This window comes from Hibiscus syriacus, unplaced genomic scaffold, assembly GCF_006381635.1.
Source record: "Hibiscus syriacus cultivar Baekdansim isolate YM2019G1 unplaced genomic scaffold, ASM638163v2 tig00110503_pilon, whole genome shotgun sequence".
NCBI lineage: Eukaryota > Viridiplantae > Streptophyta > Magnoliopsida > Malvales > Malvaceae > Hibiscus > Hibiscus syriacus.
The window spans coordinates 6,467,006-6,539,094 of record NW_024062764.1 but is presented as its reverse complement, the minus strand read 5'-3'; the positions used below and the strand labels follow the sequence as shown (position 1 = coordinate 6,539,094).

Here is a 72,089-nt window from a genome sequence, read left to right as displayed (position 1 = left end):
GAAGCTATTTGCAATTACCACATAGGAAGCTCCATACATTTCTCTGAGAACTATAAGACACTGGAGCGCAAGATTCAAGACCTGATGGATTCAGGGGTATGGATAATCGAAGAAAGGGGCATTGCATCTACCATTTGCATTGAGAGCATTGTCTTGTTTGAACACGCTTTTGATCTTTCATGTTTGCTTAATATTTTAAACGACTGAATTTATGCTACCTTCTAAGGTGGAATAATTGAACAAATTTTAATCTTTAATTCTTCTAATATTAAATGAATTGAGAATTCTTTTAATTCTTCAAGAATTATAGATTCTTGACATATGGCAAGATTAGACCTTTCTTATCCTCTCTCAAACCCCAAAATAAAATACCTTGATTCTTTACCCAAAATAACTCATGGTCATTACCAAAAGATCATATTTTGACATTACCACCCTTTGAAACTTTTGAACCTTTCTTTAAGTCAATAAAGTCACACCATTTTATTTTTAGACTCAAAATTGACTTTTTATACCAGTAAAACCAAAGGCATTGAGTTGTTCATTTGGGCATGAGTATTCTTCTAAGACACAACTTGGGGAATCTCGCAGGGAGCCTGAACATTGAGACATGTTGGGAGCAAGAAGCAGAAAGAAGAATTCATTCAAAATAATTCTATCATGCAATAATTACATTGTTTTCATATGAATAAAATTAATCATGAAAATCTATCCCCCTGGGGATACCTCTTCTGTGAAGACTTCCATGTATGAGATGGTGAACGACTTTGTTTAATTTATCCATATATATATATATCCCTTGTTGTCCCTTTTTGAGCCTATAGTATTTTTTTCTCTGATTCAACCCTAACCAAGGATCACCCTCCACATTGGGGGGCAAGGTGGAGGAAATCTACTTGCACAAGTGAAGACATAAAATTAGAGTAGATACCGAAAGGTGAACTAAACGCCAAGTGCAAAGATCAAATCAAAGCAGAAAGAAAAAAAAAGAACAAAAATCAAAAAGAAAAGAAGCAAAAAGAAAATAAACAAAGAAAAAGGAACAAGAAACACACGTAAAGATTCCCTCAAGTCAAATTGCGCATCAAGCTTCAAACTATGAGATTGATCAAGCACAATTATTCCAGAATCACTTCACTCGAAGATCATAGAGCATCAAGAGAGAGAGACATACAAACAGATTCAAATTGAGCAAGACAGGATTGAAGGCATCAGAATGAATTGATCCTTTGTTTAATACCCTGAAACACTTATTTGGGCCTATTTATCCTTTTCTTTCATAACCATGAACCATGGCCTACATTACGTGCCTTAAAAAGTCCCTTCTAATCATACATGGATTTCTAAACAGAGGAAACTATCTTCAGATTTCATCTCGCACATCAAGATTAATCTTTATTTACAAAAGGTTTTCTAAAATCTTTAATGCATGATAGAGAAAAATAACAAAGGGGGGTTCAAGACGTAAATTTCGAATGACGTTTTGAAATCAAAGGAGGATTCGAGTTGAAAACCTGAAAAGGTGGCTCAAATATAAAAATGGTGTAGCTGAGGCGATCGCACAAATTCCTTGATAAGACATTGCACAATCCGAGTGTGACCATGAGAGTTGGGAGCCGGAGAACACTTCCAGTGGAGAAGCATACAAACTACCCTGTCAAATCAGTGAACATCAAATAAATAATAAGGCCAAACCATTAACCAAACATAATAAGCTGAGACTTTTTTATCCTTTCCTTACTTAACCATTTCCCAAAGATAGCTTTGATCTTGACACTTGTCAAATAGTTTTAATTTATTGAAGGATTAACAGTGTAATTAATTCTTTGATGTCCAATGAACTTTAGTTTCATGATTCGTCTCAATTATGAAACCGAGAAAGGAGCACTATTTTCAAAAAATTTTGATCAAACATTTTTCAAAACTCTTCTAATTGATATTTTCAGATCTCAAAAATAAAAGAAGAAAAAAACACTTTTCAAACAAGACATTCTCTCTAGAGTAGATCTTGGTATTTGACATGTGACTCTCAGACATAAAGCTTATGCTTAGAATCAGTGCTAAAGCAATAGATGAGGAACTATGAGGGCATTTTTGAATCATCAAATGTTGGGGCATCTATTGAGAATCAACATCGAATATCAGGCCATCTTTGGGAATTCAATATCCTTGTACGAATTATCAGATCTTCTGAAGGTCTTTCCTCCACATGCGGGAACAAGCAGACAAAGCACAAGACTCCGCCCAGGAGATTAAACAAGAGTTAATTCATATTGCATGCATCTTAGACATATTTAAGAGCATCACATTCATCATTTTTGCATACATAATATTTTGCAGCTTTTAGAGTCAATTTCGACTTCACAATGAAGGATATTGGACTCAACAAACAACTTTTCAGTTTCAATCAGAGTTAATTTCAACTTCACAGCGAAGGATATTGGACTCGAAGCGACACAATTTACTCGAGATTGGATTTCAACTTCACAACGAAGGATATCCAACTCAAAGCCAAACAAGATTGGATTTCAACTTCATGACGAAGGATATCCAATTCAAGGCTCAACTTCGCAACGAAGAGGCCATCCACGATTTCAACTTCATGACGAATGATATCGTGCTCACAAGCAGTATTGGATTTCAACTTCACAACGAAGGATATCCAATTCAAAGCTCAACTTCATAGAGAAGGGGTTTCCCAGTTTCATTCAGAGCCAATTTCAACTTCACGGCGAAGGATATCTAATTCAAGGCTCAACTTCACGACGAAGGGGCCATCCACGATTTTAACTTCACGACGAAGAATATCGTGTCCATCAGCAACATCCTTAGATTGGATTTCAACTTCACGACGAAGGATATCCAATTCGAGGCTCAACTTCACGACGAAGGGACCATCCACGATTTCAACTTCACGACGAATGATATCGTGTCCATCATCAACATCCTTAGATTGGATTTCAACTTCACGACGAAGGATATCTAATTTGAGGCTCAACTTCATGACGACGAGGCCATCCACGATTTCAACTTCACGATGAAGGATATCCAATTAGAGGCTCAACTTCACGACGAATGGGTCATCCACGATTTCAACTTCACGACGAAGGATATCCAATTAGAGGCTCAACTTCACGACGAATGGGCCATCCACAATTTCAACTTCACGACGAATGATATCGTGCTTACAAGCAACAATGCAACCCTTGGATTTTAACTTCACGACGAATGATATCCAATTCAAAGCTCAACTTCACAACGAATGAGCCATCCATGATTTCAACTTCACGACGAAGGATATCGTGCCCACAAGTAGCAATACAACTCGAGATTGGATTTCAACTTCACGACGAAGGATATCCAACCCGACCTGATCTCCCCATCACGTAGGAGCCATGTCAACTCCAGATAACCAGTCATCCTCATCACGTAGAACCGTGTTATCACCCTTAGATGGCATGTTGTCCTCATCGCGTATGAATCGTGTCATCACCCGGCTTGATTTCCTCATCACGTAGGAGTCGTGTCAACCCCAGATAACCAGCCGTCCACATCACGTAGAAACCGTGTTATCACCCTTAGATGGACCGTCGTCCTTATCGCGTATGAACCATGTCATCACCCGACCTGATTTCCTCATCACGTAGGAGCCATGTCAACCCTTAGATGACCAGAACTCTTCATCACGTATAAGCAGTGTCGTCCTCAAAATCAAACACTATCAAGTTTCTAAAACCAAAAAGAAGAACCGGACAAAAATTGGTTATCTTTTTCGTCTTTTCTCTATTCTTGTTAACATAAGAATGTGCAAAGAGGGGTAGTTGTAAACACCAATTTTTGTCCATGCACCAATTCCAGTAACGCTGCCCATGCCCCGCCCATACCTGTCAGCCACCAACAAGAAACACCATGCTGGGCACCACCAATTACTGCCACCACCCATACTTGTCGGCCACCAACCTCTCCACCCATACTACTCCACCATGTTGTGCCAGGAGCCCATGTTGTGCCCATGAGTTGCTCGATTATCGTTTCGTTTTTTTCCTCTGTAATGGGTATATAACCCAACTGAAATCCATGTAAATGGGGGAGAAAATATAGCAATAAAATACAGAAAAGTTTCTTTCAACAATGGAAACACATTTTAGCAATCAAAAACATAATCGAATCCAAAGGTATTTCAGTTTTTTTAGTTTATTTGTTCAATTCTTGAATGCAACTAATAATAAGAATTTTAGTTTATAATTTTGTTCTTAGCTTATGAAAATTCCATGGGTTCTAAAAAAATAGAATTTGAAGAGCAACAGGGACATCTCACCTCACTGTCGATTGGGTTCGTCGAAGTAGCAAAGTCGTCTGGGAGGTGATAGGTTAGTTGGGGTCGCCAGACCACCGCGTATGGTGGTCGTTTCGCGGTTTGGTCCTCGTATGTGAAGAGATATCGTGAGTTGTGGTTAGAGGTTTGTTTTTGTGGTGTTCCCCTCGTTTGGTAAGCCACCAGCCGAAGTAAAAAGGCCGCCCATATAGGGTGGCCGAGGAGACGTGGGTTCCAATTTATTAGAACCAGCTGCTGCGTCGCGAGGTGAAGAAAAAGAAGGCTAGGGATTCAAAATTAAAAACTCGGGCAAAATTGAAAATCATGGGAAAGAGAATTGATTTTATGTTAATTTTAGGTTAATCTCACATAGGGTCCTTTACTTTCTTTCCATATTTTATATTGGTCTCTTAAAGTATTGGTCTATTCATGTTTAAGTCACTCCATTATCGCGTGTTTTTAAAAATCAGTTACCAAACTTGTGCGGTTAATTGCGTTGAGGCCCTCCCAATTCTGTCATGTTTTTACACATTGGTCACCAAATCCTTGTGTCTAATCACGTTCAGGTCCCTCTAATATTACCTTATTTTTACATTCTAGTCACAGAACCTCTACGTTTTTATTTTATTTTATTTTAGGCGCTTTATTTTCGTTATTTTGAATTCGATCAACAATATGTTATATTTTGTAATGATTTATGTCTGTAACTTTCATTTCCTTTATTTTAGTCATTATTAGTTTTTGATTTAGCCTCGATTATTTTAATTTTGCATTTGGATCCTTGTTTATTTTTTATTTAGTTATTATTTTATGTTTTCTTGCATTTTAGTCAATATAATTAGATTTTATTATAAATTTGGGCAACTTTATTTATTTTAAATTGTTTGTTGAGGCTCTGATTTGTTTATATTTTTTTATTATGTCCTTCTAGTTTTTGTTAATACTATTTTAATTCTTTAAATTTTTGTTTGTGCTATTTTGGTACTTTAAATTTATGTTTTTTGCTATTTAATCCCTTAAGTTTATGTTTTTCTCTTGCAGCTCATTCCTAGGATTAATTTGATCCATGAATTTTAATTCTTTCCAATTTAATCTTTTTTTTTATTTTGAATTTTCTTTCATTCCTTTTATTTTTACTTTTTAATATTAACTCTTTGTCTTTGTTTGTTTTATTTTTTAACTTTATTTATGATTTATAGGATAATTTTAATTGATCGAAAAGTAAATAATTATGATCGAATTTTTAAATTTTAATTTTAATTTTAATTCGTAATTAAGACAACTGATAAATTAAATGGTACTGAACGGACAGTTCAAGAGTACTAATCCTTCCTTGACTGTAACCGACTCCCGAATCCGACATATTTCTGGTAAAATACAGATTAAGTAAAATGGTATCCGATCAATCTAAATATTTTTTAAATGATCGATAATAACTCTAATATTTTATTTAAGTCGAAGTTAAATTTCGAGTCCACCCGAAATACAGTTGCGACATAATCCAACAATATCAATGCCGATCCCCAAACTCACTCAATCCTCACTCGCTCTCTCCTCAAATTGCAAAGATTCGTAGAAGCCGAGCATTTCATCAGTATCCAGACTTCAAAATCTAACCAATTTCCCCAGATATCGATTTCGGGATTCTTAAATTCAAGGGTTCGGTATCATCCAGAACAACCCAGAAAAGGGTCTTTTTCTGTTGAAGGATTGGTTAGCGGATTCTGGTACTTTGCCTTCTTCTTTTACGTTTTGTTCGTTGATTCATAGTTTTGTATCTCAAGGGAATATGGATAGCAATTGAGGTGTTGGAGTTGATGACGGGTGATAGTGTTAGATACCCTTTTGATAATTTTGTTTTTAGTTCTGTCATTGCTAGTTTTTGTAAGACTGGGAGACTTGATGTTGCGCTTGAATTTTTCAAAAATTGTGTGAATTTAGGAGCTTTAAGGACTAATGTTGTTACTTATACGTCTCTGTTAAACGCTTTCAATCGGTTGGGTAGATTTGATGAGGCTTGTGATTTGGTTTCTAGTATTGAAAAACAAGGGCTGGCTTTGGATGTTCTTTATAGCTGTTGGATTTTAGGGTACTTTGGAAATGGGTGTTTAGTGGAGGCTTTGAAGAAGCATAGACAGATGGTGGACAGAGGAATTAATCCGGATATCGTATGTTACACTATTCTTTTCGATGGATTCTCGAGGAAAGGCAGCATGGACAAGGCTGTTGCGTTTCTGAAGATGTTGAAAGATGGGGTGCTGCCCAATGTGATTACGTGTACGGTAATCATGTTAGGATTTTGTAAAGAAGGGAAATTGGAGAAGGCATCTACATTGTTCAAGGAAGCTCAAGATATGGGGATTGAAGTGGATGAGTATATGTACGCAACACTGATTGATGGAGCTTGTTGGAAAGGAGATTTTGACTGTGTCTTCCATCTGTAGGGTGAAATGGAGAAGAAGGCCGAGTGTTATTACTTATAACATAGTCATTAACGGTTTGTGTAAGGTTAGGAGGACATCTGAAGCTGATAACGTATTCAAGGAGGCAGGTGGTGATATTATAGCGTACAGTACTCTATTGCATGGTTACACTGACGAAGGGAATGTGGAAGGGATTTTTAAGACGAAAGGAAAATTGGATGAATCAGGGCTCCGTATGGACGTCGTTGCATGTAACATTCTTATCAAAGCACTGTTTATGGTTGGTGCATATGAAGATGCCCGTGCACTCTACCAAGCAATGCCGGAAATGGATTTGAATGCAGATCCAATTACTTATTGCACAATGATTGATGGCTATTGTAAAGCGGGTAGAATAGAGGAGGCACTTGAGGTATTTGATGAGTTTAGGATGTCTTTAGTTTCTTCTGTTGCATGCTATAATTGCATGATTAGTGGGCTATGCAAAGAGGGAATGGTTGATATGGCGGTTGAGGTGATTATTGAACTTTGTGACAAAGGTTTGGTTTTGGACATGGGTATCTCTATGATGTTGATCCGGGCAGCTTTTGCTCAAACAGGTGCAGTGGGGGTTATGAATATTGTTTACAAACTCGAGAATTTTAGGTCAGACGCTCACAATAGTTTATGTGGTGATGCTATACTTTTCTTGTGCAAAAGAGGTTTTGTTGAAGCTGCAAGTGAATTGTACTCTGTGATAAGGTGGAAGGGTTTAATATTGATGAAAAGTTCCTATAATCTCTGACTGAAAAAGCTTATTTACGGTGGGAAAATGTCTCTAGTTGGGCCTTTTCTTAATTTCTTCCTAAAAGAGTATGGCCTTGTTGAGCCTATTGTTTGCAAGATTTTGGCACAATACCTGTGTCTTAAGAATATCAACACTGCACTACGGTTCCTCAAGAAAATGAAAGAGCTGGTATCAACAGTCATTTTACCTCCCTCGGTTTTGAAAAGCCTTGTGAAAGAGGGTAGGTTATTGGATGCATATAAACTTGTCTTAGAAACCAGTGAAAGTTTCCTTGCTATGGATGTGGTTGGTTACTCTATCCTGGTTCATGCCCTTTGCAAGTAAGGAGACCCTAATCAAGCCTTAGATATGTGTCGAAACGGTCTTTTACCCGAGCGGGGGGAAAGTTGTCCTGCCTCGAAAATGATCTTTGGATCGATCGGTTTGAACTAAAACGAGGTTCGGGAAATCGCCACCAATCTTTGATTAGGGTGTAATTGAACACCCAAAAATAAATTTGTCATTTTAATAAAATATTAATTTTGATTAAAAAGACAAATTTGAGGTCTACGTTACCAAAATTTGAGTTCGGGAGTCGGTTACGTGTGAGGAAGGATTAGCACCCCCACAACGTCCTAAATCAGTATCTAGTTGATTAATTAATTGTCTTTGCAATAAAATGTACAAGCTCGAGTTTGATTTAATTTAAGATCCCTTAAAATAGCATTTTTCAAAATTTTAGATGAAAGATAATAATATTTAATCATTTCTTATCGAGAAGAACCGATCTATCATACATTGAAGCAATCGATTCTTACTCTAATTGAAATAAAAAAATATTAAAATTTCATTCTAAATTTCAAAATAATAGCACCCAAAATAATTTTAAGAGTGAACACAATAATATTTAATTATTGTTTCTGATCGAACATTATTATTTTGAAAACCCTTTGAAAGCACATGCAAAAGTCAAACAAATTAAAAACCTATCAAACAATTGATTAATTATTTATTTTACCAATATTTAATGAGAATAAGGATATTCAATTAATTAAATATCTCGAGACGATACCATAGATTCGATCTAACTGTCTTTTCTCGATGAATTTAATTAGAAGAATATGATCTTTTCTTCAATCCCCGAATTTTTAAAAAATGAATTCGATTTAATTGGTGTTACTTGACGGGATATACTTTCATTTTAAAATTATCGAAAGTAACTTTCTTATACGTTAAGACAGTCACTTTATGACAATATTAAAATGCTCGAATATTCCTCTTAATCAATTTATTTTGTGGGATAACACATATATCAGAACATTTAATATTTCCATATATAATAATATTATATATATAATATCAAAGTCACTTTAGCACACATAATTAGTATATTACACGTGATACAATATATAAAAATCCACCATTTATACAACAAGCATTTATATATAACCATATATTAACTTAATGAGCATAAACAATATTTCTTACATAAAATAACCTATTCTCCCTAAAAACATGTGAATATCCACTAGCTCTAAAACGTGGGTTGTCTAAGCTTTTGGCAATTTAGTGGATGATTTATAAACTATGTTTAGTGAGTTTAATAAAGAAAAGATTCATTTATGATATATTAATTAACAAACATAGATATACTATTAATATTATTTATTTAAAGTTTATTTTATTTTAAACACTAGTATATATTATTATACATATGTGACTAAAATAAAAAGTAATAGATAAGTATTAGATTTAAAATATTTAAACATAAAATATAATAATAAAAATAAAATAAAGTTGCAATTAAATAATAACCAAAATAATAATAGGATTAAATTAAAAATATATAAATTATTGGTCAATATTCGAAATATTATAATATATATATATTAAAAGTGTAAATAATCCTAAAATATTATTTAAATATATGTAAATATACGGGTAGTAACTAAAATAAAAATAAATAAAATGTGAAGACAAAATTAAAAGATATAGAAACCTGATTTCAGTGACTATAATAGAAGATTACATAATATAAGGACCATGGACGTGATTTATCAATCTTGAAATTGCACACACACTCCCTCCCCAAAACAATGTAGTTTTGATAAGTGTATAAATACCCCAAATTTGGCTCAAAATGGCCAATTCTTATCATTTTCTCAATTTTGCTTCTCTCTCTAAGGAGAGAGAATCTCTCACTTTTCTCTAAATTCCCTCACCGGAAGGAGCTCCGATCATAGGCCGATCACTATTCACTATCGTCGATTACTATTTATTGTCGCCGATTACTATTCTGGTTACTATTCACGGCTGGAAAAAATCAAAATAGCTCAAATCGTAGATCGAAACACCCTAAACCCGAAACCACCCTCCTTTTTTTCCTAAAAAACTTCAAAACTGTAACACCCCAACCCGTACCCGACCCGGATACGAGTCCGACGTGTCACATTGACTTTTCAAACCTTGACTCTTAAGAAAAATCCCGGAAAATTTAAAACTTTATTTAAAACAAAATACAGACTTTATCAGAGTGCTCGTACTTAATGACTTATTACATGCCAACACTTTATACATAACCAAATACATACTTTGTCAAATACTTCTGATCTGATCCTTTAGTAGTGATACTGTCTTTGCCACTTCTATTCTTTCACTTCTCGTTTCTTGGTACCTACGTGTAAATCACTTACACGCTAAGTCATAGACTTAGTGAAGCATATAAAACATATAATATAACCATATATCATTTCATATAAATAAAAGACATACATATGCAAACACTATCAATAATCCTTTTCCACTTAACATATACTCATCATGTAACACATATATCACTATACTCAGAAACACACATAACATCATATAATTCATGTATGTGCATTCATATCATTGAATCATGACATATCAATATGCATGAATCTATTGTATGATAACAATATACAATCAGGTCATGCACACATGCAACTTACCTTCTTGTATCACTTTCACTTTCATTTGTCTTTCAATTTCATTGCCCATGTATATTATTGAGAATAAAGGTATGTGAGTACATTGAGGTTGTGCACTAATGCTGTCACCACAGCTCGTATAAATTCCCTCATGGGGCACCGAACATTCGTTCAGTATTCGTCCCGAAGGACCTGTCCAGAGGTTACAAAGAACCCCGGTAACTATCCAGAGGTCATAAAGATCCTCGGCAACTATCCATATGTTCCTTTCAACATAGGTAAACCCTCGACTCTTGGCATGCCAACTATACCTATAGCTCTCGTATCATATACTATGGGCATTTATTTATACATTTCGTATCACTTGTTCTTTCTCTTCTGTCACATACCACATGTATGTGTAACCATATATCTCATATCATATCACATGTATTATATATACATGTATTCACGTAAATCATTTCCTGTAATTCATATCACATATATCACATGTACATATAAGCTTATAGCTTCTTTCACATATACATGTAGTCACATAGCTTTCTTTCATGTAACCATGCATGTCATGTCAAATAACATATATCATATGTTGCATTTTCACTTAAGCATATAAATCATATAACATAGCATCCATCTATTTCTATGTATTAATGCATACGTGGTAATCACATAACAATTTAGAAGTTACTTCTTACCATAGTAACTCCATCACTGGCTCATCGCAAGCCAATGTTAATTCAATAAAATAAGTACAAAATAAATTGCACTCACCTTAGCTTTGCTTTGATTCGATTCTAATTCCTCAATTATCCCGAAACGGATCACGTTCTATCTCTACATAACAATACACAGATTCATATCAATATTCCAATTGATATATTCTAAACTGTCACTTCTTAGGCTAAGAGAAAAGCCAATTTCCTCTTTCAATGAAGGTATGCATCGATGCACTACTTGTGCATCGGTGCATAAAATGCATTCGATGTTTCCTTATTAATGAGATGCATCGATGCACTCCTTATGCATCGATGCATTGATTGCATTCGATGTTATTATTTTAAAAGGATGCATCGATGCATTAGCTATGCATCGATGCATCAAAGGCATTCGATGTTCTTCTTTTAAAGGAATGCATCGATGCACTTATGAATGTGCATCGATGCACCTTGTCCAGAAATTGTATTTCAAGCCCGAAATTCATCAATTCTTCATTCAATTCTTCTATTTTAATCCCCTATCATGTCTTTAAACTCAACTATCATTATTGAAACCAACTTATGTCCATATAAATCATATTTATCTTCCATATTTCATCAAGATTCTTAAAATTAAGAATCTTACTAAACTTTCAAATTTGTTATAAATATTTTCTAACTTCATAAATCTCTTATTCTTATTGATGACAAGTCAAATTCCATCTTAAAAATCTCTTATTAACTCTTTTCCAGAATTTCCTTTAAAAACTCATTTTCTTTAATCTTTCATAACTTCTTTATCTTTCAATATTAAGATAACTTAAGCTTTCCTTAAGCTTAGTTATTATCTAATGATCAAAACCCAACCATAAATTTAGCAAATAACCAACTAACAAAAAAACTCACATTTGCAAGCTTGGCTCTTCACGTTTGAGAGAAGATGAAGATGAAGAAGATAAGTCTAAAACTTATCTCTTCAATCATACATCTCATGTATTATAATACCCATTTATTAATATTTAATATTATCTTTGTTCAATGACCATTTTGCCCTTCATCTACTTTAATAATTACTAACAACTTTTAGGAATTATTTCCAAATAAATCATTGAATTATTCCATTCTTCTACTTAATTCATCAAATTCTTAAACTTTACAATTTAATCACTAACCCCTAGTTTGGGATGTTACAAAAACGGCCTAGATCTAAGATTTTACCTTCGGTAAAACAACTTTTCCGACGACGTTTGGGCTTTGAAGAAGGTAAGATTTCCTCTCCTTTCTTCTCCTTTCGGTTTGTTTACTACTTCTTGGTGTTGCTTGCTATCTTCCCGTTCTTGCCGTTATTCTTGCCGTTGTGTTTTTTTGCAGGGAAATTAAGGCTTTTTATAGCCCTCAAAATAGTGTTCGTTCGGTGAGTCACAAGATCTACGATGGTGACTCACCATATTGATGATGAAGTGTGCGGCTATCCTCACTTCTTCTGGATCCTTCTGTTGGAGGCGGCGGCATCATGGCAGCATCGGAGTGAACCATTTGGATCCAGCCAGATCCAATGGTTGTAGATACTGGCGGCTGAGATGAGATGTGAATACCCTAATCGGGTTTGGGTCATCTGGGCTTGAACCGTGTCTGGGCCTGAACTGGGTTGATTTTGTAAAATGGGCCTTCGAGTTGTATTATTTGTAATAATATATAATAATAATAATAATAATAATAATAATAATAATCATCATCATCATCATCATTGTAATATAATAATAATAATATATAGTCTCGGACGAAAATGATTGTCGACAACTGCCCCTCTTTACTAAGTTTTATGTTAACAAGAATAGAGCAAAGACAAAAAGACAAGAAATTTTCGTCATGCTGACAAGTTTTTATACGAAAATTAAAGTAAAAACATCCTACCAAGAGGTTTTACAGATGACCCGGAGGTTTTATAAATCAACCGGAGGATTTAATTTTCTAGAACATTAAATGAGAAACTTTGAAAATCGTTTTCTCATTTTCATGCGAAAACATCCTACCCTGAGGTTTTATAGATGACCCGGAGGATTTACAAATCACCTGGAGGATTTAATTTACTTGAACATTAAATGAGAAACTTTAATAATCACTTTCTCATTTTCATGTGAAAATATCATACCCTGAGGTTTTACAGATGACCCGAAGGTTTTATAAATCACCCGGAGGATTTATAGATAACCCGGAGGTTTTACAAATCACCCGGAGGATTTAATTTTCTACAACATTAAATGAGAAACTTTGGTAATCGCTTTCTTATTTTTATGTGAAAACATCTTACCCTGAGGTTTTACAGATGACCCGGAGGTTTTATAAATCACCCGGAGAATTTATAGATGACTCGGAGGTTTTATAAATCACCTGGAGGCTTTAATTTTCTAGAACATTAAATGAGGAACTTTGGTAATCGCTTTCTCATTTTCATGTGAAAACATCTGACCCTGAGGTTTTACATATGACTCGGAGGTTTTACAAATGTGTGGGAAATAATTTACTGAGTAAGAAACTTCTTACTTTTCAATAATTTCATTTTTAGCAAAGATTAAATGAGAAACTTTGAAAATCATTTTCTCATTTTCAAAACAACTTGTTGCCCCAATAATACTTCTGTGAATTGCATCCATCTATTATTCAGATGCTTGCCTTTCCTAACATGATTCCTTCATTTGGTTTGAATTCTACCTTATACTTGTAAAGTATTTTGTCCCTGTATAAAAATGTATTTATGCAAATGCAATCAAATGTAATGCATGATCTTTTATGCAAATAATGTTCTTATGAATGCAAAATGTCGATTCAATCTTCATTTGACTTCAAAGTGGCTAACTCGATCTTCCTTCACTTAGTCATTCATTTCCAGTGTTTTACTTCAAATATCAGTGTAGCAACTTATGCTATCAAGCTTGCATTTGTGAAGAACCATCTGATCCAATTGCATCTTTGTGTCTTCTTTGCTTCATTAAATTCTCAAAAGAAATGTTTCATTTTTTGAACTCTTGTTGCAATCTGAATTATGACCTTGTTACCCCATTTTGTTTTACATAACACCGGCTTTCTTCACCTAGACTTGTGTAGAAATCCAATAAAGTTTTCATCTTTGAAAGGAGAATGTATCATCTTTGAAGAATGCATCTTGATAAAGATTAATTATGATAACAACTTCTATTCTAATTTGACTCTTGAAATGCATCACAAGAAACTTTATCCTAATTTCTTTCATGTTTCCACATCTAATTGTATCTCGAACAAGGCTATTTGTACCATATCATGTTGAGACATTTAAGCAACAACCCATCGTTCAATCTTAGTTGTTTCCACTAATTTCTTGAAAATTTCAATGCCCTTTTTCTGTGGAAAGTATTCTTCATAATTTCTCATTTTTACCCCTTGGAGTTGTAGCAGACAACCTTCATCTTGGGTCAACAAATGGGAATACCATATGATTGTAACATTGGTTTAGCACCATAGTTACTGGTTCGTAGAACATTTGACAACACATTCCTTCTTTCATGTGGCTTCTGCCCAAATTTCTCAACCAGAGAAATTTTTGCATGGTGTTCAGAGCATTTGCATGATGTCATAAGGACACTTAAGAACAAAGCTCGTTGGGAATACAAGTGGGATGCCTTAACTTGCCAGCATCAATGTAGGTGAAATTACCAGTATAATGCAACCGTATGATGAACAAAATGATCATACATGATCATCTTCATTGTCACTATTTCACCATTTTTCATTCTTCATATCTTTCTATCTCATTGGAAATATTTGTTCAAATCAATGACCTTCTTGAAAGATGACACGGGCCTTCACCATGCCCCAACATTTGCTGATATGAACATTCAAAATAGGTCAACATTCCTATTTCTGATTGAAATGGGCTTTCAGCATGCCTCAACATTTGCTTCTTGTTGATATGAGCTTTCAAAATGCCCCACATGGATCATTTCTGTCTAAAATGGGCCTTCAAAATGTCCCAAGATTCTATTTCTGGTTGAAATGGACTTTCAAAATATCCCAACCTTTTCATGCTGGTGTGAGCCTTCAAGATGCCCCACATGGATTACTTCTGTCTTTTTCATGTTGATGTGAGCCTTTAAGATACCCCACATAGATAATATGGACCTTCAAAAATGCATTCAACCTTCAAGTCAAAAGGTTCACTCTCAATGTCCACTGAATTTGAATCTCATGATTCCCACGATGTACAACTTTGATAATGTCTCATTTATGAATCATTGTGGCTCTATTTGTGCTCAAATTTGTTAATCTTGAATGCTCTCATTCTGGTGTTACTAAACAACAACGTTGTCAAGTAACTTGAGGGATTATTTTTATATTGTCACAAACATAAGAAGTGATCAATATTTTTGACAGAAATGTCTGAGATATGTGCCTCTTCTGAATAAGGTGGTCGTATTCTGCTTGACTGGTTGCATTCTTGCCTTTTTGCTATGCATTGGGATATGTGACATTTTTTTGAATGAGACAATCATCCTCTTCTTATCAAGTTGCTGATAATGTCACAAGAGAGTGTTACAAGTTCTCTCCTCAATCCCTCCTAATCTTCCGAACCACTTGTTTCAAGAATGTGAAGTGATTCATTATTTTGACATCGCTCATTCTTTTTCTCCAATAGAGGCATAACAGGCATCAATTTGCTTCAATGACCTTCCTCATTTGAGACTGTCCTATTTGAAAATATTTTTTCTCCTTTCTTATCAAAAAATAAAAGAATTTTGTAAAGTATTGCCCCTTACAAGTTTACAATTGAATCAAATCAAAAGCATGAATTTAATGAATATCAAATAAATCAACTACTCTTTTAAATCATTCAACAATCATAGTCATATGGCAAGTGGTTGATTTAAGGTGTAGGTTGATTTTGGCAAAGTAAGGTCTCTCAGGTTGGTCCAACATATATGTCTCTTTGAACGTCCACTAACTTGAAGAAATAGGTGTTATGCACATCTCATAGAGATACTTCTTGATTTCAGACTCTCATAAACGTCTTTAGGATGTGGGGTGCTTCATCAAGAGCTTAAGATCGTCTCTTATGTCACTGTTGCATCATTCAATACTCGAGCTGCCTTTTCAGGTTTTCAACTTGAATTTTCCTTTGGCTTCAAGACGTTATTCAAAATTTACATCTTGAATCTCCCTTTTATCATTTTTCATATCATACATTAAAGATTTTTTAAAAAATATTTTTTGCAAATAAAAAATCAATCCTGAGAGGCGGAATGAAATCTGAATATAGTCTCTTTCACATAAAAATCCATGTATGATTAGAATGGACTTTTCATGTACGTAACGTAGGTCAGGACTCATGGTTACGAAAGAAATGGATAAAAGGCCCAAACGAGTGTTTAACGGTAATTAAACCAATGATCAATTCATTCTGATGCCTTCAATCTTTCCTTGCTTGACTTGGATCATTTCTTTTTCTGGGTCCCTCATATCTCCAATATTTCTTACGCTTCTTGTTGAAAATGAATCTGTGAACCGATTGCACTTGATCAACCTTGTATCTTGAAGCTCAATGAGTCACCCATCTTGATTCAATTTCTTTTTTCTTCTTCTTTTTCATCTTTTTTTCTTTTTTCTTTCTTTTCTTTTTTCTTTTTCTTTGATGGATGAGTATAAGACTTCAATTTCTTTGAGTATCTCATTTTCCTCTTTCATTTCAGAAATTTTTTCTTAACTGGATTTGATCTTCAAGAACTTTGTATTTAACATACCTTGTAGTTCAAAACTCTCTTTACTTCATAGAGATTTGCCTTCGTAATAAAACTAGATTGATGATATTTATTCCTGTGAGCATATATCCTTCACCTTGCCCCCCAGTATGGAGGGTGATCCTTGGTTAGGGTTGAATCAGAAGAAAAATCATTCAGGCTCAAATGGGGATAACAAAGGATATAATTTCTTCTTTTGTGAAGGGATAAATGAAAGAAGGTCGTTCAACATTTCATACACAAAAATCTTTGTAAAAAGAGATATCCCAGGGGGATGAATATTCAAGATTAACTTTTATTTACATGAAAACAATATAATTAATGCATGATATATTTATCTAAATTAATCTCTCTACTTCTTCTTCTTCTTGTTTCGAAAATGCCTCAATTACTTCGAGATTCTCTTTGACAATTTGATTCATGATGCTTCATCTCGTTTCTTCTTGCAGGAAGGTTAACAGATAAATGAAGTTTTTGTACTTTTGAGTTTTTTTACCAGTATGGCGGTTTTGTATTTGGAAGAACAAAGGTGTGACTTTTGAAGCCATGTATATAGTAGAAGGTAGTATCAATCAACTTTACCAGAGAAGGTAAACATATGAATTTGGTGTCTCAAAAATAGGTAGAGACATTAATTCAAAGTCTCAGATAAATATAATGTCAGGATTTGGTTTTGGTAAGGACCAAGAATAAATCAGGTAATTGTATGGAATATGCGAGGTCTAATTTTAGCACTTGCCAAAGATCTATAATTCTTGAAAAATTAAAAGAATATTTAATTTATTTGATACTAAAAAAATTTCAAGATTAAAATTTGATTCTTTGCTCATAACCTTAAAAGTAACACAAATTTATTTATTACAAAAAATCGGAGAAAGAAAAAAAACATGTTCAAACAAGATACTATAAAATAAAGCTCCATGACTGATAAAATGATCTATTCTTTGATCAGGATGCCCCATTACTCATCTAATGTGATGATAATTGAATTAATCATGCTTTGATGCCCTACTTGAGTTTGTCATCCATTGTTCCACTAATTTTCGTGTCAATGCCCCATTATCAACAAGCATCTCTATCTCCTTTAACAGTGACATACAATTCCCTGTAGAATGTCCAAGTACCCCTAAGTGAAAATCACAGACACTATCTTGATCATAGCTATGAGAAGAAGGGTTTGGTGACACTTTCATTGGCCTTGTTGTGATGTATTGATTTTCAATCAAATGAGGGTACAAATCTGATATAGAAATTTGGAACACCTCGAAAGTATTTCTTGATCGTGGGATTTTCTTTGGTCGGTCTGAACCACTAATTTCTCCTTTTCTTTTGTGGTTGCGAGGGTTCTGGATGTAACATTCATTCACATCATCAGCTTTCGTTTTTTGATCATGTGGGCTTTTGGATGTGACTTTAAAGTTTTCTTATCTGATTGCATTTTCAATCGATTCTCCACTTGTCACAAGACACTTAAATCCATCATTTGAACTTGCCAGCATTAACTCATAGAAAGGATTTGGAAGAGAATCATGAAACATATATGATATCTCTTCTTCTATCATGGGAGGTTGAACTTGTGCTGCCACTTCTCTCCATCTTAAGGAATATTCTTTAAATCTTTCATTGGCTTTCATCCTTATTTCTTGAAGATTCTTACGTTTGGAAGCTAAACTTTTAACATATCGATATTTCCCCAAGAATACATCAGCCAAATCAACCCATCTCTTGATTTGTTCTCGGTTTAAATGAGTGTACCATACTACTGCTTGCCCAACGAGACTATCATGGAAGGAGTTAATTAACAAAACATCAAAATTTAGATACTCTTTCATTTTTCTAGAAAACATTCTCAAGTGGATTATGGGACAACTGGTGCCATCATATTTCTCAAAATCAGACATCCTGAATTTATGGGGGATAAGCAAATCTGGAACCAAGCTGAGTTCTCTTGCTTCTAGTTCTTTGTGGGAGACATTAAAACCTTTCATATTTATTATTGCTTCCTCAACCTGCTTGAATCCCTCCTCATGTTGTACATGTTAATGAGTTTATTCTTTAGGTTCGAGTGGGATACCCCAGGGTATGTTATCATCCTTGACGTATTGACCCGATAACACTGTTGCTCTTTAATTGTCATCTCTTCTTCATCAGCAGTCTTAGTTTCCATTACTTGGACCATATGATTCGATCCATCTCGTAGAGATCCCAATGTTTCGTTATTCGTCTCTTGATGTAACCTGTCAAACAGTTCTTGCAACTGATCTTATGATCCCTCATGAGATTGCTCCAAGATGATACCGTAATATGAATGAAAGATCTTGGTTTTACTGTTACAAAACCTTTCATAAATTATTTTCATATTTTCATAACTAGTGCATGTAAAATGCTTAAATAAACAAATGTAATGCAAATGTATGTATACAAAAGGTTTTATTTCAGAGTGATCATTTTAAAACAAATTTCATTTGAACACAAAGGTTTTGATACATCAAACAACTTTACACATAAGGAATAGCTTTAACTTCTAACTTCTCTATCTCTCTCAAAAGCCAAGTTAGCTTCCATTCACATTCGGGTGTTGAGTTATCCATCTACCCCAATTCTCTTGTAAAGCCAGCTAGATCGATCAACTTATGAGCCAAATGGCTTGCTTGGATCATAGCTTCTTTCATTTTTCCTCGTAAGAAAATCTTCGTTGTTATGAAATCTTTGGGCAATATTTTCAAAATTATCTACCATCCTTATCAATTTATTGTTCCTGGCTCTAGTGGCTTCTAGCTCAGCAACAATCTCACGCTTGTGGCACTTATATAAAGCTTCCATGTTGGCTATGGATAAATTAAACATCTGATTTTTGGCCTGACATCTTCCCAAATCATTAACAGTTGTATCATGCCTTTTTTCTGCAATATGCAAATCATAAGAGAACTTCCTGGCTCGTCCTTCATGCACCTTGCAATTCTTTTTCTAGTGTTCAACATCTTTCTTCAGTTTAATGACTCCTATTGTCCACTCTTCTGGGGTATTTCCTATACCAGTATTTTTAAAGGTTATATTGATCCTTTGAAAACCATCACGCATGGCTTTCATTTCAATGTTCAATTTATCATTTTCATTCCTCAAATGAAGAACTTGAATTTCAGCCTTTAGCAAATCTTCTTCCTCCTGGATGCCCCCACTGATATCCTTACCTTTGAACACTTTTGGTATCAACCTGATAGGAAAATCAGTGACCAAACTAGGTTGATTCTTTACCTCGAACTCTAGAATTCCATAATCCAAAAGATTTTGAACTCAATGCTCGAAAGTGATGCAATTCTCAATGGAATGTCCTTGAGCTCCGGCATGATATTCACAATGAACATTGATGTCATACCAATTTGGATAAGGAGGTTGCCATAGTTTCACATAATGCGGAGCCACTTCTCGCACTTCTAGTAGCTTTTCATACAACTCCTTATATGATATAGGGATATCATCAAAATGAGGATTACCTTTTTTCTTGGATTTATCTTGAGTTTCTGGTGTTGGGAAAAGACTCTTAAATATCGAAGAATTCTGATTGTATGACTTCTTTTCATCTCTGTGAACTTCTACAGTTGTCACCATTTCCTTGGTATCTCTAGACAATTTGTTGATACGAATGATGATTGTGTGTGATATCTCAAATTGGTTAGGATCAGAAGTCCCTTGTATATATGAGATTACAGGATTAGGTTCATTAAGCTCTCTCTCTTTTTGTGAAGGAGTCTCTTTTCCTTTGGTCAAAACTGATATTCTATCCATCATCTTGGATATTTGATCTATTATCTCTCGTATCTCCTTTTGCTCCTCAATAGACATACGATCTTTGGGCATATAGCTTTTTTATATCCTTGGAGCTTCATCAGGATGCCATTACTTGGCTGCGTTATAGTCTACTTGATCATGAAACCTTTTGTCCATAATGAAAACATTTTATTTTGATGACCACTCACAAATCCACACCTTTGAATCATGTCATGATCATGCAATGTAAACAAAAGAAATTAATATAAACAAATTAGAGCAAACAAAATGTATCTTACATAATATATAAAGATAAGAAAAATAAAATGGTTAGTATTAATTAGTTGAAGGAAAAGATCCTATTTATCATGGTATCTATATATACATCCTAACATCATGCTTTCTAGTTCCATGCTTTATTTGGAAAAATAAACCTAACCGCATGATCTCTAGTTCGCATGCATTTATTAGGAAAATAAAATAATAATACTAAATTAAAAGACTCAATAAGCTTTTCCTTGTGTACTAACCTTACAAGACTCATTTGGGTTGGGCTCTGACTAGATTCGAGTTCTAGGTTTATTATATATTGGGTTTGGTTCTAAATTAAGGGGTCCTCGAATTGTCCTTTGTCGGTGCCCCCTTGGGCTATCGAACCCTCAATCCTGGCCTATCACAGGCTTTCGGATCGAGTTCAATTTGAGGGGACACACTTCCTTATGTCATTGCGGAGGTGAAAACCTCACAAGGATCATAAGGCGTGAGCCCAATGAGTGTTTCACTATCCCGCACGGAGGTGAAAACCACATGAGGGAGTAGTTACTTACTCCTACTTAAATAGGACGGAGCGGGGTTTTAGCTAATGTTATATAAATACAGTTATGCAATGTGTGAGGAAAAGAAAAAACAAAACAAACAACACTGAACAGAAAACTCAAGACATGAACAATTATTTAATCTGAAAACATTAGCAAACAGATCAGTACAACTATTTAGTGGTTAAGCAAATTAAGAGTCAAAATGCAAACAAAACTTATTTAAAACCAAAGAAAGGATCAAAAACCAAATTAAAATGAATTTATAATTTTATTTGCAAAGTCAATTTATTAATCAACTAATGGCCTGCCTCTCTAAAAAAAGTCCCCAGCGGAGTCGCAAAGCTGTCAAAACGGTCTTTTACCCGAGTGGGGAAAAGGTTGTCCTGCCTCAAAAATGATCTTTGGATCGATCGGTTTGAACTAAAACGAGGTTCGGAGAGTCATCACCAATCTTTGATTAGGGTGTGATTGGACACCCAAAAATAAATTTTTCATTTTAATAAAATATTAATTTCAATTAAAAAGACAGACTTGGGGTATGCGTTACCAAAATTTGAGTTCGGGAGTCGGTTACGTGTGAGGAATGATTAGCACCCCCACAACGCCCTAAATCGGTACCTAGTCGATTAATTAATTGTCTTTGTAATAAAATGTACAAGCTCGAGTCTGATTTAATTTAAGATCCCCTAAAATAACATTTTTTGAAATTTTGGATGAAAGATAATAATATTTAATCATTTCTTATCGAGAAGAACCGATCTATCATACATTGAAGCAATCGATTCTTACTCTAATTGAAATAAAAAAAATATTAAAATTTCATTCTAAATTTCAAAATAATAGCACCCAAAATAATTTTAAGAGTGAACACAATAATATTTAATTATTGTTTCTGATCGAACATTATTATTTTGAAAACCCTTTGAAAACACATGCAAAAGTCAAACAAATTAAAAACCTATCAAACAATTGATTAATTATTTATTTTACCAATATTTAATGAGAATAAGGATATCAATTAATTAAATATCTCGAGACGAGACCATAGATTCGATCTAACTATATTTTCTCGATGAATTTAATTAGAAGAATACGATATTTTCTTCAATCCCCAAATTTTTAAAAAATGGATTCGATTTAATTGGTGTTACTTGACGGGATATATTTTCATTTTAAAATTATCGAAAGTAACTTTCTTATACGTTAAGACAATCATTTTATGACAATATTAAAATGCTCGAATATTACTCTTAATCAATTTATTTTGTGTGATAACACATATATCAAAACATTTACTATTTCCATAAATAATAATATTATATATATAATATCAAAGTCACTTTAGCACACATAATTAGTATATTAAACATGATACAAGACATTAAAAGCCACCATTTATACAACAAGCATTTATATATAACTATATATTAACTTAATGAGCATAAACAATATTTCTTACATAAAATAACATATTCTCCCTAAAAACATGTGAACCTCCACTAGCTCCAAAATGTGGGTTACCTAAGATTTTGGCAATTTAGTGGATGATTTATAAACTATGTTTAGTGGGTTTAATAAAGAAAATATTCCTTTTATGTTATATTAATTAACAAACATAGATATACTATTAATATTATTTACTTAAAGTTTATTTTATTTTAAACATTAGTATATATTATTATACATATGTGACTAAAATAAAAAGTAATATATAAGTATTAGATTTAAATTATTTAAACATAAAAGGTAATAATAAAAATAAAATAAAGTTGCAATTAAATAATAACCAAAATAATAATATAGGATTAAATTAAAAATATATAAATTATTGGTCAATATTCAAAATATTATAATATATATATATATTAAAAGTGTAAATAATCCTAAAATATTATTTAAATATATGTAAATATACGGGTAGTGACTAAAATAAAATAAATAAAATGTGAAGACAAAATTAAAAGATATAGAAACTTGATTTCGGTGACTATAATAGAAGACTACATAATATAGGGACCATGGACGTGATTTATCAATCTTGAAATTGCACATACACTCCCTCCTCAAAACGATGTAGTTTTGATAAGTGTATAAATACCCCAAATTTGGCTCAAAATGGCCAATTCTTCTCATTTTCTCAATTTTGCTTCTCTCTAAATTCCCTCACCGGAGGGAGCTCCGGTCACCGGCCGACCACCGATCGGTCACTATTCACTGTCGCCGGTTACTATTTCAGTTACTATTTTGGTTACTATACACGTTCGGAAAAAATCAAAATAGCTTCAATCGTAGATCGAAACACCCTAAACCCGAAACCACCCTCCTTTTTTCCTAAAAAACTTCAAAACAGCCTAGATCTAAGATTTTACCTTCGGTAAAACAACTTTTCCGACGACGTTTGGGCTTCAACGAAGGTAAGATTTCCTCTCCTTTCTTCTCCTTTCGGTTTGTTTGTTGCTTGTTGGTGTTGCTTGCTATCTTCCCGTTATTCTTGCTGTTGTGTTTTTTTTTTTTTTTGCAGGGAAATTAAGGTTTTTTATAGCCCTCAAAACATTGTTCGTTCGGTGAGTCACCGGATCTGCGATGGTGACTCACCATATTGATGATGAAGTGTGCGGCTATCCTCGCTTCTTTTGGATCCATCTGTTGGAGGCGGCGGCGTCATGGCAACATCGGAGTGAACCATTTGGATCCCTCCAAATCCAACGGTTGTAAATACTGGCGGCTGAGATGAGATGTGAAAACTCTAATCGAGTTTGGGTCATCTAGGCTTGAACCGTGTCTGGGCCTGCACTGGGTTGATTTTGTAAATGGGCCTTCGAGTTGTATTATTTGTAATAATAATAATAATAATAATTGTAATATAATAATAATAATAATATATAGTCTCGAACGAAAATGACTGTCGACAGTGTGCATCCCCTAAAACTAAGGGGATTACTCCCAACATTGTCACATACAATTCGGTCATAAATGGATTGTGCCATCAGAGGTGTCTTATTGAAGCACTTCGACTATATGACTTGTTAGAAAGTATTGGCTTGGTTCCCTCTACAGTAACATATGCGACACTAATTGACAATTTATGTAAGCAAGGTTTACTGCTAGAAGCCAAAAATTTATTTGATACTATGATAAACAAGGGATGCAAACCAAATATTTGTGTATATAATTCATTCATTGACAATTACTGCAAGTTTGGTCGAATGGATGAAACGTTGAAGTTTCTATCTGATCTGGAGATCAAGGGTGTTAAGCCTGATGAATTCACTGTTAGTGCTCTGATTTATGGCTACTGTAAGAAGGGCGACATGGAAGATGCTCTTACATTTTATTCCGAGTTCAAAATGAAGGGTGCATCTCCTGATTTCCTGGGTTATGTAAGAGGTATTTGTGCAGAAGGAAGGATGGAAGAAGCAAGGAATATCTTGAGAGAAATGCTTCAGACAAAATCCGTTGTAGAGTTGATAAATAACATTGATACCAAAACCGAGTCGGAGTCGATAGAAAGTTTTCTTGTATTCTTATGTGAGCAAGGAAGTATCCAAGAAGCTCTGGTTGTTCTTAATGAAATTGCATCTATACTCTTTCCTAGTCAAAAGTGGTCCCAATCGAACAAGAGTCTCAAGCACCAAACAATGGTGAGGAGAGTGAAGTTCCTTCTGCAGTCTCTATAGTGTCAGCAGGATCCAACAAAATATCCGGTTTACATTGCGCAACGCATGACTCTCGGAAAATACACAAGTTAGTGGAAGATTGTGATGTTGGAAAAGACGATCTCAATTTCACAACTTCGGCTTTTACTATTCCTTAGTTCACTCTGTTCAAAAGGGGAGCAACACAAAGTGAATAAAATCCTGAATGAAATGATTTCAAGTTTGCTGGGAGATCTATAGTCAAATTACTGATTTTTTGGTTTCCGTGACTAAAATCTAAAGCTTTTTCTGCCCCTAATATGAAGACAGGAAGCCGAGCAGTTACAAGCTAAAGCCAAACGATATGATACTCTAAGAACTTCTTCTGTTCTTAAAGAATGTAACTTGCTTTTTTTGTTCTGCACTTTATGTATGACGTATTACCCCTTTTCCCATCGTGTATTTATTATTTGCCGCCCTATATATGGACTCGCGTGAACCAGAGTGTTTGCTAAAAAAAGAACCGCCATTTTTAAGTGCAGCTCAGCTTGTTGTTGGCTACACTTGTCTTTTTCAAGATTTTCATGTATTTGGAGAGTCTTTGGACGATCACATCCTGTATTCAAATAGGTGTCAGATATGGGTGCCGGGGTACTTCAAGAAAACCGAAGAGTCGAAGCAACATAGCCATTAGGTAATAAAGGGAGAAGCTGGTTTTGTTTCGGAGTAGTCTACCTCCTTTAATCGAAGCAATTAGATATGCTTTCTTCAGGTTTTATTATTATCACCATCATCGTCATTATCATGTTTTTCAAACCTTCTGCTGGAGATTGCTTGGTTTAGCCCATCAGTAATGATAATTACATCTGTATAAGAAAATGGAGATTCCGACATGTGAAATGACTGAGTTTCATCATTGTTATGATCTGTATCATGTTATAAGTTTCTGTTAATTATAATCTGTGGAAGTTTGAACCTGATGAGAATTTGTGTTCTTGTTTATTACAGCCGGGTTTGGATGGCAAAGATTGCGCTGCTGATGAGCATTACTTGCCGACCTTTTTCCATGTAAGAATCATACTCTGGAATCTTCCTTTTTCTTTTGTTTTACTTTAACTTGTAAATGTGTTCTAATTACTGTGTCGTCGGAAGGTCGAGCCTGGTGATTTTGCTAACTGCCGCTGGACAGTTACACATGTCGACTGGTCTGCAAGAAAGTGGCATTCAGAATCATGTTCGGCTCAGGATGTTTGGAATCATGTTGACTGGTGATATGGTACATGGCCTTATGACTTGTATATTTTCAAGCAATCCCATTGCAATAATGGCTTGCCACTTTGTTCTTGATGCTCATGACCATGAGGTGGTAAGGTCATTAAGAAAACATATATTCGTCTTTCGCCATGAAAACGGGAAAATGGCAAACACTCGATAACTTACCACCTTCTCTCTCAACGGATATGCTCGGAATTTGTGGTTTCTTCGTACGATGATGAAGAATTCGTGCATGATTTCTCATTTTGGAATACCGTAGTAGATTGGGTTTGTACTAGTTGGTAAAATTACTTTATTTTAACCAATTTTAGCAGGGGAATCCTGTCCAGAAACCCTACATAAATTGATGAGGCTCCTAATTTCCAACTGTGGTTTCTTCGGCTGAATTAGAACTAGGTTGGAGGCTAACGGTTCTCTGGTGGCACAGCCTTCCGGACGGGTAATTTCTCGTCTGACCTCGACTCCGCATTTGTGCCATTGATACTTATTATACACAGATGCATGCATGTAGCATTCCCCCCCCCCCCTATTTTTTTGGATTCGGATGTTAAATTTATTATTTGCAATGAGTTCAAATACGAATCTTAGAAATCCGAAATTCAAATTTGCTTACTGGATGAGCTTTTAAAGAACCGGATCGTACTGAATGGTTGTACCAAAGCATCGAGATTTGAATGAAAACACATAATTAAGATTAAAGTCATATAATTTTGCTATCAGTATATGCATTGAACATGAATGTCGAATATCGATCCTTTTCGGGAGTATGACAAATGATAAAGGAAATAACTATGAACAGTTGAGTGATCCTCTCAATACAATTTCATAAGGATTTAATAAATGAATCCCCCAGTGTTCTTTAACGTGTATGATTATGTATCAATGGTACAAATGGGTGGGGGGGATAGACGAGAAATTACTCGTCGTCTCGAGGGACACAACCCTAACAACTCTTAACCTCTGACCATGTTCGATTGTCATCCCTGCCGCTTTTTCCGGTTACCCTTGCACGCAAGAATCGTGATTGCCGAACATGGCCAATTTACAAATGTATAAATCTATATGAAAAACCGAGATGGGAACGAAAGGATCGAGAAAATATCACCAATCTAACAGAAGGATTCATTCAAAAATTGAGGAGTGTCACCAGTTTATCTAGGGTTTCTGGGTAGAATTTTCTTGCAAACAGGAAACATGGTCGTGTAATGCCGGTCCATAGGCAAGGTTGTAGCAGCTCATTACCCTATAACAAGGACGGAGACTAATGTCAACATTATATTCGGAATACAGTTAAGTTTACGAATACCTTAAAGCACAAGAAAACGCATACCTTATCGTTACTTGTTATATGGGTCTTCTGGTCGAGCGACTGCGAAAATACACATGAAAATTTGTCAGGGTATATAAACTTATTATACAAAGAGAATCATATGTATTCGGCATAATCCGTCAAAACACGAAGTGGTAAGTACGTCGACCGTACTACTACGTTACAACTGTTACTTCACTAGCATCAAGAGATTCAAGACCAGAGAGATGAGCATGTTTACCATAATATTCCTTAGAAGCTCGTAGGTAACATCCTGACCCCTATACGATTTCGGGTGCCATTTTCTCTCGGACCAGTCGACGTGTGTTACCGACCAGTTTGCAATACCACCAGGATCAATCAACTGGAGGTGGCACGTAAAGGGAAACACATCAGAAGAAGCAAAAGTGAACAGCATGAAACATGATGCAGAGTATGATTCTCACATTGAAAAAGGTCGGGAAGTAATGCTCGTCGGCGATGCAATTCTTACCATCCAAACCTGGCTGTAAACATGAACAATTATGTATCAGCAACGTTTTACAGTAAATCAAATGACATTCTAGGATCAAACTCACCCTGCAGTAATCCCGAAACCTCGAGTAGTAAAGACTGTCGGCCATAACTATCAGAGCATGCTGCCGCTTCATTGTGAACCACTGCATAAAATTCAATAAGTTAAACTTCGCCGTAACAAGGATGGAGGACTCAAAAAAATGGGCAAGGGAAACAGCAAGCATTCAAAATGAAAACGATACAGACAAGTACAGGGCACTAGCAGTGATGCATGCCCTTTGTTCACGGTGGTAAAGTCCAGTCGCATGTCCCGACCACGAATTTACCATCCAAATCGATCTACCGCAATACATATCAGTTAAGACAAACCTGTGAACCCTTTCTGAAGTCTTTCTCTTCTACCTCTGGTAACATGCGTGCCGAATACCTGCCATTTCCATGTGGCCCGGGATCCACATAGCTGGCAAAACAAGGTTGAGGGGATACATTTCAAACATTGAGAAATGGTTCAAGAGGTCCATAATGCGTGTGTGCATGTGTATTACTCTTAACATTTCACTTACCTGTCTATGAAACTCATATTAGCATGCATCAGATAATTGTAGACATAATCAAAATTATGCAATGGAACACAGCTGCAAATGTCACCATCAATAATTCAGATTTCATAACTATATATATAATTCAAATGTCACCATGTGTAATGAGATGAACTATTTTACCTGTCAGAGAGTAAAACAAAATGTTTGTTATCAGGATCTTTCAGAGCATATGCCAATAACCTTCTCTCTGCATCAACCATGTTAAATGCTCCCCATTGAACCTGCAAGTTCAGTGTCAGTAAATAAATCAATAGATATAAGGGGTATTTTAGTATTCAAACTCGCACCAAATAATCAATTTAGACCCTCCACGAAAAACGCACTCAATCGGACCTTCAAAACCGCACCAAGTGCTCTTAATACAGGCATAAGACCATAAGGAATCATGAAAATTGGTCAACAAAAATTGGGTAATGTAAATTAAGACAGACTGCAAAAACATAAAATGAGACAGACTCTTGATATTGCGGACAAGGTCAGGGCAGTCCGCAGCCCGCCCTTTTCCCTCTGATATGCTAAACTTAAGTAAACTATTAGGCTGTCTTCTGGAACCATTATCAACTCCACAGTGAATGAGTTACTGTATATTTTATCTAACAACCATTACATAATCAAGATGCTTGGGACAAAGAAATATGGAACATAATTCATGTATGATAAAACAATCATATAAAAGGGAAGAGAGAAAACTATCAGATTTTAAATCTAAGAAACATACCGGAGAACTGCGAATTTCCCGGTTAAAGAAGTAACGGCTCATGTGCACTGGTTTTTCTTTTGATGCATGGACATAAACAGAAAATCTTCCCTCATGTCCCTGCCATGAAAATTGAGCAATTTCTTTTTATCATACAGGCTATATGATTACTTTATTTGAATCAATCTGAAGAAACATAAGTACTATTTGATTCACATATAGGATTCATAGAGCCAACAATTTTTCCACTATAAAACGCTTACTTCAAGTTTCTAGTTAGTTCAAACAGACTAAATTCTAGGCATAGTGACAAAATTAGTCCCCACCGACCAACGTTTGCCAAAATGGTCACTTGACCCATATTATTCTTTTAGCATTTTAGCCCCTAACATTTCAATTTTGGTCAAAATAATCTCTGTTAAATTGGAACCGTTAGTTGACTAACTGTCAACACATGTTGGTGACATGGCATTTTCACGTGTTCTTGATTGATGGCATGTCACATGTCATCAAAAATGCTCCTAGTCAATTAAATTGAAACATTGGGACAAAATGCTCCCAAAAAAATGAGGTCCAAAAGTCTCTATTTGAGCAAACATTGGGGGCTAATTTTGTCATTATATGACTATATTCTATATTATAGGAATAAAACTAGTCAAACCTTCCCTTTGCTCAGTATGCAAATGAACAGCTTCGCTCCCAGTCCCTAATACAAATGAACAATTTTATTTTTCTACTTCTGAATCTAATGTAGACCCGAAATGATTCTTAATTCCCAGCTTAAGGTTATAAAATAAAAATATGGGCACTTTCTGCAGATAATGATCATTTATATAAATGCAAACTGCATTCTTGTGCAACATAAACAGAACCAAGGTGTGAGAAACCTCCGAATGTGAATATCATTAAACTCCGGTATAAACTTCTCCATTTTGACATGTATCGAAACCTTGAAAAGCAGCAAAAGAATTCCAGAGAAGAAGAGAAAAACATGAAGAAAGGATCAAACTATCTAGGCAGACTACTCCAAAATACAAAAGCATCATCTCCCTGGTTACCTAATGCTGCAGATATATGATAGCACCTTTATTACAAAAAGTACTAGCTTCACCCCCTATTAATGCTATGCTCCTCTCAAAAAATCTCTACCAGGTTTTCCCATCTGTATAAATGCAGTGTTATGGCTAAGCAGGCCTCACTCCTCTCTTAAGTACTTCACGAAATAGCACCTTTATTACCGAGAGTCCTCACTTCATCCCTATTAACACTATGGTCCAGTCCCAAATTCTCTACCAGGTTTTCCCACCTGCATATATTCGATATTATGGCTAAGCACAAGATTTCTCTTGTAAGGGCTTGGCCCTCTCCAAGTATTTATCGACCAAAAAGGAAATCTCAATTTTTTATATATACCAACAAAGCTACATTAACGACTAAACAGATAAAGTTTACTTATGGAGAAAGATAATAACACAAAACTGGCAGAGGGTACTTTTCAGGCCTAGCACAAATGTGACATTTCTTTCTAGCAAACATCTATTACATGGTAGATTTTGTATATAATCTATCCTACACTGTTTTATAGGAAAAATCCTCGAATGAAAGCCAAGTTCAAGGAAAATAATCATGAAATTTAATGGACTAAACAAAATCCATGAAGCATATGAAGATTATACATCATAGAAAGGAAAAGCAAAGTAGGTGTCCAATAAGAAACAACTTACACGGAAGAACATATCCCAAAGTTTCTCGAATGGCAGTGATCCAGGAGTTAAGAACATGAATGCAATTTTCTGATTTTTAGATTGGACAGGAGGTGTATTCAAGATATCCCTAACCACAACCCTTGATATAATCTCCTCATCAGTAAATTCCCTTTTAGGAGCCGGAGGAAGCCAAACACCAAGGGCTTTGCAACCTCTAGAAGAAAATACATAACATGCAACATGGCCGCTGCCATTAGGCGGATAAAGATAAGCACAGAGTAGAAGAATGCTGATGATAGACACCGTTAGAATAATCCATATCGGCCTCTTCAACGGAGTGCGATGGCGAGAACCGGGCAAGATCTTGTTATCACCCATGCCGCCTAGTCGCCACCCCTTAGCTTCCTTCATCTATAGTACAAACAGAACAGCTATATTCATGTGTTTTTTCTCCTTTGTTTCCAATCTCCTCCTCAAGGTAATGAATTAATATTCAACAAACAACAGATTCTTCAATGGATCAATGTAAATGTGATCTGGAAAAAATGAAACCATAGGTGAAAAAAAAGAGTTACAACACTTAGATTGTAACGCAAGCATCCATCATAAATGAAAAACAAAACTCAACTGAAAAAGGTCAACTTCAATATCAAGAAAAACCTGATCAAACCCTTAACTCTAAAGCTTCAGGCAGATAAGAATTATAGTTTAAGAAAAGGAAAATCAACCAAACGTTTCCAGAATTAATAAAAAAACTGAAAACAAAATTCATCATTAATCTGTTACTTCTGGGAAATTCAAACGGCTCAAGGACAAACCGTTTCCTTCTTCAAATTATAACCAGAAACGTTAAAACATTTGGATTTTCCCAACTATTAAAAGCCAAACACAGGCATTATTTCAATACAAAAAAAGTCAACCCAAATCGAACCTACCAAAGCTAAGACGACTCGTTCAAAACCCAACAAGAAAAAAAATATTTGCAGCACTCAATTTCCCTCGTTTGTCAATCCCAAACCACAAAAAATAAACAATTAATCCAATTCAACAATGAATGAATGAATGAAACAATGTATTTTCTTGAAGAAAATGAGAGATGATTCAGCAAACTTACCTGAGTAACGAAGGTGGTTGAAGAAAACGGAAGAGATCTCGAAATCCCAGAATTTGAAAGATCCAAAGAACAAGAAAACAATGAAGATCTAAAGGGAAGGCACAGCATCAAACAAGAATCAAATAAGAAGAGATTTCTATATATAAACTTATTAATCTCTGTATATAAATTATTTTAAAAAAAGGCAAATTCAGAGATTTGACGATGTGAATATATCTAAATTCTTTCTTCTTTTTTTGTGATTTTATATAATTTTTGTAAATTTCGTTTGTGAAAGAAGGAGGGTGGTGGCATTAGCTAATTTCTAAGCATACAACAGAGCCGGCGATTTATTTTAATGCAGCGTACTTTCTATTACAGGATCAAATGTACATGCCCAGCCGCATCATCAGCGCGTGCAAGTCACGGTGTCGTTGCATTTGCCGTTGATCCCTTTCTTTTAGGGGTTAAATTTATGTTTTCTAACACGTTTTTTCTTTAAATATTTGTATTATAAAATATAGAAAAAAAAAGGTAAAGTACACAAATGAGATCCCGACTATAAGGTTCTGCTTCATTAACTCCATCGACTATAAAAAGTTACAAAATGGTCCTCTAATTATAGAATGTTGCTTTGTTAAGTCCCTCGACTATTAAAAGTTACAAAGTGGTCACCTGACTATTCATATATTTCAAACTCGTCTATTTTCGTTAAAAAATTAGTAATCTTTTAAGATGAAAGTTAAAATGATGACTAAAATATGATAGTCGTTTGAGATTCTATGATAATATTTTATTATATCACAATTAGGATGTTAACGTTCAACTCATAAGTCTCTCGACTATTAAAAGTTACAAAGTGATCACCTGACTATTCATATATTTCAAACTTGTTTATTTTCGCTAAAAAATTAGTAATCTTTTAAGATGAACGTTAAAATGATTACTGAAATATGATAATCGTTTGAGATTCTATGATAATATTTTATTATATCACAATTAGGATGTTAACGTTCAACTCATAATACCGCTAATTTTTTAACAAAAAAGCACGAGTTTTGAACATAATAAATAGTCGAGCGACCATTTTGTAACTTTTAATAGTAAAGAGACTTAATAAAATAATAACCTATAATCAGAGGACCATTTGTGTATTTTTCCCTAAAAAACGTGTTATCTTCAAATTCAAAATATTTTGTGTAACTTAAAATTTTTAGTATTAAGAATCAATTTAATAAAAAAAATTATTGTATAAAGTTACTTTAAATAAAAGGGTAAAGTATATAAATAATTACGTGATTACTAGAGTTTTTACTTCTGGGTAATTTGATTAGAAAATGATGGTTAAAGTACATTTATGGTCCTTTAATTATAGGTTATTATTTTGTTGAATTCATTAACTATTAAAAGTTACAAAATAATCTTCTAACTATAGGTTATTATTTTGTTAAGTCCCTCGATTAATAAAAATTACAAAATGGTCATTCGACATGTCCAAATTAGTCATTTTTCATTAAAAATAAACAATCGTATGAGTTAGACGTTAATTTACATATTGATATATGATAAAAGTTTATTATAGAATCGTTTGTATGGTATAGTCATTTGGGATTTTGGGATAATATCTTATCATATCTCAATCGACATGTTAACATCTAACTCAAATGACCGTCAATTTTTTAACAAAAAAAGATGAGTTTGAAACATATGACTAGTAGAATGATCATTTTGTAACTTTTATTAATCAGGGGATTGAACAAAGCAGTGTCCTATAATCGAGACATTATTTTGTAACTTTTCATAATTAGAGGACTTAAAAAATAATATCATATAATTAGGGGATCAATTGTGTACTTTAACCTAAAATAATATTCAATTTTGTATCCTATCATTTTAATCAAAAGCTACTACGTTTAAGGTGTGATACATGACACTCTAATATTATAGTACATTATCATCTAGATTTATATATATATATATATTATAATTCATATACTATATTTTTACTTCTAAATTTTAGGATCTCAGTGTGCCATGTCACTACACTTTCATGAATTCCTAGTTTAGGGGCTGAATTTGAAAAGCTTCCAAGTTTAGGCATTAATATGATCTAAGAAAGAGTTTAGATACCAAATTAGAAATAATGTCAAATGTAAGGACTAAATGTTAATTTGTCCTTCCTCCTATAATATAATAAATAATGAGCCAATGACATGCGACAGTACTCGAGACAAGACCGCGTGAAAACTATGTTTCTCCAAGGTTCCAACACGCATGTTGCTTTCAGAATCGAAGGATATACGACTACTACGAGGGTTATAATATAGGGTAAATTATGTACTTAGTACCTAAATTATTAATTTGGATTTGTTATAGTACTTATATTTTTAAGTTTTTAAAAATATATCTAAAGTTTAAGTTTTTGTTTCATTTTAGTACCCAGTTTAAAATTTAATGTTAAGTTTTAAAAAAATTAAAATTTTAGATACTAAAACGGACCCAAAGTGGTAATTTAGGTACTAAACACATTAAGTTTTCAACGACGAGTACTAAAATGAGATAAAAACTAAATTTTATGTATGATTTTAAAAAATTAAAAGTTTATATATTAAAATATATCAAAACCGATAGTCTAGGTACTAAATACATAATTTATCCTATAATATATTTCCTTGGATAAGTAAATGACACATTACCCATACTATTACTTATTTTGTACATGTTTGGTAGGCTTTTTAGGCAGCTTATTTTGTAAACGTCATCGAGATCATGTTTAGTAGGTATTATAGGTAGGGATGGTAATTTTATTCGGATTTGATTTATTTCGATCTAATTTAATTTAATTTGATTAATTTTTTAATTTAAAAGTTTAGATTCAGATCAAATCGAATTAAATTTTTAGGGAGTGGTTGGATCAGATCATAATTAAATTTAACATGAAAAATTAATTCGTTTCAACATAAAATTATAATTGTTTTTTATATATTTAGATATAATTGTAATAATATCTCTTTCTATTTTATTTTTTCAATTATTTTCTTATTTTATACAATAAAATAAATTATATATATAATTCGATCAAATTGAATGTGATTTTTAACATAAAATCATGTCAAACTTCAAGTCAAGTAGGACCGAATCAAATCAAATGCAGGATGAAGACTTCAATTTCGAGTCTAATTCAGGTGAGCCAAAAAAATATAAAATGAAAATTAATTTCTCTAAAAATTTAAGGATAAGTGAAAAATAATTTACATAATATTATCTTAACACTGTAAAATTAATTTTAAAAAACATAATTTATTTTACGAAAATCAATTTTTAACCTATTTAACAATAAACGCTAAAATATTCTTGCAATCTTCTAACAATATCATCTATTCTTTTAACTATTAAGATAACTTAATTCGTACAACAATTATATCATATATATAATTTCTAATAAACGCTTGTAATAATATTCAGTGCACAAATTGATAGCTGAATTTAATAATATAAATATATTGGTTATATACTTAACCAAACAAAATACCTATTTAGGGATAGGCATGAGACCTGAACCGACGGTTCTAACCCGACCAGATTTGATTGGGTTTTTTTATTAAAAAAATAGATTCGGGTTGGGTCAGGTTTTTTAATTGTGATGTTCGAGTTGGGTCGGGGTCGGGTTTAGGGTGAAAAATACTAGACTCGACCCGACACGAAAAAATAAAATTTTACTTTATATATTTAGAACTAATTACAATAATACCCCTCTATATATTATTTTTTCAATTAAGTTATTTTTTATTGAATAAAAATAATTTTTTTATTATTATTTCAGGTCGGGTCGGGTTTTAAGTTATATATCTGGTCGGATTCAAGTTGGGTGAAGTTTTGTTTTGGTCGGATCGAGTCTCAGGTGGAGGATTCCTTATTCTCGAATCAGGTGGACCAAAAACCCGACCCATGCCATCCCTATCCCTATACCTATTCGTATATATCTAAAAGATCCGTTTTCATTGTGTAATACTCAATTACTCATTAGTTTAACGTGAAAATATAATTTACTAAAAGAAACTAAATAAATAATTGAAATCAACATTTCATATATTAACATTATTTTTTCTTTTTCAACTTTTTATGAGAACAAAAAATAATAAAATTTTGGATAAATTATGGGCTTGATCACTTTCAATTTAGTTTTTTACGCTTTTCTTCATTATATTCAGAATGTATAATATTTATCACTTTTATTTTTATTTAAATAATATATATCATTTTTTTTAATTTTCTCGCTAAAATATTTAAAATTCGATAAGTGACTACATTTTAATTAAACAAAGTCAAACATTACCACCACATCTTAATGAAATAAAAACGAACATAATCAAATATTATATTTTCTAATTGTAAAAAAACAAAGTCAAACATTACCACCACATCTTAATGGTTCATTTAGATTCACTTGTTTTTTTACAATGTAGGTGGATCCTATATGTTTCAAGGGATTTTAACTAAATGGGTTAACTCTTGCACGATAAACGTGACAAGTATCAAACATTAAAGATCGAACAATGTATTGGTGAGGTTTAGACAGCAGCGGAAAGCAGTCATCATCATCAGAAGAAAAAAAAGTGTCATTCGAGTTTAAAAACATGTAGGAGATTACCGTTACGGTTGATGCTGCGATTCGGGTTCTAAACGTTCGGTTTCTTTCTTGAAAAATTCAAATTCCTGGAGGAGCTTGGCCAGCTTCGTCGCATTCTCTTCTTGAATATGAGATGGGATTTTTTCTATATATCCCGATGCATTCATGATTTTCTTCAACTTCTCCTGCTGCCTGTTCAATCCAAAAACAAAACATCGATCCCGTGAGTTCCGACAACTCTCTCGCTATGTTACGGGACTATGTCACTCGAACTCAAATGTGAGGGTCGGATATAAACATGTCTGAAACTAGTACATTTAATTTTTTCTAGGTGAAATACACATATGATCTCTCGATTATAAGATATTGCTTTGTTGAGTCCTTTGTTACTTTGTTAAATCTCAAATATTAAAAGTTACAAAATGATCCTTCGACTATATGGTGCTACTTTTTTAAGTTCCATAACTATTAAAAGTTACGAAATGATTATTTAATTTTTTATATGTTTCAAACTTATTAATTTATATTAAAAAATTAGTGGTCGACTAAACTAAACGTCAACTTGTTGATCAAAATATGATAATATTTAATCCTAAAATCTCAAACGACTATACAATTCAAATAATTTTATCATATCTCAGTCAGTAAATTAACGTCTAACTCAGACGACTGTAAATTTTTTAACAAAAAAATAAATTTAGAATATATGAATAGTCGAGTTGCCATTTTATAACTTTTAATAGTCGAGAGACTCAACAAAACAATGCTCTATAGTCAGATGGTCATTTTATAATTTTTAATAATCAATGAATTCAATAAAACAGTTTCATATAATTAGTGGACTATCTATATACTTTACGCTTTTTTTAAAAAGTTTTCTTCATGAATTGGAGAGTATTTGGAGGGTTTTATCTCCTTCCTCAAATTCGGATAAATCAAGTATTTCAAGAAAAATGAACATGTTCGGAAACGATACTTACTTCAGTATCTCATCCATTTTAGTATTGATCTTTACGCGTTCTGCTTCTGCATTTAGGGCTCCTTGAACCTTGAGATAAACTTTAAGGTTTTCGTTAACATTTTCAACTGCACATCCAGCTGGAGCATCATTTACACCACTCAGTAAAACCTGGAGGATGGTAACTTGAAAACATAAAAAACCGAACTCAAAAGTTAATCGAACATGTTTAAATATGTCGTAATACCTTCAAAGAAGATAATGTGGCAAGGGTTATGATCTCTAATTCACAGGATCTCATGATTTTTGCAACTTCATCATTTTGACAGAATGCAAAAGCAGGTAACCTGAAACAAAATTAATCAATGAAATGCAATTAGTTAAACGATGCTATGAGTTTCTTCTACGAAAATCGAAGAGAACATATATATATATATATATATATATATATATATATATATTATGCTTCACTTATGAACCTTTCATTTTTCTGCTTAGCGAGAAGCTCAGCTCGAAGTGACCGAAGCGAGCTTACGGTTGACTCGACAAGGTCCATTTCATATTCCACCTTTTCATTTGTCCAGCTCTATAAACGGGAGAAAATATAACAGCCTTTGAAAGTTATAAAATGGTCCCTCAACTATAAGATATTACTTTATTTAATATTTCAATTATTAAAAGTTATAAAATAATCACCATACTATTCATATGTTCAAAACTCATCATTTTCTATTAAAAAACGATGGTGGTTTGAACTAGACATTAACATTCTGACTGTTATATATGTTAGTTGTTTCAGATTCTGGGATCAGATTTTATCATATCTCAATTAACAAGTTAACATTCAACTCAGATTATCCTCAATTTTTTAACGAAAAATAACGAGTTTGGAATTTATGAATAGTCGGATGACTATTTTATAACTTTTAATAGCCAAAGAACTTAACAAAATGGTACCCTATAATTGGAAGATTATTTGTATACTTTACTCAATTAAAAATTGAGAACAAATTTTTCGTTCAATTATCATGTTTTTTTCGGTTTTCGGGATAATCAAAACCAAAATATATTACGTGTAGGAAACTAGAACTTACCTCTACTGGTGAGGGGTATTCGCATATCATTATCGACTCTTTCTCTGTGTGGCTCTGTGCTGGAAGCGTAGATGAGCTCACAATAATTTATAACTCTCAGAAATTTTTATTGATACGGAACAAAATATTTTACAACGACACTCTCAATATTACAATACTGCAATACTAGCTGCGGCTAGTTTACAAACACAACCTCACTATTTTATGCTTTGCTAAGCTCTCTCAATTTTCTCTAATTTTTTCTCCCACTCGTACTTTGCTTTTCTCACTCACACACACACCCTTTGCTACAAATTACACGTATATATAGGAAAACTAAACCGACTTAACTTACTCTGGATGCTTCTCAATTTCTCGTTGCCGCCTTATGTTTGTTTCTAAAATATTCTAGCCGCGTGATTGAATTTGCTTGTGCTTATCTTCAATTTGTTTTTTTAATTTTTTTGTAGCTGCTGCCATTTGTTTTATTGCTGCCACACTTGTGATTTATGGGACCACCTTAAATCTTGCCGACATATTTTTTTATTGTTAAGTTTAGATGCACATGTGATTGTTCAAGAGTTTGACTTCCGGCACTCTGTACTCCCGGAAGGCGCTGCCACAGTTCTTCTGTAACGAATGGCATAAACGGATGGAGCAAACGAAGGCCAATTTCCAAACAAGTCCAGAGAGTGTCTTGTGCAAATTTCCTTTCCGACAAAAACGCCGATTTATCACCGGCAAAGTAGGGCTTGGTGGCTTCAATGAAAATGTCACAGAACTGATACTGCCACCAAGAATAGACACTGGTGGTTGCATCTGAAAATTCATATGAATTTAGTGATAATATAGTCTTTGATATGGACTTGTTCAGCACCGAGAGTAACCAGCGACAACAGAAAGGCATTGCCTCCGGATTAATGGATGACGGTGGAGTGTAGTCATCTGGAAGTTTGCTCATGGCGAAACGAACAGCATTCCATAGTTTGTTGCACCATTGACGATATCCGACCACTCGTTGGATATCCAAGTTAATTCTATCCGACTGAAATAAAAAAAATGACAAAAAACAGCTGAGAGATGCAAAGATCCTTGTGAAGAATGGAAGGAACAAGTTTAACGAGTGGTATATTGTACCTAGGGCTGTAAAATAGTCGAGTTCAAGTATTGTTCAGCTCGATTCAACTCGGTTAGAAAGTTCGGGAGCTTAGATTTTTAAGCTTGACTCGAACTCGAAATTATAGATTGAAGCTAGACACGAGTTCGAAAAAGCTTAAATTAAAAAAAAAAATCTTAAACATAACTCGGTTGAAGCTCGAACTCATGCTCGGTTCAAACTCAAACTTGAACCTTAAGTACATGAAAACGTTTTACTCCATTTTTTTAAAGAAATGACATATAAATGTTAATTAAAAAATAAAATTTTAATATATTATTTTTTTCGAGTTGTTCGCGAGATTTTCGAATCTAATATCAAGTCACTCTCGCTTCGGCTAGAGCTCAAGTCGAGTATTAACCAAACTTTGACCGAATTAAACACGAGTAACTCGTGATCTATCTAGTCTCATCTACCACCCTAATCGTAAGAGAACAAGCACACAGAACGTAACCTGTGCGGTGTAGGAAACAAGAGCAAACCGGAGAGCATCGGCACCGCATTCAGCAATACCATTCGGAAAATCTTTTCTCTGGCCTTCTTTGGCAGTGGCAACCTCATTAGGATCCAAGTTACCCTCTTCGAGCCTCTTATGAAGATCTTCAAGTGATATCCCGTTTATGACCTCAAGAGGATCGTTTACATTTCCCAGAGACTTTGACATCTTGCGCCCATGTGCATCTCGGATCATGGGATGCAAGTAAACCTGAAAAAAGTGAAAACCATCAAGGATCAATAGAGAATCTAAAGCAGCCTCACAAGAGTGATGTATATAATCCAGAGTTAATTTCATTATGTCTCAAAATTAAGACATTTGTTTTAAATTAGTCCTTAAATTTTTTACTATATTAAATTTATCCCTAAATTATGACACTAATTTTAAATTAGTCCTCAAATTTTGAACATTTCAAATTCAGCCCTAAATTATAACCCTTATTCTAAATTGGTTTCCAAACTTTTAAATTTTCCAATAATGTCCCCTAAATCATTAAAAAGTTCAAGGATAAAATTAGAATATTTAAACGTTTGGGGACTAATATAGAATGAGACTCATAGTTTGAGGATGAATTTAGATGTTTAAAAGTTTGTGGGCTAATTTAGAATAAGAGTCATAGTTTGAGAATAAAATTAGAATAGTCAAAAGTTTAGTGATAAATTTAAAATGAAGGTCATAGTTTAAGAACAAATAATGCAATTACTCTATAATTTAGGAAAAAGATTGCACTAACCTTACTGAAGGGTACATCACCTTCCAATTTAATTCCGAACATAACCATCCTAGCAACCCAGAAGAAGATTATATCATGCCCTGTTTCAAGGACCGATGTTGGATAAAATGCTTTTAGATCAGCCGTATCATCAGGCCATCCCAACACGGATAACGGAAAAAGACCGGCCGAAAACCAGGTGTCGAGAACATCGGGATCTCGAGACATGTTGAACTTCTTCCCGGAATATTTCTTCCTAGCTTCTGCCAGAGCATGTTCCTCATCTCTGGCAACTATCCAGTGATCATTATATGCACCGAGTTCCTTCTGTTCATCATCTTCAACCGTAACATACCATGCCGGAATACGGTGACCCCACCAAAGCTGCCTTGATATACACCAATCACGGATATTGTCAAGCCACCTGCAACATTTGGAACATCTCACTTAGGTTAGGTCACCATTAAACCTGGAGTGTATAAGATAAATTTGAAAGAGTATACAAAAGAAGTGAAGCCACGAAGCCGTTAATGGATACCGACTTATTAACCTAAAAGCAATGACTTCTGTTAGGGGTATAAATGAATAGAGCATTCAGTGAACTGTTTGTGAATCGTTCATATTCATTTATGTTCATTTGTTAAGTTAAATAAAGAGTATGAACAAAATTTTTATATTCATTTAATAAACAAATGAACACGAATGGAGGTATTTAAACAAATGAACAATGTCGTTTATATTTTTTTACATTTTAAATATTAACGAAGGTACAAACTAAATTAAATATATGGTGAATTTTGAAGTTTAAACTGAATCCTAAGAAGTTTAAGCACTGGTTGTTTAATTACCATTTCTCTATTATAACACAACACCTTCGGTAATGTATTCTTTTAGTACCTAAACTATCAGTTTTGGTCCGTTTTAGTACCACTTTTAATTTTTTTCAAAACCATACTTAAGTTTTGGTTTTTATTTCATTTTACAACCACGTTTAAGTTTTGAAAAAAATGAAAGTTTAGCTACTAAAACAGACCAAAACGAATAGTTTAAATATTAAATGTGTTAAGGTTTTGACGGCGATGTACTAAAATGAAATGAAAACTAAACATTAGATATGATTTTGAAAAAATTGAAAGTTTAGGTACTAAAACGGACCAAAATTGATAGTTTAGGTACTAAATGCATAGTTTACCCAAAACCTTTTCCAGTCACTCTCTTTTGTCTTTTATTCTAAACGAACATGAACACCTTATAAAATAAACAAACAAACACGAATACAAACACAACCTGATTTGTTCAAATTCGATTCATTTACACCCTTAGTTTCTGTCATCTTTTCTTCTTTTATTTTTTTTAATGAAAAAGTTGAGGCTTTTGCTTAATCGAATCGTATCGACCTAAGTCAAATATGAGAATCTGACAACACCCAACATAGAAATAGTCACACTACTCGAGCAAGATTATTATTCTACAACATATAGCAGAAAGTAAAAGAAAATGGGCACCTTTTCCATTCTGCAGTATACTGTTTTGGAATGAACTCAAGCTTCCTGTTTCGATCATCCATAGCTGCATCAAGAGCCTGCTTTGCCATGCTACTACAGTTAACATACCACTGGGGCTTTATCATTGGCTCCACAACATCATTGGTTCTTGAACAAAGGCCAAGGCGCATCTCATTGTTTTGGGCTCCTCTATACAATTTCTAATGGTGAAGAAATAAGTTAATGAATTTAAGATCTTAAAATCATTTAATACCAAAGAACAACACTTATAAATAGGGGTGTGCAAAAATACCCGACCCGGTTGACCCGACCGGCTGACCCAAACCTAAAAAAATCAGATAATTTCTAAAAAAAATTACCCGACCGGGTCAGGTACCCGGCCCTACATTTCCTAGGTCGGGCCCGGGTCACAAAATTAAATTTTTCCGGGTACTCGAGTAAGTTTTTATATATATATATATATATATATATATATATATATAATATAATAGATTATTTATATTATGGATTATTAGATTTTGTATTTCAAACTTTTAAATTTTATGTTCAGATGTTAGAGTATGTAATTCGAAGTTTCGAACATTTAAATTTATGTATATTTTTTAAATTAATAATTTGAAAATAAAAAATTAAAACCGGGTACCGTGTACCAGGAGCGAGAAATCACCGACTCGGATGTTACGGGTACCCGATAATCGTGTACCCGAAAATCCAGGTACCCAGATTTGCACACCTCTAAATATAAATGTGTAAAAGGCAACGATTAATCAACAACTGAAACATGCAATCAAATTGTGATCCTAAGAAGAGCACATGAAATATCATCACGTGAAGATCTAGCATACTAGATAGAGTTAATTACATCACATGTTCTCAAAGTATGACCCTCATTTTAAATTAATCCCTAAACTTTTAAATGTTCCAATTTCATCCATAAACTATGATTATCATTCTAAATTTATCCTCAAACTTTTAAAGATTTCAATTACATCCCCAACTATGAAACACGTTCTAAATTGGTCCCCAAACATTTTGAACATTCTAATTTCATCCCAAATTATACGTAGATACTAATAGCATCCATTGTTAATGAAATTGTTAGGCCAAATTGTATTATTATATGTTTTGAAAAAACCAAAATTTAGATTAAACTATAGTTGAAACTAATTATATGTTTGGATGAATTTGAGGATGAAATTGAAATATTCAAAAATTTGGGGATCAATTTAGAAAGAGTGTCATAGTTCAGGGATAAAATTAAAATGTTTAAAAGTTTAAGGATTACTTTTGAATGAGATTCATAGTTTAGGGATGAAATTAAAATATTCAAAAGTTTAAAAAACAATTTAAAATGAAGGCTATAGTTTGGAGACATATGATGCAATTAACTCTACTAGGAAAGACCTTGAAGTTTGGGGTAGAGCATTGGGCCCTTAAACCAAATGAAGGATTACACACCCATAATAAAGAAATTTAACTATCAATACCACAGAAGCAAAGAAGATTACACTTACAAAAATTTGCATAACCTCACAGAGCCACAGTGAAAGTTACGTCTTCCTAGATGCATATCATTAAAAGTAAATACCTTTTTCTGCAATGCATCAATCACAGCCTCACGAGCCTTAAACCGTGGCATTCCAGCAAATTCTGCCCCACCACTGCTATTTATTTTCCCATCATCAGTGAAGATGTTAATAAATTCAAGATTATGGCGCTTGCCCACCTCGAAATCATTAGGATCATGAGCAGGAGTTATCTGTTGAACATTGAAGGCAATGACATGAAAAATAAACAAAACAAGGAGAGACAAACAGTAACAGGATCTCAAAATCTATGATAGAACTCTTACCTTTACTGCACCAGTTCCAAAACTCGGATTAACTAGTACTGCATCACAGATTATTGGAAGTTTTCTGCCGTTGAAAGGATGAATTGCAAATTTCCCATGCAGATGACTATACCTCTTGTCTTCTGGATGAATAGCTATTGCTGTATCACCAAACATTGTTTCCACCCTTGTAGTGGCAACAACAATTTCACCCAAATCTCCCTCCAAAGAGTAAGCGAACGATGTTAATACTCCAAACTCCACTGGTTTTTCATAATTAGGCACCTTTAATAAGGTCCTTTCTTTGATGTCTGTATAATCTACTGTTGTAGTTTGAGAGAAGAAGGAATTAGGAGAAGAATTCAGACGAGAGAGAGATGATAGAGAAGAAAATTCATCATTCAATTTGCATAAGGAAATTTTTACACCAGATTATGTTAATTATTTAGTTACAATGGCCAATCATTAATTGCCAGCTGTCCAGCTATGTAACTAACTGATTCTTCTCTTTCTTCTCTTTCACAGGTACTGGGCCTTCTGTCTTGGGCTTCTCCTTCAGTCCATCCTCTTGCTCGGCCTGCTCTGTAAGTAACCCCTTACCTTTCACCTGATTGAATTCCCAATTTGTTTCTTCAATCCCTAACCCTCGACCTTCATTTCCCAAATGTTCTTCGATATTTTCTCGCCGTTCCTCTTCTTCTTCTCCAATCCTGACAATACCCACCCCTCGAGACGAGCCTTGTCCCCAAGGATCGAACGCCGGAAACTGCCCTTTCAGAGTCGAGTAATCTTCCCAAGTATCATTTTCTGCAGCAAGATTCTCCCAGCGAACCAGAAGTTGCGTAACAGGTTTACTGTTTCTGTTTATAATTCTTCTGGCCATAATTTTCAATGGTTTAATCTGTATTTCTCCTTCTTCATCTACTGCAGGAGGATCAGTAGCAACAATGGAAGAATCGCCTATGAACTTCTTCAGTAAACTGACATGGAAAACCGGATGCAACCGAGAAGAATTAGGTAAGTCCAAGCGATATGCGACTGTTCCTATTCTTTCCAGAATACGATAAGGTCCAAAAAATTTTGCTGCTAACTTCAAGTTTCTTCGCAGGACAATCGATGTCTGTCTGTAGGGCTGCAATTTCAGGTAAACTAAATCCCCAATCTGAAAGGTTCTGTCAATTCGATTCTTATCTTCTTGCTGCTTCATTCTATTACTTGCTATCTGCAACTGATTTTTTAGTAACTGTCTGGTAGCCTCTCTACTGCTCATTATTTCTGATATAGTCTGTACTGTAGACTCAATAGGCCAAACCATAATAGGTGGTTTATACCCATATAACGCCTGAAAAGGTGTTATCTTTAGAGCAGTATGATAAGTGGTGTTGTACCACCACTCTGCATGTAGTAGCCACTTAGCCCATTGATTAGGTCGATAGAAGCAAAGGCCCCTCAAATACTGTTCTAAGCATTGATTGACTCTCTCCGTTTGTCCATCTGTTTCTGGATGGTAAACAGTACTGAAAAATGTCTTTGTGCCCAACTGTTTCATTAACTCCCTCCAAAACACACTTGTGAATGTCTTATCTCTGTCAGAAATGGCCATCTTAGGCTGGCCATGTAACTTATACACATTATCTAGGTATAACTTAGCCACCTCAGTTGCAGAATAAGGGTGAGCCAAAGACAAAAAATGGTTGTACTTTGTAAACTTATCCACAATCACCAAAATACAATTTTTCTTAAATGAAGTAGGCAGACCTTCAATGAAATCCATAGTGATTATCTCCCAAGCCTGATTAGGAACAGGAAGGGGCTGTAGCAAACCAGGCTTTGCTACATGTTCTACCTTAATCTGCTGGCAAATTTCACAACTTCTCACATAAGTAACAACCATAGCTTTAAGATTTGGCCAGTAAAAATGTGACCGAATCCTATAATATGTAGCTTGAGCTCCTGAATGGCCTCCTTGAGGGGAGTCATGTAAGGTCTTAATAATCTTCAACCTAAGACTGCCATGAACTCCAATATAAACTCTACCACTGTATCTAAGGATAGCTTTAGAATATTTCCATTTACTGTCAACTGTAGGATTAATAGTAAGAGCTGAAATCCAATACTGAGCTAAAGTATCCTCTTGATAACTTTCTTCCACCTCTTGAACCCAAGCAGGTATTAAAACAGTAGCTTGTAAAGCAAAGTAGTGAGCCTGATCCTCCCATCTTCTAGATAAGGCATCAGCAACAACATTCAACTTCCCTTTTCTATATTGTATGGTATAGTCCAACCCCAGAAGCTTTGTCAAAGCTCTTTTCTGAATAGTGGTAGTCAGTTTATGTTCTAAAAGAAACTTTAGAGGCTCATGATCAGTCTTAATAATAAAAGATTTACTCTCCAAATAATGTCTCCATTTTGAAACAGCCAAGAGAATAGCAAGGTATTCTCTTTCATATATAGATAATACTGAATTTTTTGGACTTAGAGCTTGACTTAAATAAGCAATAGGTCTTCCTTCTTGTGAAAGAACAGCCCCTATACCTCCAGAACTAGCATCTGTTTCTAGATAAAATGTTTTAGAAAAATCTGGTAAGGCCAAAACTGGAGCATAACACATAGCCAATTTAAGATCCTCAAAAGCTTTATAAGCAGCATCAGTCCACTGAAATCCATCCTTTTTCAACAATTGTGTCAAAGGCCTACTAATAATGCCATAATTTCTGATAAATCTTCTGTAATATCCAGTTAGGCCTAGAAATCCTCGTAAAGATTTAAGAGTTTTAGGCTTAGGCCAATTCTGCATAGCTTCCACCTTGCTAGGGTCAATAGATACCCCTGCAACAGAAATAATATGACCAAGATACTCCACCTGATTTTGTCCAAAGAAACACTTGGACCATTTTGCAAATAATTGATTCACCTTTAACACCTCTAAAACCAGCTGTAAGTGTTCAATGTGATCCTGCATACTGCTACTGTATACCAATATATCATCAAAGAAAACTAAAACAAATTTTCTGAGAAAAGAATTGAATAATTCATTCATAAGTGCCTGAAATGTAGCAGGAGCATTAGTAAGACCAAAAGGCATTACCTTGAACTCATAATGACCTTGATGAGTTCTAAAGGCTGTCTTGTAAATATCTTCAGGTTTAATTCTGATCTGCCAATAACCTGACCTCAAATCAATTTTTGAAAATTATACTGCCCCATGTAACTCATCCAACAAATCTTCCACTATAGGAATAGGAAATTTGTCTTTGATGGTCATACTATTTAATTCTCTGTAATCCACACAAAATCTCCAAGTTCCATCCTTTTTTTTAATTAGAAGGCAAGGAGAAGCAAATGAGCTCTTACTAGGTTGAATAACAGAAGAAGAAAGCATAGAAGCTATCTGTTTTTCCACTTCAGCCTTTTGATTGTAAGGAAATCTGTAAGGCCTTAAATTGACAGGTGTAGCAGTAGATTTGAGTTGAATAGCATGGTCATGAGATCTCTGAGGAGGTAACCCTTTAGGTTCATCAAAAACTGATCTGTACTGATCCAACACATGTTGAATTTCAGTAGGAATAATAGTAGACTTCCCATCCATATTCAATAAAACAACATGACCCAAAATATCTGAATCCCATGCAGACATTTTAAGTAGTGTAGCTCCAGAAATTTGTAGTAATTCATTAGAGGGTTGTTGACCTTGAATACAAATCTGATCCCCTTGATGATCAAAGCTCAAAGTCATGTTGTTGAAGTCCATTAGTATTGGACTGAATAACTTCATCCAATCAACCCCCAAGACCATGTCACTTCCTCCCAATTTAAGCAGCCTAAAATCATGTAAAAAAGTATGGCCCTGCATTTGCCATTCTACCTTGTTGCAACGAGCTGAGCTGAATAATTTCTGGCCATTAGCCACAGTGATAGCCAGAGGATTAGGGGTAGTAATCTGTATACCAACATCAGCTCATTTAGGGGTTAAAAAGCTATGTGTGCTTCCACTATCAATTAAGATATTCAGGGGTTTCCCTTGAATAGTACTCTGAATTCTCAAAGTATTATGGCCAATACAACCCGTAATGGCATTCATAGAAATTTCTAGATTTTCTTCTTCTGGCTGCTGAATCTGTTCTGCATCAGTGGCACTAACTTCCACAGGAAAATTATCAATCTCTTCAGTTATCATATTGAACTGCCTGTTTTTACACTGATGGCCTGGTAAATATTTCTCTTCACATTTGAAACAAAGATTATTTTGCCTTCTATAATCCATAAGATTCTGTTTTGGATTAGATGATGAGGTCGGCTTTGTAGACACTGGCATAGCAGGTATCTTAGACATAGATATGGGGTTTGGGTAGGGTGGGGTTTTAAAAGAAGGCCTTAATCTTTTATTTTCAAACTCCACAGAAAGTTCATAAAGCTTGGCCTGTTTACATGCTTCAAACAAGTTTCTAGGATCCAAAGCCTTGACCCTATGCTTAATATCATCTCTTAGACCACTAATAAAAAGTGATACAAAGAACTCCTTAGTTAAAGTAGGATTCTGCAACAACATATAGGGCTGTAACTCCTCAAATTTTTCCTGATAATCTTCCACTGATCCTTTTTGAGTCAATTTAGTAAACTCTTCCACAATATCACAGAAAGATCTATCACTGAATCTGTGACAGATATCAGCTTCAAATTCATGCCATGTTACATGGTGCTTCTTCATTATATATCCATCAAACCATATTTCTACTTTGCCTGTCAAATACATAGTAGCTACCTCTACTCTTTGCTCAACCGGAACACTACAAATAGAGAAATATTTTAAGCATTTTTGAATCCATCCCTTAGGATTGACCCCATCAAAAAATGGTAGATCTATCTTAGGTCTGTGCCACATAGTTCCAGCACTGTTAAGTGAACCTCCTGGCCCCCTTTTTTCAGTTTCCAATCCAAACAGATTAGGTCTAGAATCACTGTTTTCACCCACTTGATTTTCAGGCCTAAAACTGTTCTTAAGAGCTAAACATGCATTCGGTTTAGTCTTTAATAACCCATGTTCATCCGGTTTATAGGTAAATCTAGACTTGTCATTCACCACAGTCACCAAAACAGGATTTCTGTCATTATTTTTAGAAGTATAAGGAGATTGTACCTGCTCATCAGTAGAATGCTCCTGTTCCTCATTCCTGCCTGTCAGAATCTTTAACAGTTCCTTCACATAACCCTGATTAGTGGCCATTCTGAACTCTAATGCAGTGATTCTATTCTCTTGAGTCTCCCACCTTTTAGGTGGATTGGTTTCATCTTGCCCTTTCTTCACCAAAGCAGCTAAGTCTTCAATCTGTTTTTGTATCCCAGCTAAATCAGTTTCCGCCATAGACTGGTTCTTCTTTGTCATGCCCCCCAGAAATTTTTGCCAGAATCAAAGCTCTGAATACCAATTGTTATAGTTTGAGAGAAGAAGGAATTAGGAGAAGAATTCAGACGAGAGAGAGATGATAGAGAAGAAAATTCATCATTCAATTTGCATAAGGAAATTTTTACACCAGATTCTGTTAATTATTTAGTTACAATGGCCAATCATTAATTGCGCCAGCTGTCCAGCTATGTAACTAACTGATTCTTCTCTTTCTTCTCTTTCACAGGTACTGGGCCTTCTGTCTTGGGCTTCTCCTTCAGTCCATCCTCTTGCTCGGCCTGCTCTGTAAGTAACCCCTTACCTTTCACCTGATTGAATTCCCAATTTGTTTCTTCAATCCCTAACCCTCGACCTTCATTTCCCAAATGTTCTTCGATATTTTCTCGCCGTTCCTCTTCTTCTTCTCCAATCCTGACATCTACCTAGAAACATGGAGCAACTTCATGCCATGCAGCTGAAGATGCAAAAAAAAAAAACAAACAAAATTACCTAAAACTTGACTTACCTCTATATCAGAGATAGCAGTTCGCAAGACACAGTCCCAATTGACTAATCGTAAATCCCTGTAAAATGCATGGAGAAAACAAGAAGCATTTTAATTGGAAAAGACAAAAGATAATGTTTAAAGGATACCTATCAGTCTAAATGCTACCAACATTTCATATTACTGTCAACAACATAAATTCGTCTGATCACATGATAACAGAAATTTCACCATGTAAAACATACCTATAAATAAGACCCTCCTTATAAAGCCGATTGAAAGCCTCTGTCACAGCCTTTGACCTCTTCTCATCCATTGTAAAGCACTGGGAGAAGTAAACACAATATTATAATAACAATGAAAAAACAGCAAGAAACATGACAAAATATTAATAGAACAGCAGAATATAAATTTAACTATAAAGCCATTAGCCAATATGCGGAGCTTAAAGGGCGCCATTTATATCTTACCTCACGCGACCAATCAAGGGAGGCACCCATACGTCGTAGCTGTCTCAGAATGGTACCACCATACTCATCCTTCCACTTCCAAACCTATAATAGCATCATCAATAGAAGACCATGAGACGTTATATTTGCAGAACAAATCAATAATCTACAACTTAATTTCACAGTTAAACTTGGAGAAACTTCAGGTTGAAACTCACTTCATTTACAAACTCTTCACGGCCAACATCATGTCTGGTCAAGCGTCTTTCACGCATTAGCTTTTTCTCTACAACCACCTGAAAATTTCAGACATTAGAGCAACTTCAATTCAAAATGCAAAAAAAAATATTAGCTATAAATGCAAAAGACAGTAATTTACAGAGTACACCAAATATTACAAAATGAAACTTATGATTTGACTGCTCCAAATAAATACTAAAGGAACTCAACCTGTGTGGCTATCCCAGCATGATCCATGCCAGGTACCCACAATGTATTATACCCAGACATTCTTCTCCAACGAATGATAGTGTCCTGCAAGCAATAAAGTTTAAATGTAAATGAAGTTCAATGTAAAAGTCGATGAACAAATATGGCAGCAGAAGCAGCATTATAATACACAACCTCTATGGCACCAGTTAGTGCATGGCCAATGTGTAGGGCCCCAGTCACATTTGGTGGAGGAAAAACCTGCAAAATCAATCAAGTTATTTTTTTTTGGGGGGGTGTTAAGAGTGAATTCTAGTTTGAGTCGTACAATCACAAACGGAGGTTTCGAGCTGTTTGCATCAGCGTGAAAAAAACTAGATTTCTCCCACCAAGCATACCATCTAAACATACAGACAAAAAATGCAAAAGTTAAATAAAAATCCAACTTTAAACCATATCAAATCTACAAATCATCCACTTTTTCAACACTTACGACTTCTCCACTGCAGCTGGAATATATTGTTTAGCCATCTGACTAGAGAGTTTTTTCTTCTCGCCTGAAGGAGTGTCTGGATCCACAAAATCCTCCGGATTCTCATCATCCGCTGCTCGCTTGGCACTCTTCTTTGCACTCTTTTTGGGAGCATTCAATCCTTGTTGTGCCTGTATAGAATTACATGAAACAACACACTCATTGATTTTAACATATCTAAAATCAAAACAAAATTATATCTAGCAAACCATATATGCTTGTTGTATTCCGCGTTTAATCATGCAAATATATCAAAAGTGTGCAAATATCAAGCACAAAAACGTTATTGTATTAAATCATCATGTTAATCATACTTAAACACGTTTACTAATCAGTGTCTATGTCATGTTTTAGCATCGTTTACTAATCAGTGTCTCTGTCATGCTAACCATATATGCTTGTTGTATCTTGAGTTTAATCATGCAACAATACCAGAAGTGTAAAAATATCAAGCACAAATACGCTATTGTATTAACTCGTCAACTGTTAAACACGTTAACTAATCAGTGCCTACGTCATGCTTTAGCATCGTCTACAAGATTGTCAAATCTAAACCAAATTACATCAACAGATTCACAAGTTCTTAAACAGATTCTCGTCGTGTCTACCTTAAGCTTGGCCGCCTCGGCTTTCTCTAAGGCCTTGAGTTTCTTCAATTCCTTCTCCCTCGCCTATCAAAAGGAGAGAGGTAAAACACTAAATCTAAGTAAACAACAAACAAATCCACGTTTTTAGAAGTGATTAAAGTAGAATGGAGAAAAGATCGGAATGAAAATAAAGGAACCTTTTCTTCTTTCTCTTCTTCCGTTCGAGCTCTTCTTCAGTCAACGGCTTCGTCTCCGGTTGCTGAGACTGCCGATTTAACCCAAAAAGTAAACAAAAAAATCAAAAATCAATGAAATGATAGAGAATATGCCATTGATGAAAAACAAATTGAATAGGGAGGAAGCAAACCATGGCCGGCGAATACGTTGATGCGAGAGAGAAAACAACAGGGCCACGTCCAATATAGAGAGAATTCGCTATGAGTGAGAGTACCTGCGCTTGTTTTGTGTGGGTTTTTGCTTTGCGGTTTAGTCTGGTGCCAATGGCCGGAAGGTAAAACATACGAACAAATGGAATAAATTTTAGCGTTTTCTTGCGTATCAAGTTGAACGGATTTTTAAAAAGCGTAATAACAAAATTATCAATGGTCATTTTATCCTCCATCTTTTTCTTTAAACATTTTAGCCCTCAATATTTTATTTTTATTTTGGAGTGAAATGTCCTTGGTTGAATAAAAATTGTTAGTTGACTAATTGTTAATATTTTATACGAAAATGACAAATCCATGATTAGTGTCACTTCTACAAATAATTAGTTTTAAAGTATAATTATAATTATTTACATAGACATTTATAAAAATATTGAAAATAGTTTAAAAATATTTTTTGATGACGTGACATTACAAATGATATTAATAGGAAGTATTGATCGTTAGTTAATTAACAATTTTCATTCACCTAGAAAACATTTTGTTAGAAAAACGTTAGGGCCCAAAATGCTTCAGAAAAAATGATAAGAAGCAAAGTGATCATTTATACAAACGTTGGTAGTAATTTTATTAATATGTCTTTTTAAAAACTTTCTCCAGTGTTACATTTGATCGTAATTTTCTTTTTAAAAAATATAAATTATTTAAATTGTAATTTTTCATTAGAAAGCAAATTCAAATTAAGGATATATTATACCATGAGTTACCAATCTATTATTACTTTTCTGTTTCTGGACACCAAATTATTTTCGGGTAAACAACATGTTTAATATCCTAACTATCATTTTTATTATGTTTTGGTAACTTAAATATTTTTTCAAAATCATATTCAACGTTAGTTTTGATTTTATTTTGGTCTTCTACCGTTAAGAAAATTAACAGAAGTGATGATTTGATATTTTATTATTATTTTAATAATGATGTGACATCATCTTATGGTGACACTAACACGTTAGTGTCACCATTAATTTTTTTAACGACGGATGACTAAAATGAAACCAAAACTAAACGTTAGGTATCATTATGAAAAATAGTTAGCGAGTAAAGCAAAACAAAAGTGATAGTTGAAAGTACTAAACCTGTAGTTCACCTTATTTTTAATAAGACGACGAGACGTGTTACTATCTTATTAATCTAAATAAATTCATTAAAAAAGAAGGTTGATTGTCGACGAAAATAAATATAATGATTTGAAAATAAAAAAAATCAAGTCAATATCGTTAACAATGAATGATCAAATAAAAAACGTAACATTTTTACAAAGCGATCACTGATTGTTAAACGTTCAAATTGATCCTAAACTATCATTCTAAGTTGATCCTCAAATTTTTAAACGTTTCAAATTCGTCTTTTAATTAAGACTTTCATCTTAAATTATTTCCCAAACTTTAAATGTTCCAATAGTATCCCTCAAAACTATTCAAACATTTAAGAACGAATATAAAATGAGAGTCATAGTTTGATGATGAATTTAGAACATTTAAAAGTTTAAAAATCAATTTAGGATAAAAGTCATAATTTGGGGATATAATCTTTTTGGCATAATGCCAAAATTAGCCCTAACATTTACTAAAATGTTCATTTTGCCCTCTATTCTATTTTTGGTATATTTTGGGCCCCAACATTTCATTTTATGAAAAAAAACATTTGATGAAATAATCACTTTATATCTTATTCTTTTTTATAGGATATTTTAACTCTCAACGTTTCATTTTTTGTTAAAAAGATTCCCATTTTTAAACAGTAATTGTATGTTAACTAATAGTTTTTATCTAGAGACAGTTTTTTGTCCTAAAGTGAAACATTGAGGGAGCAAAATGTTTCAAAACAAAAGAACAGAGCCAAAATAACCATTTTGATGAACATTGGGGGATTATTTTTAGTATTATGTCAATCCTTTATTATAATACTTTACCTAATGATCTCATCCTTTCTGTTCGTTATAAATTAAGTTCCACTACTAGTTGCTTTTTTGATTACGCCAAGGTTAGGTATGCTTATTTTAAAAAAAAAAAAAAAGCTCCACTTGCTATTTTGATTTCTTCAAAATTGGTGGAATAGATTACTTTAGAATGAAACACAATTAATACAAAAGCTTCAAGAATAGGGTCTTTTGACACAATAGCCATCAATCATCATTAATAAATTATTTAGTTAAATATATTATCTGACAATCGAATTTATCTATAAAAATAGTCAATTTTGAAATTGTCACTAACTACTCGCCCAGCAAAATCGAACAGAAGAATCCCTACCTACCCTGAACACAAATTAAAAAATTAATCTTATATCTTCGGATCAAAACCCATCGAATTAAAACATTTTAGCCATCACTATACTCAAAATTGATTTTTGGTGTTTAAAGAATTTTTCGTTAAAAATAAATGTCTAATATTTTTATGTTACACTTTTAAGTGTCTACTATTATAAAATCATTAAGCGACGCATATCACGTTTATATTTTTTTAAAATATTTTTAAAAAATATTATATTTTTAAAAAAGAAAAAAGAAAATATAAATTTTGAGTGTCATTTAATGAAGTTTTTTTAACAATATGCATCTAAAAGTGCAAGTGAGAAAACAATATACACTTATTTTTAACAACATATTTTTTAAGAAATAACAATCAATTTTGAGTAAAGTTTAAGCACTTGTTTTTAATTAAACCTAACAAAAACCATGCATTATTACCCACAGCAGCAATTACTATAATTTTCAAGAGGTGTGATTTGTTGTGGTTTCCACGGGTTATAGATTATAAAACATGAACTATGCAAACTAGTTCATGGCAAAAACTTACAGAACCGCCCCTCGCCGGATGCATCCGAGATTATACCACCGTAGCCATCAGAAGCGAGCTTTGCGTTTCCGAGCCGTGTAATTGGTGTCTCGGGGCACAATGTTTCCCTTCCTTCTCATCTGTTCCTTCTTCCTCAACACCCATTCTCTTCCCTTACCTCTCTTGTTTATCTTCTGCTTCTTCCTGGGTCTATGCCTGTCCGAAATGCTAACCTGCAAATTCCCCGAGAATACAACGATAATATTAGTAGTTGCAGTCGTGGCAATGGCAGTGGCAGCAGCTGAAGCAACGAGCAAAGTACTGAACATTAGGAAACCGTGTAACTACTCGTTTATTTATTTCCTTTTCCGAAATAATGTGAAAGCCCTTACCAGAAAAGAGCAATAATATGATATGATATATATAGTCTCACCGTCTGGTTTTCTTCATCTCCGCTGCTCTCGTCGTCATCGGAGCAACTCTCTCCAAAATTATCACCTTCCCTACACTAACGAACACGGCATATAATAGACGGATGTCTGTAATATAATAAAAAACGGCAATGCAAATGCAGAGTACGAGAGGTAATTATAAGGCAAAAAGAATCGAACACTAGGATAAATATGCCCACAAGGACAGAATAGCAGAAAAATAACACCAGTAATCATGAAATGTTGTAGAAAATTTCATTGCACATTCCATTGCCTTGCAAAACCAGTACAAATGAGATTGTGAATCTTAATTTCATTAAACACAATTTCAAAACAGATGGTCCAGAAAGACACACGAACGGTCGATCTAAAACAAGTTCATCGAAAACAAGCAAGAGGCATAGAAGCAAGTGTATGCAGTCCCGATGATATAACTGCCGTTAACTCAGGCATCCATCACAGCAAAATTGTTCATAAGGAACGGAATAGAGGCATACCTGTGTGGGTAATCAACAACCACACCACCAGCAAATCCAGCACGCATTGCATAACTCAAAATTAGCTCAGGTTGGGCTGGATTTTCGGGATATTCTTGGAGCATTGCCCTTGCTAAACATCTATACAATGATTCAAAAAATGCCACGAGAATCATCACACGTTACATCTACAGAAACACATCTTCCATTTGCATGTATGTACGAATGTCGGTTTAGTTTATAAAAAAATAGGCATGTAAGAAGAAAGAACCCGGCATACTTTAACCTCAATCTTGGCTCATGAGAGGACTTATCAGCATTGCACAACCACTGCATGCCAAAGCAACAAAGGGGGGAAATCATGAGCAAGAATAGTCTTTTAACTACATAAATCTCAAAAAAGCACCCAAAGTATACCTGAACAGCAGAAATACTTATAGCACCATCGATAATCCCAGGTCGAAGTCCTAAGCCCTGAAACGTAAAAATAGTGTAATGAAGTCGTCATTTCGGAAACATTATGTCCGGAAACAACAACGATACTATAGGTTTAATTTGAAGAGGTTTAAGGATTTGGTAAATACCTGTCCCATGTCACCGAGTAACAAGTCACCCTCAACCTCATTTCGCAAAGCAACATCTATGAATCAAAACCAAGAAAAATGGGGGGACCCCTAAAAATCATACATTATAAATGTGTCATGAATTTAGGGGTGTCAACGAACTAGACCTGATCAAACAGGATTGTCTTTGTGATCGTTTGATTATTTTTTAAAGTATTCATGTTCGGTTTGTATTTGTTTAAAATTTTAATATCTTGTTCGTTTGTTTATTTTTTAAGGTGTTCGAGTTTGATTCGTTTAACGTTAGTGAACATGTCCGCTTAGCATTCACAAACATATTAGTGAAATTGTGTCACTATTCTTTAAGCTCCTAGCTTCACAATTTAAACTCCACAGTTCATTTTGTTTTCAATTTAGTCTCTACTTTCACAAATATTTAAAAAGCGTAAAAAAAGGAAAATAGGGTAAAACTAGCTTATGTACGAGTCAATAACCATGCTTATAAACGAGCTAATAAACAAACTTTCAAACAAGTTTGAACATAAACGAACGGTTCACAAACAATTTATCGAACATGGGGTTCGATTACACAGCTACATGAAATTAAGTTTCGAAAAAAGAAAACTTACAAAGCATTAGAAGTGCACAAAAAATCCGAATATTCGATTTTGCGCAAAAAATATCCGAATCCGGATTTGGGAAAAACAAGTATTTTTTAAACCGGATCGGATATTTTAAAACCGGATAGTATAACCGGTTTGGGAAAAAATTGGACGACCGTATTTTTTACCAGATTAAAAATCGGTTTGAAAAAAACCGGATAAAAAACTGGTTTTTATCTGAAAAAACACGGTCTGGGGTTTAAAAATCCGATTTGGGGTTTAAAAATTAGACGACCGAATTTTTTACCGGATTAAAAATCGGTTTTTTTAAAAAAACCGGTTCAAACCGAAACCGGTTACACCATCCGGCCCTCCAAACCGGTTAGAATCCGAATCGATTTTTTTAAAATCCGGTTTTTTGACTAGGTGAAAAAACCGGATCGTTTTTTATCCGATCCGATCCGATCCGGATCGGTTTTTTATCCAACCATGTGCATGTCTACAAAGCATTGAAGGAGAAATGTCTAAACCAATCCATTGATGACCATTCTCAGTTAGTGTCTCCCCACTAAGCCCAGATCCACAACCTAAAAATAACATCAAATATCTCTAATCAGATATCCATAACATTTGGTAGTTTCCTTCCTATTTGAGCAGAGAATGGAATATACATACCGATATCAAGGAGCAACCTCGGGACTCCATCATCAGGCAAGGCGAGAAGCTCCAATGCTCTCTCAGAAAGCTTTGCCTATTTTTTCTCCCAAAATGCCAGATTTCAATACTTTGTAAACTGCTAATGTAATCAGATTTCTTTCTTTGACACGGGTATAAAAAAAAATTGGTTTTCTCCCCTCTCAAAATTAGAAGAGAGAAGCTCTAGAATATCGGTGGTTGTTCGTTTCTTACCGCCGACGATAGGCGTCACCGACAGCCATTCGCCACCACCCTCCACGTGTCTTTTCTTCTTCTTTTCTTCTTCATCATCATCATCACATTAAACCACACATGACCATTTCACGTGTAAGCTTTCTCTCTATATGCACACATGATCATTTCAATTCCACAAACCATTACTGTGTTCGTTTCTTCTTCACGTGCCTACTGTTGTTTCTTCTTCTTCACATTAAATCAAATAACTTTTACTATTTGCCTGCTAGTGTGAATGATCATATCTTTGTCAAAATAAAAGCTCAACAAAACGTATAATCAGAAGAACAACAATAAAAACAAGTGCCCATTAATCTCTGCAATAAGAGTTGCACCTGCCTTTTCCATGGCATTAAGAAAAAAGAACTCTATCTATTGTCACCCCATCATTAACTACCTTTGGACTTTCATATTCATTCAAGACAACATTCCTCCCTTTAGAATAGCAAACATATTGTGGTTAATATAATTGAGACCATCCATCAAAATAAGTTGAAATAATAGAGCAAACACGTAAAAAGATGAAAAAATTTGTTGAAGCTTAAGGACACAAGCCAGACATTACAAAGTATTACAGAATTATAAAGCTGTCTACAAGTAGACGGGATAAACAATCACCCAGTTAAATTATGAACTTTATACTCTGTAAAACAGGAAAAAGGAAAACAAATCACTCACTGCTTATGTACGTGTTGCTTGAGCTTCTGTGTTTGTTCAACTTTTTGTTTAAGTTTTCGGTAACAGTTAGTTACATCTAAGTTGGTGGCTGCTTAATTGTCTATAATCCTTTTTTGCAGGTTTATGAAAGAAGGAGAAACACGTGACTTTTTACGTGAAAAAGGTACGAATGTTGATTTGAAGAAGAGGAAGAAGAAGAAGAATAATAGAAAGACACGTGGGTTTTTTTATGAGAAGAATAGGAGGAAAAAAGTAAGGGTGTTGATGATAAGAAGAAGACACGTGAGTTATTTTGATTTTTTTAATTGTCAATTTAGATTTACGTTAATAATTTAATGGAAGTAAACGGTCAAGTGATTTAAATTGAACAAACCGATAACATAAGAGATCAAACGTATTGAATTAAAATATTCGGTGATCAAAATTGATTAGACCAAAAATAAAGGGGACTACATACATAGTTTACCCTTTAGTTAACTTTGTTATACTTAACTTTAGGGTTAATTTACCATATATCCTCAAACTATAATTTAATCTAAATTCAAAATTAATCCTAAATTTTAAGATATTCTAATTAAATCCTCAAAATATCAATATTGTATCGAACATATTTTTTTCTTGTTCTAAAAGAGAGACTACTATATTACTGTCTTAGACTAAGTTATCTTTGTCATCTTGAATCTTTGAGAATATCGTGTCAAATGGTTAAGAAAATTCTTGTAATTCTAATGATATTGTACATGCAAACTTGGTAAGAACATTTGCGACCTTAATTTCTTCTCTCATTGCATGTGTTATCGATACAATTCAATATTTATTAAAAGTGTCATTTTATAAGTCTAACCACTAATTACGACTTATGAAAAAGCAGAAGAATAATGTTTTTTAGTTAATAAAAACCATTGATCTTAAAATATCATATCTTGTATTATCAATCTTATATATATTCGTTGCTCATTGTTTATTCTATTAGTGTGGTTATGTTTATAAATTTTATGATGTATATTAAATTATTTATTTACTACTCTAAATAATTTATTTTCACTAAAAAAATTAGTGTTTAATTTTTTTTATTAAATTAAACTAAAAAAATTTGAAAAAACAATGCTTTTGTATTGAAGAATTCATTTGAAGAAGCATTCTTAAACGGAGTTCAATTTTTTTTTCCTATATAAATCAAACCAATCTGATCTGATAATAAAAAGGGTAAACTGTATTAAATACTTTCTAATTTTAGACGTTGTATCATTTACCACTAAATTTTTAATTTTGTTAATTATAACACTTTAACTTTTGTTTCAATTATATTACTAAATTGTTAAATCATTAACGTCACGATGACGTGACTGACGTTTACCGGCGTAACTGATGACTGTCGACATAGAAACCTTACCAAAACTGCATCGTTTTGATTCGGCTGTTAATGATTTAATAGCCTAGTGGTATAATTGAAATAATAATCAAAGTTTATTGTTATAATTGATAAAATTAGAAATTCAATAATATATACTATACAACCCTTAAATAAAGTTGGGTGGTATCTAGTACGGACCATGAACAGTATAGGTTAGAATCAATTCATGTTTGGATCGAATGGTTTGATTCGGGTTTTCCTCTAGCTCACCTCTGCCCTCGTTCAGTTTCTCTGTGAATCTTCTTCCATTAGAAGACGTTTCACAAAACTCGTCCGACTGACTCACCGACTGATTCTAACACCGAGACCGAGGTCCCGTTTCGTACTCACCTTCTCTTTTTTTTTCTTTCAATTTTATCTTTTGGAATTGTATGTTTAATTTCGTGTTTTACTTTCAAGGATTTGTGGGTTCTTCTTGTTTCCCATTTGTTCTGTCATCTTCATTCTAGAGGATTCATTTTTCTATGTTACTAGGATCCAGGAACAAGTGTATATGTTCAATTTTGTAGAAGCTCGCCCCCCGGTATATTTCAAGGATCATATTCATATCTCATGTTCATGTTGAAACAGGGCCGGCTCATTGGGGACCGGCATGAGTTTTAGTTTTAGTTAAGTTGTTTTTTCAAAAAACAATGAAGATAATGTGTTTGGCATAGTTTAATCACATTTTTATGGTTTATTAATGAAACATTAAGTTAATTGTTCAAAGTTATGGACTATGCTTTAGATTTATTGGGGCCAGTTTTTAATTTTCGGCCGGGGATCCGAAAATATCTGAGATGGCTTTGTGTCAAAATATATGTATCACATAAGTCCTTTGAACAAAATGAAGATTCGGGTAACATAGATCATCCTATTGCAAGTTGAAATTGAAAATGAGCTTTGTTTTGCAGGCTAATCGTTGTACTGAGAATGGCTCTCAGGCTGGTAACTAGGAATCTCAGGAACAGGATTTCGCCCAATCTATGTTCTGCTTCTTTGTTACATTCTCACGCCACGAGTTTTGGTATTTCTCTGCTTTTTTCTTTCTCTACATGAAAACAAAAAGATTTTTGCTTATTGATTCATTAATTCAATTTTACTCAGTTTACTTGATAAGCTTAGAACATCTTTTATGCTTGCTTTCTATGTCTGCATTTATGTCTTAGTTTTTCTTCCTTTCTATGTTTTTCCATGTCTGTAACTTCTATTCGAAACACGAGCAAATTCACTTTAGTTTGAAATGTGACACTATATTTTGTAGCGAGCAAATTGTAAAATAGATGGCTAATGCTTAATAAGAAATCCAAAGATGGAACCATGAAAATTTGGGTTTAGGAATTCATTATTTCTTATAATGCAATGGTCAACTATGCATATTTGATATCCATAAACCACGGACATATAATATGATTTTCTTTGCTTGTGATGCTCAAATTCTTCACCCCATTCATGTATCATAATTCATACTATTTTCCCTGTTTCACAATCATTGACTTCTATAGAATGAAGGTTTGCAGTGTTAAATTTTCAGGGTTTAAAGAAGTACGAGAAGAAGAAAAAAGCCAAATGGTTGGTAAAGTCTTTAGCAATGTTGCTTCAAACTACGATCTCATGAATGACTTTATGAGTGCTGGACTACATAGACTGTGGAAGGATAGGTTGGATTTTCTATGGATCTTTCTAATTGTTTATTTTTATCACCTGCTTTGCTTTCGCTTATCTTCTTTGTGTCTGCTTCCCAATTTGTCAGACTGGTCTCCGAACTGAGCCCATTTCCAGGAATGAAACATCTTGATGTAGCTGGTGGAACAGGTAGGCTTTCTTTGTTAAACATAGGTATGTGCATTGGTTGTACAGAAAGCATACACTGTCAAATAGTAAATTTGGTGAGGTAACTTGGAAAATATAAGAATTGCAAAAGTGAAAAAAGAGTTACATTAGCTTGTATAGTTCTAATGGTTGGATGATTAATTTGGCCAGTGTAAGTACATTGAATAACGCTCATAATTGGATATAGGTTTGTAGTTAATTAATGTGAATCTGAGCTCCTTAATAAGATATTTATGTCATTTTCTACAGCAAAATCAAATGAGGCAAGTGTGGGGTGTTGTTATGGTTCTTCATCCTATTTTCTTTTTATCTGAAATGAACATGTATTCCGTAGGTTAAAATTGCTGATTTTGCAGGTGATGTTGCTTTCAGGATTCTGGAAAGTGTTAACAGCATCAGACGCAGAGCATTACAAGATCCAATCAACGATGACTTACAGGAAGAAACTTGGATACATGTATGTGACATCAACCAAAACATGTTAAACGTTGGAAAAAATCGTGCCCTAGAGAGAGGTAAATAAAAGAATAAGCTTGTCGTTGAAGGGATTATTTGTATCTCCCAACGAAGAATTTTTTGGGAGGGAAAATTTGAATTTCACCCCAATACTAATAATTCTTTTTTTATATATCTCGTTTCCCTGTGCATTTAGGTCTTGGAGAAGACAAATCCCTTGTATGGGTGCAAGGAGATGCAGAAGCCCTGAGTTTTGAAGATAATTCAATGGATGGTTACACCATTGCATTTGGAATTAGAAATGTCACCCACATAGAGAAAGTTCTCACTGAAGCTTATAGGTGAGCTTTCAACTTTTGACCTTTTATCTATTTATATTTTAATTACTCTAAGAAATCAAGCCTCAGTATAGAAATTAGGGAGTCTGAAAATATAACTTGTTCAGAAAAGGGACATTTGATTTCTTGTGACTAACAGTAATCATGAGTTTAGTTACTGCTATGAATAAGTGATTAAGAAATTCAGAACCTTTTCACCTTTTAAGCTGTAAATCCTGCAACTTTTGGTAAAAGAAACTGTAGAATATCCACTTAGCTTTACAACTGTACTCAGAGTAGTAAGGAGGTAGATTATGGCCTGAATTCATGGGGCTAACAAATTTCCACGGAACATCTATTTCTGCTTATGTCCTTAAATTTGCCGATTTCTCTGAACCAGTTAATGCATGCAATGAATTTGAAGGTATAAAAAAAAATATGGTAAATGAAATATGAAGTTAACTTCATGTGTTTGTTGTAATAACATGCTCTTCTCGTGCTGTTTTATTTTTAGGTTCATAGTTCAGCAAATACTTTTTTTCTTTCTCTTTCTAATTGGAAGTTAGACTAAGAATTTATTCAATGGCATACTTGTGAAGCTCATTGTTTGCAAAGAGAAATAAATTGTCAATTTCATTTTCTTTCTTTCTCAATCTTACAAGTTTAATTATTCACCACCTGTTTTGTGCTGATGTAGTTATAGGACTATGTTCAACAATAGACTTTCTTTCTTCTCTTTTTATCGGAGGGTTGACTGTGAACTTAAGGTATAGTCTGTTCATACTTGTGGTGATAGATTGTTCCATAGCAGCTATCTTTTCCTTGTTGCTTCAAATGAAACTTGGCTCTTCTATATAATTGAATATGGTTTTTGTTCTCTTATAAAAAAAAATAGGGTTTTTGTTATATCATATATGATGCCAGTGCCTCCCTCTCTCTCTCTCTCTCTCTTTTTCTCAGGGTGTTGAAACGGGGAGGAAGATTCCTTTGTCTTGAACTAAGCCATGTTGAAATTCCTGTATTTAAGGAATTGTGAGTATCCTTCACACTTTTCATAATCTAATATGGTTCATGTTATAATGTATATATGAACTAAGCAAGTGGCCTAAGGACGACTTAACGGAGTAATAGTGTTTAAGATTCTTGCATTATGTTCTTCAACAAACTACCTTTTTCCTCAACTCTTTTCTGTCTATGTCACTTAGAAATCCAGCCGTAGTTGCGAATATTTTGTATAATTACCATCTTCTAATCTTCTTGAATTTTTACTGAAGTGGTTACTCTTTAAATTTGAGAAGAATTTTGAGAATTTTATCTCGAGTTCGGATTGATAAGTATCAATCTTGTTAGCTTTTGAAAATTAATGTGAGAAAGCACAGTTAATCTTGTCAGCTAATCTTGTTATCTCGAGTTCATATTTTATCAGATTCAGGTTACTTTAGCCTTATTCTATGAAACTTTTTTGCCCTTTATGCAGGTATGACTTTTATTCTTTCTCTGTTATCCCACGACTAGGAGAGGTGGTTGCGGGCGATAGAGAATCTTATCAGTACCTAGTTGAAAGCATCCGCCGTTTTCCGCCACAGGTCATATCTCAATCCTCCATACATTCTTATCACTTCTGAGTAACATACAATTATTTAAAGCATATTCTGGAAAATAAGGTTGCTATTCTTTTCTTTATTGCCATAATATGGTGGGTTCATTGCAGCTATTTTCCCCCTTTTAGCCATACCATGGGTTCATTGCTCCCAAGTGTTCTAGTTGCATGGTCAATGTATAGACGTTTGATATTTAATTCATTGGGAACGTTAGGTGATTCTTTTTTGGCATAAGCCAAAATATATATACCCCTAATGTTCGATTAAATAGTCACTTTGACCTCTATTCTTTTTTGGAGCATTTTGACCCCCAACGTTTTATTTTAGGGGGGTAAAAGGTCCTAACATTTGACTAAATAGTAACTTTGACTCTTATTCTTTTCTCTTGGAGCATTATGGCCCCAACGTTTCATTATAGGAAAAAAAGGTCCCTGTTTTAGAGTGTTAGCCGTTTGTTGACTATCCATTTCCATCCATGAGGGGCTTTTTGTCCCAAAATAAAACGTTGGGAGACAAAATACTCTAGAAAACAAAGGGGGTCAAATGACTATTTAGTCAAATGTTAGGGGTATTTTTTTGACATTTGCATTCTTTTTTTTCTGTATAACCACCGATATTCAAACCATTGGTTACTAATCTAGATCGAGTATTATAGAGGCAACTTCATTCATAATGCCAGAATTTAAATCCGACCTTGTTTAAAGGATCTAGCACCTTATCCTGTTAAACTAACTGATGGTCGGTAAAGTTGGGTGATTCTTAGTGTTGCTTCTAAAACATGTGAATATAGCCCTATAAAACCAACTAGAAGTCCTGAACATGAAATGTGAAAATCTGGGATTTCCATTTGAAGTGAAGTACTTCAGTTTTTTTCAGTGTTATCCAGTTTATTCATCGATGATGCAAATTTCAGCTCCACTGTATTACCATAAAATAATCATGAAAAATCTTCGAAAGCAGGAAAAATTCGCCTCGATGATCACGGATACCGGATTTCAGAAGGTCAAGTACGAGAATCTTGTTGGGGGTGTGGTTGCCATTCATTCCGGTCTAAAAATTTAGCTGTATATCAAGCTGTTCTTCGTCCGACCTTCATCGATAAATAGTTACTACCCGGATTTTTCAACGAACCGGTGCTGTTAATTTGCATATATTCAGGAATGGTGATAGGATCAAATGTTGAGGGAGGTAAAATTGTTTTATTTCAAAAGAATAAGAACTTATTAAGTATTTAAATCTAAAAATTGATAGAAACAAAGACTTTATTTGATTAATATTTAAACTAAAGTGGACCTAAAATGTTATTATATCAAAATTTTTGGGTATGTAGCACCGTCCCTTCTTATACCTGATTTAATGGGGCAGTTTTGCGGTGCGACGTCTTAGTATACGACTAAAATAAGACGTTACCGGTTTTGTTGTTATTTTAAATAAAAAACCGGTAACAAAATACCGAAAACATTATTTTTTGATCGGATTTTTTTTACCGCGTTTACCTATATAGGTAATTTTAATCGATAAAAATAATAATATTTTCGGTCATTTTTTATCTTTTTTTATTTAAAATAATAACAAAATCGGTAGCGTCTTATTTTAGCCCTATACTAAGGCGTCGCACGTGAGCGTTTCTCGATTTAATGATATGGCATAGCGATAATGATGTAGTTTAATGTATTGGATGCGAACTTTGAAGATTCTAGCCTTAAACTATTTTAATTTAGGGTGAATTATGCATTTAGTACCTAGGCTATCAAATTTTGTTTGTTTTAGTACCTATAGCCTTAAAACGTTGTTAGTACGTTTGTAATATGGTCATTGAACTTTTCAGGTACTTGTATTTAGGTCCACAACTTTTAAAACTTGCAACACAATTCTCAATTTCATTCTAAACCTTAAATTTCTTTTCGATCTCGAATTTTCTTTTTCGCTTCTCTCCTCATTTCCAGCGTAACTTTTTAGTCGGGGATGCATGAGAAATTCTAATATAACTTTGAATTATGGGAGATGTTGACTTGAATAAGGGTCCATTGAGAGAAGACCCGACCAAGGGACTATCGGGACCATCAACAATTCAATGTGTAATGTTAGATATATGTCATCTCAGGTGAAACATAGATGTTCGATAAATGCATGTGAGAAAAAAATTAGGTTATAAATGTAGAGTTGACAAATACTACTAAGATGAACTAAGTATAATTGTTGAAAGTCGCCAACAAAGCTGGAATTATTTTCTATAAATAACATATAATAATTTTTTCGTTTCATCCTTGTGGTTAAAGATTTTCCAACAAATGATCAAATATAATGAAATCTCAAACAACTCATTCACCTCTTATTCTCTTTCGTAACTTGAAAGGCATCATGACAGGGCCAAGTAGCTGCTCCAAATATATTACCCTGTCATGATGTCTTTCGAGTTGCGTGCATGCATAATTGTCTTCTAAAGCTATAATTCAATATAATTCAACTGTAAAATTTCCAAAACATATAAAAAAATCAAATTCGTTCACGAAATATCAGTCTCATAATAAACATGAACTTATTAAAAACCACAGGCCGGGTCAATACAATTCCCAATAAAGTAGTACTAGCAGTCTCTCAGATTGAGTCTGGCGATTTCACTATGGCGATACTCACAACCAATTCTCTGATTTAAAGAAAAACCAAACAAGAAGATCAAAAAAAATTTAGCCTATGACATTTTTTCACTTCTATTATGATGGAATGAATATCTTTCATAAGGAGTACTAAAAGTTTTGTGTAACCCCCTCAGACCAATGCGGGTAACCCAATCTGATCTGGAGAGTCACATTAGGGTCACCGAGTGACCCACAGTAAAAAATAGCAAAAAATTTAAAACTTTTATTAAAACATGTAACTCATAAAATGATATATCAGTATGTAGAAATAAAACAGATTTTCAGACTCGTATATAAAACAAAATACAATTTACATACCCCCTAATCACATGTATCATATTCTGCAAGCAACGTCGGAAGAACTCCCTTACTGATGTCGATAGATGCACTGGTACGATTCTTTTAAACTGAAAAAGTGAGTAAAAGAGTGAGCTTTGAAATGCTCAGTAATACAAAACTGTCAAATGATGTTGAAATATGTGCAGATACATATAAATATATATTTCCTTATTGGTTCAGACATCTACAGATTTTTAGCTAAGCTGAGTCCCACTGATATCTCAGGTAGTAACAGACAGTAAGCTTCCAGTTCAGAGGAAATATTTCGGATTACTGGGTTAAGGAGATCAGGGTAAGTTATCTAGTGTGTTCTTGTAGAACCAGTGGAAATATACATATATTTTTAAAACATATTTTTAAAATTTAAAAACTATAGTAATTCCCCCAACTGAACACGTCCAAAATGTGTAGGTTCCCTAGAACCATACACCCACCGTCACGTCCAGTAAGGCCCTGAGCACAAAGCTGAGGAGCCTGCATGTATGCTTCCTCCAACAATACCCCTCAAATAAAACATTTTTCCGTCAGTAAACAGAGATATAAAAAATCAGAACAGAATCCAAGTCAGGTATCAGAACATAATCCAGGTCAGGTATTATAACATAATTCAAATCGAAAATCAGATAAAATATTCATGTGATTAGGGAACACACTAGAGTTTCCAGATATTATTCAGAGATATTGAATAATCTTATCGGGCAGAGAAACATGGATCTTCAGTATACTGATAGAATGTCAGAATTTAGAATCACTATTGGAAGAGTTCATTAACTGACGGAATCATCAATTATTCAGAATTTGATTTGAGCTGATAAGGAAGAAATGAAGGATCAGGACATTTATAGTCTGTGTCGATCTATCAGATTATCGAAATAACTCAAACTGAACAACTCCCAAAACTAATGCATGTTGACCGGTCCATTTGTTGCCCTTCCAGGTATTCACTCTTTAATACTAACAATTATTGTCTATAAATCATATTCTGAGTCATCGCTGAATGGATCTTAAGGAGACGAACATTATTCTAATGGTTTTTATTTTATTTCCATGTTTCAATTATATCAGGAAATGTCGACGTACTTTATTTGTGGTTCATAACCCATAGGGATGATACATCATGTACGTTCATCCAAGTTTCCAGACTTATCCAAATCACTTACTTAATTCTCAATCATTGAGGTTACTTAGTTCATTTAGTAGTCAAGTCTATCTCAGTTACTCCAGAGTTTTCTAGGGCAATTTAGATATTTCTGAATTTCGGATACATATTGTACTTTCATTCAGTTCAATTTGGTATTCATGGCTGATTTGTCTTACGAATATCCATTTTTTAGTACCGAATACGCTCTAGAGTTGAGCTGAGTTGAGTACTTCCAGAATTATCATCAATCCAAACTTAAGGAGACGAACAAGCATTCAAGTGATACCTATGCCATTCAGGTACTGATATAGCACTAGCGTTGGTTGACCGACTTAAGTTGCGTTCCATAACTTTTAAGAGTAGTACAACATCCATGTTTATTTGGATTTCTTAATTAATCCAAGACATTTACTTATTCTAGGCCATAAGGGTATTTTGGTGCTCAATGTTAATTCAGTCCTTTCAGATCTTGAGGATATCCAATCATTCCTGGTCTTAGTGATATTCTTGATTCATTTCCATTCCAAGGGTATTTTGATCATTTTACAGATCTACAGTACTTCAATTATTTCCTTCCGTCCGGTCTTATTATTTAATTCAAACTTATCATTTATTTCAGTCATTTCTAATAATTCTGATAAAAGAGCACCATCGATAAATTATTCTTCAGGTATTTACTCATTCAGAGTCAACTCAAACTACTTATACCTCAATGACATTTTCGTAATTTTGTAACCAAATAATTTCGGAAACTTTTCACAAGGATAAATATAATTTGGAGATCCTAAGGTTAATTGCTTTCCCTGATAATCTCTGAACTTGAAATTATTCCTTATCAAACTTCTAGTAATTTGTACAAGTCATCTTGGGTTTAGAAACCGGTTATCTAGATTTTCTAAATAAACTAGTATTTTCTATACACATCAGTAGTTTCATCAAATTAATATGTCTTTAAAAACATCTTATCCAACTTCCAGTGTCAATTCTTGTCTTTTCAATACATAAGGGTATTTTCATAATTTTCCCTAATCGAAGTACTCTCATAATTTATCATTCAGGTACCTTTAATGAGATAAATTATAATTTACATATTCAGGACTGATTCCTTTATCACTTAATCACAGAACTTGTAATTCAATAGAGTCTTAATTAATTTATTACTTAAATCGTATTCAGTTCGAGTCCATCTTTAATCAAACAAGCATAATTGTCCAATCATATACATTCATGCATTTATCCAATATTAAAATGTTTCATAAAGCATAAAGAGGTAGTAATTTATTACCTCGATTTTCGGGCCATATCGATCGACCATTTAAACTCCATTCGAACGCCCTCGATCTTGAAATCAACTTCCAATAATTCCTCAGATACATATCAACAGAAAATCATAAAAAAACATAACTTAATTACAAAAAACGGATCGAATCGGGTGATTAATTAGTGAAAAATAGCTTATCGGGTTCAAATTTAGCGAAACATACTTCGGAATCGAACTCAGGACGTCAAAAAAATAAAATATGACTTTTCAAAAATTTTGATTTTTTTTGTCAAAGTCAACGATCAACGGGTTGACTTGGTCAAAGTCAACGGTCAACAGTCAACGGGTTGACTCGGCCAAATTCAACGAGTTGACTCAGTACGGGTTGACTCAATCGGGTCAGACGGGTCGGGCAGGCCCATTCTAAGCAGTCCACCAGGCAGTGAACTTTCCCCACTCTCAGGGGTGGCGCGTGGGGGTGCGTGCAAGGCCGTAAAGCTTCGAAAAAATTTCACAAAAATTTCTAAAATTATTTAAGGGATTTTGAGACACTTACAAAGCTTGATTCACAATTTTAAACGGTGGAGAGCTCGATTCTGAAACGTCGAAAACTTTAGCTTCTTCACCCCCTCACACGCCGGTGACAACGGAGACAAAAAAAACATCGGTGGACTCGAAACGATGCAAGGAACACGATGGTGTGGAAGGTGTAAAAAACGGAGCAACGATCAACGACGAATTAACGATTTTGACGGCGATGGAGTTTAAAAACTTCAAAAAATTGAGTTGAATTTTACGGTGAACGGTGACGATTCACGATGAGAGGTTTGAGGGGTTTTATTCACTGGTCGACAACGAACACGATGGTGGTTTCATATCGATGAACGGTGGCCAGACGATGAAAAAATCGAAGCTCAAAGGAGGGTTGACAGGGGAGGGAATTTGGGGAAAAGAATCTGGGAAAAGCAGAATTCACGGGGGAGGAGGTTTATAATTCTCACTTAAAGAAAAATGGGTAAATTATGAGTTTGGTACCTGAATTCCTACACTTTTCTAAAATTGACTACCAGTTTCAAAAGCTTATAATTTACCCCTAAATTGGGGTGTTACAATTCTCCCCTCCTTAAAAGAATCTCGTTCTCGAAATTCATGCATGTCACAAAATTGTAGAAATGAAACTTCCATCAGTTCTTTCATATCTTCAAGTAGCTTTTACAGAAGTACGGATCCTCCACTAATCCTTAACCAGTTGAGTATACATTCTTATAAGAACTATCCCTCATTCTAATAAAAGAATCAGAACAAAAATATCCTTGTGGAATCAATTCAGCCTTGGTTAGGAAAATAGGCTCATAGAGCGGTAATATATCCCAATTTCATTTCTAGAGTCGGGTCAAAATTTCTCAGATGAGTAACTCTCACATGGCTCGTGAGATACTTTACAGAATTTAGACAGACGCTACTGATATTCCTTTATGTAATGGTAGAGTTCTAACAGATAGAAAACTTAGGTTAGCTCGTTACATAAAGGGACTCGACCTTAGAGTTTCGGCTCAGAGAAGTACGACTGTAGTCTAGGGGCATGTACTGATCAAACATCTTTTGACATTCGACCAGCCA

The 72,089-nt window shown here is 34.1% G+C and overlaps 4 protein-coding genes and 1 pseudogene across 5 annotated transcripts; 2 read left to right on the top strand and 3 right to left on the bottom strand.

Annotated features, from left to right (window-relative positions):
- The first annotated feature begins 5,936 nt into the window (after nt 1-5,936).
- On the top strand, nt 5,937-6,952 carry LOC120129747 (pentatricopeptide repeat-containing protein At5g57250, mitochondrial-like). The gene has a single exon (XM_039147176.1). The coding sequence runs from the start codon at nt 6,133-6,135 to the stop codon at nt 6,757-6,759; it is 627 nt and encodes a 208-aa protein (XP_039003107.1). The 5' UTR covers nt 5,937-6,132; the 3' UTR covers nt 6,760-6,952.
- Nucleotides 6,953-27,286: 20,334 nt separating this feature from the next.
- LOC120129663 (glycosyltransferase BC10-like) lies at nt 27,287-31,756 on the bottom strand. Its single transcript, XM_039147116.1, has 10 exons — nt 31,263-31,756; nt 29,560-29,658; nt 28,962-29,062; nt 28,803-28,874; nt 28,609-28,699; nt 28,302-28,382; nt 28,170-28,229; nt 27,965-28,087; nt 27,745-27,783; nt 27,287-27,657 (listed from the first exon to the last, which is right to left on the bottom strand). The coding sequence occupies exons 1-10, from the start codon at nt 31,653-31,655 to the stop codon at nt 27,541-27,543; spliced, it is 1,176 nt and encodes a 391-aa protein (XP_039003047.1). The 5' UTR covers nt 31,656-31,756; the 3' UTR covers nt 27,287-27,540.
- A 5,234-nt stretch (nt 31,757-36,990) lies between these two features.
- On the bottom strand, nt 36,991-53,205 carry LOC120129796 (valine--tRNA ligase, mitochondrial 1-like). Its single transcript, XM_039147209.1, has 22 exons — nt 52,951-53,205; nt 52,781-52,848; nt 52,605-52,662; nt 51,958-52,127; nt 51,793-51,865; nt 51,660-51,725; nt 51,486-51,569; nt 51,254-51,331; nt 51,057-51,140; nt 50,832-50,911; nt 50,604-50,665; nt 44,720-45,018; nt 44,456-44,626; nt 42,868-43,067; nt 41,384-41,786; nt 40,609-40,860; nt 39,596-40,043; nt 39,020-39,078; nt 38,405-38,511; nt 38,173-38,272; nt 37,948-38,096; nt 36,991-37,159 (listed from the first exon to the last, which is right to left on the bottom strand). Exons 1-22 carry the CDS (start codon nt 53,203-53,205, stop codon nt 36,991-36,993), a joined length of 3,435 nt encoding a protein of 1,144 aa, XP_039003140.1.
- A 2,599-nt stretch (nt 53,206-55,804) lies between these two features.
- LOC120129795 lies at nt 55,805-59,159 on the bottom strand (annotated as a pseudogene).
- Nucleotides 59,160-61,068: 1,909 nt separating this feature from the next.
- On the top strand, nt 61,069-66,273 carry LOC120129732 (2-methoxy-6-polyprenyl-1,4-benzoquinol methylase, mitochondrial-like). Of its 2 annotated transcripts, none has more exons than XM_039147165.1 (9): nt 61,069-61,215; nt 61,797-61,909; nt 62,403-62,543; nt 62,636-62,697; nt 63,072-63,230; nt 63,368-63,512; nt 64,449-64,520; nt 64,966-65,074; nt 66,050-66,273. In XM_039147165.1, the coding sequence occupies exons 2-9, from the start codon at nt 61,869-61,871 to the stop codon at nt 66,149-66,151; spliced, it is 831 nt and encodes a 276-aa protein (XP_039003096.1). In that variant the 5' UTR covers nt 61,069-61,215; nt 61,797-61,868; the 3' UTR covers nt 66,152-66,273. The 2 variants fall into 2 exon arrangements, with proteins under 2 accessions (XP_039003096.1, XP_039003095.1); XM_039147164.1 differs by having other exon boundaries at nt 61,074-61,215; nt 62,417-62,543.
- The last annotated feature ends 5,816 nt before the right edge of the window (nt 66,274-72,089 follow it).

What these genes read in the sequence shown, in the direction of transcription:
- LOC120129747 (XM_039147176.1), top strand. Translation starts at nt 6,133, where the DNA reads ATGACGGGTGATAGTGTTAGATACCCTTTTGATAATTTTGTTTTTAGT.
- LOC120129663 (XM_039147116.1), bottom strand. Translation starts at nt 31,655, where the DNA reads ATGAAGGAAGCTAAGGGGTGGCGACTAGGCGGCATGGGTGATAACAAG. An exon ending in TTTGTTTTACTCTCTGACAG is followed by an intron (nt 28,875 to 28,961) that starts GTAAAATAGTTC and finishes TGACATTTGCAG; the next exon opens with CTGTGTTCCATTGCATAATT. An exon ending in ATATAACAAGTAACGATAAG is followed by an intron (nt 27,658 to 27,744) that starts GTATGCGTTTTC and finishes TCCTTGTTATAG; the next exon opens with GGTAATGAGCTGCTACAACC.
- LOC120129796 (XM_039147209.1), bottom strand. Translation starts at nt 53,205, where the DNA reads ATGGAGGATAAAATGACCATTGATAATTTTGTTATTACGCTTTTTAAA. An exon ending in CAACGTATTCGCCGGCCATG is followed by an intron (nt 52,849 to 52,950) that starts GTTTGCTTCCTC and finishes TTAAATCGGCAG; the next exon opens with TCTCAGCAACCGGAGACGAA. An exon ending in GCGCCTTCCGGGAGTACAGA is followed by an intron (nt 39,079 to 39,595) that starts GTGCCGGAAGTC and finishes CTACGCTTCCAG; the next exon opens with CACAGAGCCACACAGAGAAA.
- LOC120129732 (XM_039147164.1), top strand. Translation starts at nt 61,816, where the DNA reads ATGGCTCTCAGGCTGGTAACTAGGAATCTCAGGAACAGGATTTCGCCC. An exon ending in TTCTCACGCCACGAGTTTTG is followed by an intron (nt 61,910 to 62,416) that starts GTATTTCTCTGC and finishes TTAAATTTTCAG; the next exon opens with GGTTTAAAGAAGTACGAGAA. An exon ending in TCCGCCGTTTTCCGCCACAG is followed by an intron (nt 65,075 to 66,049) that starts GTCATATCTCAA and finishes CTTCGAAAGCAG; the next exon opens with GAAAAATTCGCCTCGATGAT.